The following is a 71706-nucleotide window of genomic DNA, read 5'->3' as shown; positions in this document are numbered from 1 at the left end:
TTATTGTCAGCCCTGGAGAAAAACAAAAAGAAAACCAAAAACAAAGTAACGCAAAAACCCAGAGGGACAAGGAAACAGAGGGAAACCCCAGACTCCCACAGGTAAGTACTGAGGGCAGGTTCCTCCCCAAGCGCTTCCAAACCCTTCCGTTCCTAGCCAAGGGGAACCCGGGTTTCCAGCAGCTCTTCCTGAGTCTGAGCCCCATCCAGCAGGTCAGGGCCTGGCTGGGGGCGGCCTGGGTGCTGTTTCCAGGCACTGGCTGTCTCCCACCCTTCTAAAGTACTAGGACTTGGTACATCTCACCAGGCAGCTGAGCTGAGCTCTCGAGTCAGCCAAACAACCTCCTGGGCCCTTGGCTTGTCAGGGGCCACCCTGGGAGACACAAGTCCTGTTCTCCATGTACTCTAGTGTGAAGGATAGGCCGTGTGACCTCAGCAGGCCCCTTCCTTCCTGGGACCCAGTTCCCTGGTCTGTGAAATGGGAATAGAAACATTTGCTCTGCTAACCCACAGGATGGTGATGAGCAGGGACGGAAATGCCAGCTGTGAAGGACATCTGTGAGCTGTGTGTGCAGCACAGTTCAGGGAATCCTGATGTCCTACCTGCTCTAGGCTGGCTCGTGTTCATGTCATCCATAGCAGGCTTCCAACCAGAGCACGGATAGGAGTTGGCTTTCTTAGGAGTGTGCTTTCTTGGAGGGTGAGCCTGAATTGGGGTATCTTCAAGAAGACCAGTTTGGGGGCTGCCTCTCTCCTTCAGAGGTTTGTGTAGAGAGTGTGGGTGGGGTAGAGGTTGGGAAGGGGCCATCTGGGGGGAAGAAAGGCTCTTCCAAAAGGTTTCCATCCTCCTGGCCCAAGCAGCACCCCACACCCTCTTCTCCACCCACCAACCCCAAATCTTCAGATTCCTCTGGGCAGCTCCGGCCTCAGTTCCTTGGTCCCTCAGGTCTCCAGGTAAGAAATTAGTCTGCGGGGAATGGGGGAAGCAGATCACTCTGGGAGCATCCTCCTCCGTCTCCCCCTTCTCCACCGGCAGTTCATACTAGCAGGATCAGAGACACAGAGCTGAGGCCAAGGAGCGGAGGGACTCAGCCAACCTGGTTCAGACGCCTGCGGGAAACCCGCCCCATAGCCCTGTTTGTGAAGTTGATCTTTCTCTCCCATGGGCTCGGTAGAATCTCTAAATTTGAAACTTATAAAACCCAGCATCAGTGTCATGACTATGAGACAATTATCACTTACCGAGTCCCTCCTCACACTGGGCCAGGCGTTAGACACTTTACATATTTCAAGTGGAATCCTCTCCCAGTTCTGTGGCTGAATGTGCCCCGATTGACACATAAGGAATCTGGGATTCCATAAGGGCAAAAAACATGCCCAAGGTCACACACTGTGGCAAGTGGCAGTATCAAGCTGTTGTCCCAGGTCCCCCAGACTTGGAAACCTGTCACCTGGGAAACGTGTCACTCAGGGAAGGCATATGGCTGAGGGAAGTGAGATACAGTATCTTCAAATCCACTCTAAGAACCAGAAAACATCTCCCTCCAGTTGAGTGCTGTATACCCTTAGGGTAAGAATGGCACTCAGTTGGCAGAGCACAGCGTTCACGCTTGTAATCCCAGCACTTTGAGAGGCCAAGGTGGGTAGATCGCTTGAGCCCAGGAGTTTGAGAAACCAGCCTGGGCAACACAGTGAGACCTCGTCTCTACAAAAAATACAAAAATTAGCCACGAATGATGGTGTGTGCCTGTAGTCCCAGGAGGTGGAGGTTGCAGTGAGTCAAGATCATGCCACTGCACTCCAGCCTGGGCAACAGAGCTAGACTCTATCTCAGAAAAAAAGAAAAGAAAAAAGAATGTCACTAAATCAAATTGTAGCCCAATGGATTATTTGGCACCTGCCTGACTGGAGAGACACTGTGATAAGGGAACGGCTCGAGGAATAGCAAGGGCTTGTGAGAGGACCCAGGGCTGACCGGGGTGAAGAAGAAGAGCATGCAGACAGTGGCCATTATAAATATGCCTTCTGTAGACAGGGAAGTCACCCAGCTGCCCAGTAATAGCAAGAGCTACTATTTATGTTGCATCTGCCTGGACCTAGTCATTGCACAGCACATCATCTGTATGCTCCTCCCAGCAACTCTCTGGATTGTTCTATGATCATCTCCATGTATCAGATAAACAAGCCAGGGCTTAAGCAACCTGCCAAGGACATGTTGTTAAGAACTGGTAGAGCTAAGATTACAATCCAGGTCACTCCTGAGCCACACTTTCCCTGACACTTCCCGGCACATCACGCATTTCTGTAGCCCCGTCTTGACAGATTGAGAAATCCTTCAAGAAAGGCTGGCTCCATTTGCTCTGGTTCTGCCTTTGCCCAGCATCACCAGGAGGGAATGGATGACTTGAGCCAATTCCTGACACCAGCCTTCTAAATGAACTGGAGCTCACTGTAAGCGGTCACAGTGGCGTTCTGTTTATCCATTCATCCACCTACTGTATGTTTGGTTGGGTGAGCCAGGCCTGTAGGTGTTAACCAATTCTGGTCACCTGAAAAATAAAACAAAGACAAGTTCTAGAACTGTCAAAACAAGACGGGCCCTGCCACTCTAACCGAGGTTCTGCTTCAGGGAGTTGGGGTGGTGGGAGGGGCAGAGGCTCCCTAAGGAGCCAGTTCAGGCTACAGCTTAGGATATACAGGCAAAAGTCCTGGCTGTGTGTCCTGGGACAAATTACCTAACCTCTCTGGGCTTCATTTTTCTACCAACCTCACAGAATAAGCGTTTGTAAAATAACTCAGCAAACGGTAAACTGCCTTATAGTCTGCCCGAAGTTATCACAGCTGCTGTGGGTGCCTGCCTAGCCCACTGGCCCCTCCACAGCAGGCATTGCTGTGGGGCCTCACTCCTGTCACCTGATAAGATGATGCCTCTGGCTCCTTAAGACTCAGCGTGCCTCGCCCCCTTCAGGGTCTTGGAAGCCTTTGTTGGTGCCCCGCCCCCCCCACCCCCACCATCAGGAGCCTTCCCCAGGGTTTGTGATCCTATAGTAGTTGCCCAGCACCCTCCCTGCTCTGCCAGCTCCTGTCTGTACCCTCAGCCCGGGAAGGATGATCACATGGTGGTCATCTATGTGTAAGTGTCTATGAAAAGGGTGATTCTGGGAAGTGGCGAAGCAAAAAGGGGATGCTGACAGGGCAGATGGGAGGGGCCTCCACTAGCCCTGTCTGCTTCAGTTTGAGTTAGCTTTCTCCACCCTGTGTGGCCACAGGCTGCCTCCCAGACCAGCCTGACTATCCTGGGGAGTATCAACCTGCAAACAGTTGTCTCTTGGGGTGAGGATGCATTGCCCCCTCAGGCTAGGAGTCCCAGACAGAGGGCATGCTAACCCCCTTCCCCTGTGCATGGGCCCCACCTGGCCCGGCAGGTATCAGAGCCCAGGCTGGCTGATCCGACCTGAGCAATCACCTGCGGCTGGGTAAGACAGTGATCTCACCAGGCTTTTGGTTTGATTTGGTTTTGTCTTCTTGTCCAAGAACCTAAGGCCTATTTTACAATCCCCTGACTCCTTTCCTCTGAACAGAGAAACAAGCAGGGCTTCCTCCGTCCGGACCTCACATTGACTTGGCTAGCAGGAGCACCAGAGAGACGGCTCTGTTGCAGGGGTCATCGGCCAAGGAGGTGGTCTACCTGGTGGGTCCTTCCTGCTGCAGGGCACACAGACGGGCTCCCGTGGGGCTGAGCACGAGGCAGTGGCTCCTGACCCTCCTGCAGCATCGGCACCGCCCCTGCCGGCCGCGGGAGCCCAGGACCGGGCGGACAGGAGAAGCCCCACCTCGGCTCAGCGCAAAGCCCACAGCACCTTCCCCGGTGCACAGATGCGGTCACACGCACGCCCGTCTACACACACCCAGAGGAAGTCAGACGGGTGAGCAATGGTGACTGGCTTTGAATAAACACAATCAGCGATTTCAGATCTCTGGGGACCAGGTACCTTTTCTGGGCCTCGAGGCTCAAGCACCAAGCGGAGGCCTGGCTCCCTCTGCCGGTGAGCTTGGGCGCGCACACCTGGTCTGCGGTTAATAAGCTGGGGGAGCCGCCGCCTCTGTGCTGGGTCCTGTGGGATGGCAGAAATTCTCTCGCTCCCTCCTCTCCGTCTAGGGGGTCAGAGTGATTTACTTCAAGTCATTCTACCAAAGGCAGGATCGTCTCCCTATCGTGTGGAAGGAAAGATGAGACTCAGAGAGTTTAAGCAAATGTCCCAGGATCACACAGCAAGTTGGGGGCAGCCCTGGAATTGGTCTACTTCACTGGAGAACCAGAACTGACGTCACTGGGCCCACCCAGACTCCCGCAGGAGTCCGCGCCTGGGTCTCCTCCTCACCCTGTTCTTCCCGGTCAAAGGCCAACGCTGGACCGTTTCTATATCCTGGGCCTGCTCAGGGAGGGTTCTGGGCTAAAGGAATCGCGATGCTGGGCAAATGCTCCGTCAGCCACTTAGTGGGGAAGCCTAACTGGGGGACCACTGCAGGAAGTGAGGTCCAGAAGGGGCCTGCAACAGCCTTCCCCTCGGGGAGCTCCCACTCCTGGGGGAGACAGGCCAGATGAGACTACCAAGAAGTCACACCCCTGCCTTCCCCCAGGGAGCAGTGCTGGATTTAGGTGGAGGTCAAGTGGCTTGAGGGTGAAGGTTGGAGGGCTCCTGAAGCTAGGCCAGGGTGGGTTCTCTAGCAGGGAGTGGACGCTCAGGCCCAGGATCACTGCCTTCTTGGTGGGAGTCTCCTATGCCATCCTTCCCCTGTACTCAGCCCCTCCAGGATCATAGGGGCCACCCATTTGTCTTGCTAGTAGGGGCCCTCTTTATCCTTGAGAACGTACAGGTTCGTGTCTTGCTTTTTTGGGCTGGGCCACCTTGAAATGAACGTTCAGGCTGCAATTAACCCTAAGGATTTACTGCAGCTTACGAAGAAGCTTTTTCTTTTCAGAGCTGTTGGCCAGGGTCCAGGGCTGTCCCCACTCCCATCTGGTCCTGGCGGTCTGCCCTTGAGGCTGGGGCAATATGAGGAGTGTGCAGGCAAGTCCAAGGCTATGACTCACATCATGTCTCCAGGCTCCAGGCGTCTTCCTAGGTTGCCTGCCAGGTAACAACTGTAATCAGCATCTCACAGGCCCCAAAGCTCAGCTGAGTCTCCTCACCTGGGAAAAGGCTTCCTTCATGGGCCCACTCCTCCCTGAGATCTTTTAACAATAGTTTCCATCAACAGGCAGTGAGTAGACACCTCAAACAGGGAAATCCCTCACTACTGTACCATGATGATTACAGGACAAGGACTTGGAGCCAAATAGACCGGGATCTGATCCTAGTTCAGCCAGTTACTATCTATGTCACCTTGGGCAAGCTGCTTAACCTCTCTGAACCTCAGTTTCCAAATCTATCAGTCAGGATAATAGTTCCTATGGCCGGCGGTTGTGCAGGAATGGAATGGGATAATGCATGGACTCCAAGGGGTAAATAGTTTGTGTGATAGTGGCATTATTTCTTCTTAAATGTCACTGTGAGTTACTCTACTACCCTGAGGTCTGGTTCAGAAGCTCTGGTAAGAAGTTTCAGCGTGATCCTGTGAGTTTGCATAGACAAAGCACTCAGGCACGGGCTGCAGGAGCTGTGGCCACATTTGAGAGCATGTGAGCTACTGCCACACATTCCAGAATATCTGGAGGCAGGAACAGAGAAGGGGAGGTTGTGTATAGTATATTCCAGGCTCTGTGCTAGATCCTTTGCATCGGAGACTTCAGTTAATACAACTTGTTTGTGGTAAGATAGCATTATCTCCAAGCCTAGAGAGGCCATGAGACTTGCCCGAGGCCACAATCTAGTCTGGTAGAAGCTGCTAGTCTCCAATAACTTGCTACTGTTTTATCAGGGTAAGAAAAGTTGTGGCAGGAAACATGGCTGCCCAGAATGAAGACTGCATTTCCCAGTCTCCTGTGTGGGTAGGCGTGGTCACATGACTGAGTTCTGGCCAAAGAGAAGTAAGTGGACATGTCATGCAGCAGTGTCTGAGAACCTTTCTTAAGACACAGGTTGTGCATCTGCTGTCTGCTCCTTCTTCTTTGTCCCTCCCTCTATTTTGCTGCTTGGTAGGCAGGTGCTACCTTGAACCACGAGGGCAAGGGCCACTCAATAACAACACAATAGCTGCTGTTGTGAATTTTCTGTTGCTCTCATTTCTACCTCATCTTAACTGAGATGCCCTGTGATAGAGTGGGGGATTCGCACCTGAGTCAGTGAGCTGTTTCTCAACACAATGCGAGGTTTCTGGATCCCCTGTGTGCTCCTGCTGTACCTCATCAGCTCTTAGGTGTGACGCATCCCTTGGAACTCTGATGAGGTGGTGTTGGAGGAGGGGAGCCACTCTAATGCAGCTTTTCAAACTCATCCATTCCAAAGATTGCTCGGGCCCTTTGCTAGATCCAGAGGCAGCTTGAGTGCAAAAGCCCAGGGTCCTGAGAGGGTGGAAGAGGTGACATTTCTAAGATCCAGGAAACCCCAGCCTCTGCCACAAGACTGGCTGCATAGCTACCCCTGTGGCAGGTGAAAGCAACACTCAGGTAGTCCTGGGACTCTTTCTAAACTTCTCTGGCCTGGCCCTCAATGTCCTCTGACAGACTCTAGCTTGCTGGGACACCTCTAAGGAAACTGCCAAGGGAAACTGCAGAAGCAGGAGCAGGTTAGAAGTGCCCCAGGTGTCCTCTTTCCATGGGGGAATTTGGAGAAGCATTCTGAGCCCAGCAAAGTGTCAGGCAGGCAAGGCAAGGCCCCACCTGATAGGAGGTGTGTCCTCGTACCTAGTCTCAGCAGGGAAGGTTGCCAGCTTCACGGCTGTGTTGGATTCAGTCTGAGTTAAAAGGGCTATAAGATCCTTGGTAAATGACCAGAGTCTGAATGTCACAGGGAAGAGGTTGGACTGGGACCCAAGACAGCTTGCTATGTATCTGGGAAGATGCTATTTACAAACAGAGAAGATATTTACCGACTGGACAATCCTGGGGAAGTCTCCCACCCTCTCACTCTCGTTCATAAAGTGAGGATCATGATCACTACCTCTCAAGGTTACTGTAACATTGAATGAGGTAATGAATATGAAAACGCTCAGAATCTATAAAGCACCTACAAACCTGGAAGATTATAATTCTGCATTTGTACTGTAGAAATAACAGTACCATGGTTGCTATTAGTGCCCAGCCAAACCCCCTTTACTGGTCTGGTACAACCCTCCATTCGTGCCCGCTGGCTGCTGTGAGGTTTGGCTGGTAACAGTTCACAGTTATTCCCTCTGCAGAGACTTTCCCGGGAATGGAAGCTGCCTTGCTTGGGGCTTGCAGCCGATGCTTGTCTGACACAGGGGCAGGAAAGGCCAGTCCCCGACCTCAAGACCAGATGAACTCTGGTGTAGCACATGCTCCAGGGCTCCCCGTGAAATCAGGCCGCGGCTCAGCCACAGCTGACACCACAGCCTGGCTCCCTCCTTCCCCACCCCACTCTCTTTCCTTTTCTTTCTTCTGAGGGTTCTTCCCCAATAGAAGAATATGTGCACTGAAATCTGTCCCAGGCTGTGCTTTTAATGAATCTGGCCCAACCGTCTGCTTTATGAAGTTGCTATGAGGCTTAAATAATATAATATAGATAAAGAGATTATAATATAGTTAAAGAGATTAGCCCAGTGCCTGGCATATATAGTGCATATCCAATTAATGTCAGAGATTGCCATCATCCATGAGACTGGAGCATCAGGAACGTCTTAGTGTAATAGTGAGGTGTGGAAATCTGGTGAGTGAGTCAGCGGATTGAATTTTACATGCTTAGGGATTGGGGTGGGCAGAGAGAAGAGCAGTTGGGTTTCCTTGGGTATCACTGGTTCTCTCTGCTGTGTACCGGCAGTAAGGGGCCGGTACACAGCTAGGGAAAAGTTCCAGTCATTACATATTTCTACCAGCAGAGGACGCCACTTCCATACAAATAAGTGTTTTCCTCTGCTATTTGATGCAGCTTTCATCAAAGCAGTCTAGGTTGGCAGGAAAGATCAGGTACATGACAGAGCAGAAAGTGCCTTCAGATTTGCACAGATAATAGGAAAGGGCAGAACAGGGAGAAACAGTGAGTTAAGCTGTTCAGGAAGCTTCCTGGGAGATGAGGTCTTGAGCAGGGCACTCAAGCCCCAGAAGGAGTATTGAGTGGAGATGGCATTCCCAGAGAAGCCACTGCCCTAAGCAAGGTGACCAGGGCCTGAGCCAGGGCCGTGGCAGTGAGGCAGCCAAGAGAGGGTATGAAGGACACCAAAGACAGGGACAGGACTGATTTCAGCTGAGAGGTCTAGGAGGAGATCATGGGCCCATCGACATGGGGTAGAAGTCAGGAAGAAACACGTTTTTACAGGACAGAGCACACTTCTCCAACTGGTCTGACTGCCCTGACATTGTAACATGTCCTCCGCAAGAGGGATTCCTGTTTTGTGTGGATTCTAGAAAGCAGCAAAATATTCAGAGGTGTTAATAGCATCAAGATTTCATTGGTTCTTTCCATTTTTTTAATCTTTATTTTTTGAGACGGGGTCTCATTCCCTGCCCCAGGCTGGAGTGCAGTGGCACCATCACGGCTCACAACAGCCTCAACACCCCAGGGTTCAGGCGATCCTCCTGCCTCAGCCTCCTGAGTAGCTGAGACCATAGGTACGCACCACCATGCCTGGCTAATTTAAAAAATATATATTTTAATATATATTAAATATATATTAAATATTTTATATATTTAATATATAAAAAATATATTAAATTTTATATATTAAAATTTTAATTTTAATTAAAATTTTAATTTAATATATTGAAATTTAATAAAAGCTGACCACGCCTGGCCAGGTTTTTCCATTTTGAGTAGGGACGGCAAGAAGCACCCCACAGCTTGCCCTTGCTTCGGAACTCAGGGTTGTGAATCAGTCAGGATAGAAATTAATGGTGTAGTGGGAATAAACAGGAATGTCAGATGATCTCCCAGGGGTGGGGGAGAATCCAAAAAGAAGGAACGAACTTGAAGAAGGCTGGCTCTCAGCGACTGGGGTTCAGTCCTTACTGGAGAAAGTGAAGTTCTCTGGGTTGTCCCTGGAGAGAACCGGGCCACAGAGAGCGAACATTGTGGGGAAGAGAACCCCAGGCCACGGCTGGAGGGCTGGAAGCCTCCTGCTGGGGTGCCCACAAAATTCCTCCGGAAGTTGCTCTTAGGTGACGCGCTGAACTCATGGCAAAGCCACCTAGGACTCACGCAGAACTTGCTGGGAAGCTGCCCCCGGGGGAGTGCGCATGCGGGACTTTGCAGGAAACTGGCTGGGTAAGGTCTGCCCCACCAGGAATCCGCCCAAGACGGTGCGGCTGAACTCACCACTGGGAAACTAGGTGGGACACCCACAGAACTAGCCGTGAAGATGCCTGCGGAAGTGCCCTGAAACTGAGCTGAGAACCCCCGGGGGTTCAGAGTCTCAAAAGCAAGTAGGAAGGAAAGCTTAAAGAAACCGCAAGAGGTGTCTTCTCTCTGTCCTCTAGCGCCTCTACTGACACAGTTTAACATTGTGCCCGCAGGCAAGGGAGAAACGTTCCAGGCATCTGTGAAGGGTGGATTTGGAGCCAGACGGTAATAAATTGATAACTGGTACAGGATGTTAGCCAACTCCATTGGGGGTGGGAGAGCTCTTCCATAAACCCTTTTTGAAAAATAGTGCTTGAGGACATAGTCCTGCCAGCTAAGAAACTAATCAAAATAAATAATTCAACAGAAAAAATGTAAAAGGCAAAAAATCAATAAAACCAAATGAAACTACATAAACGAAATAATTATAATTAATATAATATGAAACAACACTAATTATTATTAAAATTATATATAATAAATATTTCATGATTATAAATTGGGGTTATTGTATCACAATTTACTTTGACAAAAACTGGGAGGTATCAAAGAAAGAGTATACTATTTATAAAAATGAGAGGTGGCAAAATAGTATGCATATATCTTAGAACATATTGGTCGATATGGTCTTATTCTTGATGTTAAGAAATGTAGGCGGGGCACGGTGGCTCATACCTGTAATCCCAGCACTTTGGGAGGCCGAGGCGGCGGATTGCCTGAGCTCAGGAGTTCGAGACGAGCCTGCCCCACACGGTGAAACCCCGTCTCTACTAAAATACAAAAAAGTAGCCGGGCGTGACAGCATGCACCTGTAATCCCAGCTACTCAGGAGGCTGAGACAGGAGAATCACTTGAACCCGGGAGGTGGAGGTTGCAGTGAGCTGAAATTGCGCCACTGCACTCCAGCCTGGGCGACAGAGTGAGACTCCATCTCAAAAAAAAAAAAAAAAAAAAGGAATTTAAGTTAAGAGATTTTAAAAATAAAGGTATCAGCCAGGTGCAGTGGCTTAGCCCTGTAATCCCAGCATTTTGGAAGGCCAAGGTGGGAGGATTGCTTGAGCCCAGGAGTTTAAGACCAGCCTGGGCAACATATTGAGAACCACCCTCTACCCCCGTCATCTCTACAAAAAAGATAACTTGCCGGACAAGGTGGTGTGTGCCAAGCTGGTAGTCCCAGTTCCTCGGAGGTTTGAGCCCAGGAAGTCAAGGCTGCAGTGAGCCAAAATTGAGTCACTGCACTCCAGCCTGGGCAACAGGGAAAGAACCTGTCTCAAAAATAAAAAGATAAAAATAAATAAAAGGTATCCAACCACCAGTAGAATAAAAGCTGAATGGAAAATTCCCAAGAACCTGGAGAGAAAGAGTAAGGAAAAAAGGGATTAATATAGCAAAAGACAAGAAAATAATAAAAAGGAATAAGATATATATAATGTGTAACATAAAATTACAGTAGATAAATCATGCTAGTAATGATAATGTGAATGTTTTTATAACACAGGCTTAAAGCAAAATGTTTTTGAATGGTTTCAAAATAATGATATAGGCAAAGACATACAAAGTAAATGAAATTCACACAAAAAAACAGAACGTAAAATTTAAGGCAAAAAAGCAATGGCTGGCAAATAGAGGCCATAAAATATTCACATGTTTATAACCATTATAAACCTTAAGACATTAAATAATGCTACCTCAAAAGATATAATGTGAAATATATCAAAAATTCAGAAGTTCCCTAAACCACAAATCATATAGGAGATGAGAAATTTTTAAATACTGCCCTCAGCTGTTGAAGATTGAGTTTTTGAAAGAATAAACTAAAATACAGAGATGGCAGCTTCTGGTAATAGCAAATTAGCTAATTTGGACCAACCCTCCTGCTAACGACAGTGAGGTGAGTTGAACACTTGCTTGAAAGTATAGGAGCCATGACAAAATAGTATAGAATCATGGGCAGGCCGGGCGCGGTGGCTCACGCCTGTAATCCCAGCACTGTGGGAGGCCGAGGCGGGTGGATCGTGAGGTTAGGAGATCGAGACCATCCTGGCTAACACGGTGAAACCCTGTCTCTACTAAAATTACAGAAAATTAGCTAGGCATGGTGGTGGGTGCCTGTAGTCCCAGCTACTTGGGAGGTTGAGGCAGGAGAATGGAGTGAACCCGGGAGGCGGAGCTTGCAGTGAGCCGAGATCGCACCACTGCACTCCAGCCTGGGCCACAGAGCGAGACTCTGTCTCAAAAAAATAAAAATAAAAGTAGAATCATGGGCCAAGATCTGGAAGAAAGCAGCTATCCTGACAGGTGAGTCTGCATTTGTACCACTTTTGCCCTAACGATATTTGCCAATCAAGAAAAGGCAGCTGAGAGGCTGAACATTACTCATGAGAGCCTCATGGGGTTAGGGGATGAAAGTTGGTGTCACCTGCGTGGTAGCTCATGCCTGTAATCCCAGCACTTTAGGAGGCTGAGGCGGGCGGATCACTAGGTCAGGAGTTGGAGACCAGCCTGACCAACATGGTGAAACCCCGTCTCTACTAAAAATACAAAAATTAGCTGGGTGTGGTGGCACATGCCTATAATCCCAGCTACTCATGAGGCTGAGGCAGGAGGACAGCTTGAACCTGGGAGGCGGAGATTGCAATGAGCCAAGATCACACCACTGCATTCCAGCCTGGGTGACAGAGCGAGACTCCGTCTCAAAAAAAAAAAAAACAAAAACTGGAGTCTAGAACCCACCAAGGTGGGGGCCCTGATAACACCCCACACCCCACCCTGACATATACTTTGGGGTGGAATCCAAAACAGCTGCATCCCACGAACAGGCCGTCTATTCCCTGCATGCTGCAGTCCAGCTTCCAGTCATCTGGGCGACCCAGAAAAACCTCAATTTTTAAAACTGGATTAAAGTTACTCCAGACTGCCAACTGCCAGCACTCCTAGGCTTGCTAGGCTTGGAAGAAGCAAATAAAAATAATCTCTGGAAGAAAATGACATCAGCCCAGGCCTCAATTATTCCTACAGTTTTGCAAGCACAATGTCCTGAACATAATAAAAAAACAACTGGGGGCGTTCTGCGCCCACTTAAAAAATCCTGCGAGAACATGGCTCCCATTATAACATCACATGACGGCTGGAACACCTACAATAGCATAGATTTTAGAAGCCATCAGAGAGCAGAAGTGAGGCTGCAAACAGAACAAAGCAAAACAAAAATAAGTTAATTAAAATTCCAGAAAGTAATAAGCCTTTCCCAAGAGATAAGAGTCCCACAGCCACTTTCAGAGGAGGGAAAGGAGGCCACCCTTGATCAGGGTAAAAAGAAACCAATGTGGGCTAGCATAATGGGCCAGGGTCTCAACAAGCCCCAGCCACGAAGAGAGTCTGCACCTGCTCACCAAGCTGGACGACGGACCTTCCCAGGGTGTGAAGGCTGAGGGCAGAGGATCGAGAGACTCTGTCCTCAGGAGGACACACACAGGGCCTGCTGAGGACAGGGTCGTTCACTGAGAGAAACGCTCTGAAAAACAGGGCCCTCTCGGAGGCTGCCTGAGATGGGACAGGACAGGAGAGCTGAGACAGACCTTTCTGGGGAAAGGCACGCAGAGTCTGCTCAAGCTGGGAACAGGAAAGGAGAACCGAGCAAGCTGCTCACAGACACTGGTCTTTCAGTGTCTTGGTGATCCACCACCAGGGCCAGGAATCAGGGAGGAGAGAGATCTCCCAAAAGCACAGAAGGTCAGGGGTTGGATTGCATAGCAAAAAAAATCTTCCCGAAGATCCAAAAGCTAGCAGCCAATCTTTAGAGTCAGGTGGCATATTCCCACAGTTCAAAAAGCTAGCAGCTGGACTGTACAGCATAAAGAAATTCCTGAGGCCAGGCACGGTGGCTTGTGTCTGTAATCCCAGCACTTTGGGAGGCCAAATGGGTTGGATCACAAGGTCAGGAGTTTGAGACCAGCCTGACCAACATAGTGAAACCCCGTCTCTATTAAAAATACAAAATTAGCCAGGCATGGTAGTGCATGCCTGTAATCCCAGCTACTCAGGAGGCTGAGGCAGGAGAATAGCTTGAACTTGGGAGGTGGAGGTTGCAGTGAGCTAAGATCATGTCACTGTACTTCCGCCTGGACGACAGAGTGAGACTCCATCTAAAAAAAAAAAAAAAAAAAAAAAAAAGACTCTCCCTGCTCCCTGCTGAAGGAAAGGTTCTCATCCTGCCCTCAAATCATTTGAAACCATTGGTAAGCAGAATCAAACTAAAGCTGCAACAAGACAAGTCCGAGCTCAATATCAAATTGACTCAGTCCACCACTCTAAAAGCCTAACAGAGGAAGGGATGTGTGTTTTTCTACGTATGTATCGTATTTACTTCAGTCTCTACTGTTCTTTTATACACAATGTCTGGCATTTAATAAAAAATTATAAGCCAATTAAAGAAGAAAGAAAATTAACCTGTCATTGGGAGAGAAAATAGTGAATAGAAACAGATCCCAAAGATGGCAAAGATGTTGGAATTATGAGATGGCAACATTGAAATAACTATTATAAGCATGTTAAAGGATCTAGTAGAAAATGCAGGCAATATGCACAAACATATGGGAAATTTCAATGGAGACATAAAAACTGTAAAAAAGAGCACAGCCCTGGTGCTTCACACCTATAATCCCAATGCTTTGGGAGGTCAATGTGGGAGGATTATTGAGGCCAGGAGTTCGAAACCAGCCTGGGCAACATAGTGAAACCCCCCCGCCCATTTCTACAAAAAATAAAAAAATTAGTGTGGCATGGGGGCATGCACCTGTAGACTTAAATACTTGGGAGGCTGAGGCAGGAGGATGGCTTGAACCCAGGAGTTTGAGGCTGTAGCAAGCTATGATCATCACTGCACTCCAGCCTTGGTGACAGAGTAAGACCCCATCACTAAAAAATTAAAAGTTGAGAAGTTTTTTAAATAAAAATTTAAAACAGCATAAAGAAAAATGCTAGAGATTATAAATATTGTATCAGAGATAAATCATTTGATGGGCTTATCAGCAGACTGAAAACATGTGAATTCGAAGGTAGGTCCGTGGAAGTTATCCAAACTAAATTACAAAGATGAAAAAACTTTTATCTTTGTTATCTTTGTTAAGAAATGGAAAAGTGCACTCAAGGTCTGGAGTATTATTAAGTGATCTAACAAATGTATCACATTGCATACTACATACATACATAGCATAACAAAAGAGAGGAGAGACAGAATGAGCAGAAGAAATATCTGAAGAGGTAATAGCTGAGAATTTTTCCAAATTGATGAAACCCATCAACCTATAGATCTAAGAAGTTCAGCAAATCCCAAGCAAAATAAATACAAAGAAAACTACCATAGGCTCAGGGCCAGGCACAGTAGCTCCTGCTTGTAATCCCAGCACTTTGGGAGGCCGAGGTGGGTGAATCACTTGAGGCCAGGAGTTCGAGACTGGCCTGGCCAACATGGTGAAGCCCTGTCACTCCTAAAAATACAAAAATTAACTAGGCGTACCACAGTTCAAGAATCATTTGAACCCGGGAGGTAGAGGTTGCAGTCAGCCAAGATCATGCCACTACACTCCAGCTTGGGCAACAGAGCAAGACTCTGTCTCAAAAAAAAAAAAAAAAAGTAAAAGAAAAGAAAAGAAAACTACCATAAGCATAGGCTCATAATAGTTATACTGTTGAAAATAAAATATAAAGAACAAAACTTAAAGCAGTCAGAGAAAAAAGACACATTTTGTATAGGGGAAACACTTTAAGAAAAATGACTGAGTTCTCTTTAGAAACAATGGAAGCCAGGAGACCAATGGAATGACATCTTAAAATTCTGAAAGAAAACAGAAACTCTTGACCTAGGATTCGACATTCAGTGACAATATCCTTCAAAATAAAAATGACATAAAGATATTTCATACATACAAACATTGGAATACTTATATCAAACAAATCTACACTATAAGATTTGCTAAGAAAAATTCTTCAGACTGAAGGAATATAACGCCAGATACAAGTATGAATCTTTAAAAAGAAATAAAGGATAAATATATTGGTAAATATAAAGGACTACCTTATCTCTAGCATATGTATCTATTTATTTACTTTTTTAAAGAAGAGATCTCGCCATGTTGCCCGGGCTGGCATGCAGTGGCTATTCACAGGCACAATACTAATGCCCTGTAGGCTCAAATACTCCTGGCTTCAAGTGATCGTCCCACCTCAGCCTCCTGAGTAGCTGGGTTTACAGGTACCTACCACCATCTAAAATATCTCTTTATGAGACAATCAACCATTTAAAGTAAAAATAGTAACACTAGATTTTGTGATTTACATCTAGAAGTAAAATATATGACAAGACCATAAAAGGTGGGAGGGGTTGAATGTAAACACAGTGTCACAAGGTTCTTATGCCATTCACAAAGTAAAGGAACATTTTTTGATGATGGACTATTGTAACTTAATATGCATATCATAATCTCTCAAGCAACTACTAAAAGATGAAGAGACACTAAAAAAGTTAATAGATGAGATAAAATGGAATACGAAGAAATAGCCACATCAATCGAAAGTGGAAAGAAGAAAGAACAAAAGAAGAGATAGAACAAATAGAAAACAAACATAGAGACTGGGTGCAGTGGCTCACGCTTGTAATAACAGCACCTAAGGAGGCCGAAGTGTGTGGATCATTTGAGGCCAGGAGTTTGAGAACAGCCTGGCCAACATGGTGAAACCCTGTCCCTACTAAAAATACAAAAATTAGCCAGGCCATGGTGGTGGGCACCTGCAATTCCAGCTACTCAAGAGACTGAGATGGGAGAATCGCTTGAACCTGGGAGGTGGAGGTTGCAGTGAGTTGAGATGGTGCCCCTGCACTCCAGCCTGGGTGACAGAGCAAGACTCCATCAAAAAAAAAAGAAAAGAAAAGAAAAGAAATAAAGAAAGAAAGAGAGAGAGAGAGAGAGAAAGAAAGAAAGAAAGAAGAAAGAAAGAAAATAAACATAGATATAAACATATCAGTAAATACATTAAATGTAAATGAACTAATGCTCCAAATAAAAAGCAGTGATTGTAAGACTGGATAACAAATCAAGATCTAACTACATGCTGCTGGTAGAAACACACATTAAGCGTAAAGACACAGACAGGTTAAAAGAGTGGAAATAGAAATACCATGCACATCCTAAATGTATTAAAAGGCAGTGTAGCTACATTAACACCAGATAAAATAGACTTTAAGCCAAAGAGTTTCATCAGAGACAAAGAGGCATATGCCTTAGTGTACTTAGGCTGTAACAACTAAAATAGCATAGACTGGGTGGCTTAAATAACAATCATTGTCACAGTTTTGAAGGCTGGGAAGTCCAGGATGGTTCAGTGTCTTGTGAGGGCCTGCTTCCTAGCTCATAGACAGCTATCTTCTCCTAGTATCCTCACATGGCAAAAAGGGAGTGGGTGTGTTTTCTGGGGTCTCCTTTATAAGGGCACTAATTCCATTCATGAAGGCTCCACCCTCATGACCTAATTACATCTTGCAGACCCCACCTCCTGATACCATCATAATGGGGGTTAGCGTTTCAATATATGAATTTGGGGTGGACAGATTTAGTCCATAACAGTATGTTCTGTAATAATAAAAAGGCCAAAGTTTTTGAGAACTTTTAACAATCTTAAATGTGTATACACCTCATAATAAAGCTTCAAAATACCTGAATAAAAAAATAGATAAAGCAAAAAGATATATAGAAACTGCTACAATCATAAGTGGAGAAATTTTCAGGATCTGGCTCTCTGTAGTTAATAAAACAAGTTAACAGAAAATCAGTATGACACAGAAGACTTAAGCAATACTATAAGCCCACTGACCTAGTTTTCATTTATAGAACAATTACAGAATACCATTTTTTCCTCAAGTACACGTGGAGCATTAATCAAAATAGACCATATACTGGTTCATAAAATAAGAATCAATAAGTTTCAAATGACTGCAATCATACAGAGTATGTTCTCATGCAGTGACATAATTAAATAGAAACCAATAGCAATGTAGCTAAAAAATTTCTAGGTATTTGGAAATTAAACAACACAGTACTAAATAATACATAGGTCCAAAAACCAATGACAGGAGACATTTTAAAATATATCAAACTGAATAATAAAAAGCAAAATAAGATACAAGCATATCTTGAAGATAGTGCAGGTTTGGTTCCAGATCACCACAATGTAGCAAATATTACAAAGTAAAGTAAGTAAGTAAGACACACAAATTTTCTGATTTCCCAGTGCATATAAAAGTTGTGTTTACACTATACTGTAGTCTATTGAGTGTACCATAGCAGTATGTCTAAAACATCAATGTATATACCTTAACTTAATTTAAAATACTTTATTGCTAAAAATGCTAATGATTGTCTGAGTCTTCAGCAAGTTGTAATCTTTTTGCTGATGAGTTTTGCACTGATGTTGATAGTTGCTGACTGATCAGGGTGGTGGTTTTAAGTATGTATGGAATGTTATGATAGGATATAGAGTAGCATTGGTCAGATATGGAAATGGTGGGGAGACAAAAATATACACGTGAAATAAAACTCAGTATTTAAAAAAAAAAAAAAAAAAAAAAAAAAAAAAAAACCTGAATGGATGAAGTATCCTTATAACCAAGCAAAGGGTGGAGTTCCATCTTTAAAAACTAAACAGGCATTTTGGACAACACATTCTTGGCAATAGAACCTGGATAACAGCTATCAAACACAGGAGGGAGTGTTCTCACTTTACATTATAAAAAGGATAGTCAGATATCAACTGTTACAGAAATGAAATAAGATGAAAATTTTTTAACAAATTGCTTAAACCATTTTCTTAAGGAGACTTCCTCCACTGCCAGAGATCTTAAATAATGTCCTGGTCAGTCATCCAGAAGCAATTCTTCACATAATTGATGAATTTGGCTTCCACTTTGGGAAGACAACCACCTTTTTCTATACTTGCTTGCATTTTTGCTTTTTTTTTTATTATTATTATACTTTAAGTTCTAGGGTACATGTGCACAATGTGCAGGTTTGTTACATAGGTACACATGTGTCATGTTGGTTTGCTGCACCCATTAACTTGTCATTTACATTAGGTATTTCTCTGAATGCTATCCCTCCCCCAGCCCCCCACCCCACAACAGGCCCCCGTGTGTGATGTTCCCCCACCCTTTGTCCAAGTGTTCTCATTGCTCAATTCCCACCTATGAGTGAGAACATACAGTGTTTGGTTTTCTGTCCTTGTGATTGTTTGATCAGAATAGTGGTTTCCAGCTTCCTCCATGTCCCTGCAAAGGACATGAACTCATCCTTTTTTATGGCTGCCTAATATTCCACAGTGTATATGTGCCACATTTTCTTAATCCAGTCTATCATTGATAGATATTTGGTTGGTTCCAAGTCTTTGCTATTGTGAATAGTGCCACAATAAACATACGTGTGCATGTGTCTTTATAATAGCATGATTTCTAATCTTTTGGGTATATACCCAGTAATGGGATCACTGGATCAAATGGTATTTCTAGTTCTAGATCCTTGAGGATTCACCACACTGTCTCCCACAATGGTTGAACTAGTTTACACTCCCACCAACAGTGTAAAAGCGTTCCTATTTCTCCACAACCTCTCCAGCATCTGTTGTTTCCTGACTTTTTAATGATTACCATTCTAACTGGTGTGAGATGGTATCTCATTGTGGTTTTGATATACATTTCTCTGATGACCAGTGATGATGAGCATTGTTTCACGTGTCTGTTGGCTGCATAAATGTCTTCTTTTGAAGAAGGCAGGAATTCAGCAAGCTAGACAAGAGGGTGATTTAGAGGCTTGTCAGTTCCCTGTTAGGGTACACCCCCAAGATCAACAGGGAAATATTTGAGCTACATTTGAGCCTTTTCCTTTTAAATTACTCAAAGAATTTAAACAAGCTATTCATACTAAAAAAGAATGTGGAAAAAGTCAGAGAGCCAGGCTGCCAGATAGGGGAAAAAAGAAAACTGCTGAGTCTGAAATATGTCCAATATGTAAAAAAGGAAAACATTGGGCTAACCAGTGTCACTTTAAGTTTGATAAAGAAGGGAACCTAATTTCAGGAAATGCCATGAGGGGACCATGCCAGGCCCCATTCCAAACTGGGGCATTTCCAGCTCAGGTGATTCCTTCACCCCTGTACAATATCTGTCCCCCACCATAGCCAGTAGTGCTGCAGTAAATTTATGCTGCACAAAAGCTGTGAGCCTTCTGCCTGGGGAACTCCCGCAAAAGGTCCCAACATGCCAAGTCTAGCTTGGTCAGGGAGACCCTAACCCAGTGGCGCTAGAGGAATTAAAGACACACACACAGAAATATAGAAGTGTGAAGTGGGAAATCAGGGGTCTCACAGCCTTCAGAGCTGAAAGCCCCAAACAGAGATTTACCCATGTATTTATTAACAGCAAGCCAGTCATTAGCATTGTTTCTATAGATATTAAATCAACTAGAAGTATCCCTTATGGGAAATGAAGGGATGGGCAGAATTAAAGGAATAGGTTGGGCTAGTTAACTGCAGCAGGAGCATGTCCTTAAGGTACAGATCGTCCATGCTATTGTTTGTGGCTTAAGAATGCCTTTAAGCGGTTTTCCACCCTGGGCGGTGCAGGTGTTCCTTGCCCTCATTCTGGTAAACCCACAACCTTCCAGCATGGGCGTTATGGCCATCATGAGCATGTCACAGTGCTGCAGAGATTTTGTTTATGGCCAGTTTGGGGGCCAGTTTATGGCCAGATTTTGGGGGACCTGTTCCCAACACCAACAGGAGTCTGTGGACCCTTGCCAGCAGGGATGATAGTATTACTTCCAGGAAGGTCTAGTTTAAATGTAAAAGGGGTACAGATACATACAGGAGTCATTGATTTAGATTACAGTGGGGAAATTGACCTTGTTATGTCTACTTCTGTTCCCTGGAAAGCAGAGCCAGGAAAGCACACAGCACAACTCCTGTTTGTGTCATATGTGGGAATGGGGAAAAGTGAAATTAAATGAACAGGAAGATTTGGAAGCACAAATAAATAAGGTAAAGCAGCTCACTGGGTGAATCAAATTACTGATAAACATCCTACCTGTGAAATAACTATTCAGGGAAAGAAATTTAGAGGTTTGGTAGATACTGGAGTGGACATTTCAATCATTTCTCTACTACACTGGCTGTCTGCATGGCCAATTCAAGCCACTCAATTTAACATAGTTGAAGTTGGTAAAGCCCCTGAAGTATATCAAAGGCGTTATATTTTGCATTGTGAAGGGCCCGATAGACAACCTGGGACTATTCAATCAATTATAACATCTGTAACTATAAATTTATGGGGGGGATTTATTACAGCAATGGGGAGCACAAGTTCTAATTCCAGAACAATTATATAGCCCTCAAAGTCAACATATGATGCATGAAATGGGGTATGTCCCTGGTATTGGACTAGGAAAAAATTTGCAAGGTTTAAAGGAACTGCTTCAAGGGGAAAGACAAAGTTCACGCCAAGGTTTAGGATATCATTTTTGATGGCGGCCATTGTTAAGTCTCCAGAATCTATACCTTTTTTAACAGATAAGCCAATTTGGATAGAACAATGGCTGCTAAGAGAAACTGAAGGCTTTAGAGGAATTAGTTACAGAACAATTAGAAAATGGGCATATAGCTCCAACATTTTCCCCTTGGAATCCTCCAGTTTTCGTAATTAAGAAAAAATCAAGCCAGGCACGGTGGCTCAAGCCTGTAATCCCAGCACTTTGGGAGGCCGAGACGGGCAGATCACGAGGTCAGGAGATTGAGACCATCCTGGCTAACACGATGAAACCCCGTCTCTACTAAAAAATACAAAAAACTAGCCGGGTGAGGTGGCAGGCACCTGCAGTCCCAGCTACTTGGGAGACTGAGGCAGGAGAATGGCGTAAACTCAGGAGGCAGAGCTTCCAGTGAGCTGAGGTCTGGCCACTGCACTCCAGCCTGGGCGACAGAGTGAGACTCTGTCTCAAAAAAAAAAAAAAAAAGAAAAAGAAAAAATCAGGTAAATGGAGAATGTTAACTGACTTAAGAGTCATCAATTCAGTTATACAACCTATGGGAGCATTACAGCCAGGATTGCCTTCTCCCACCATAATTCCAAGAAATTGGCCTTTAATAGTCATAGATTTAAAAGACTGTATCTTTACTATCCCTTTAGCTGATCAAGACTCAGAATAGTTTGCATTTACAATTCCTGCAGTAAACAACCCGCAGCCTGCTAAGCATTTTCATTGTTTCACAGATGGGTCTAGTAATGATAAAGCTTCTTATTCTGGATCAAAAAGTAAAGTTTTCCAGACGCCCTATACTTTGGTTGAAAAGAGGAGCTTGTAGCTGTAATTGAGGTATTGACTGCTTTTAATATGCCTATTAATGTGATTTCTGATTCTTCATACGTGGTTCATTCCACGCAGTTAATTAAAAATACTCAGTTATCATTTCATACAGATGAACAAATGATAACAAAAACAAAAAAAGGGGAGAAGCAGGGATTATGGGACAGCTGATACACAATTGAATCTAGCATTATTAACTTTAAATTTTTTGAGCCTGCCCAAAGGCGAGATGTTATCAGCAGCTGAACAGTATCTACAGAAACCAGCTGCAAAGACAGAAGCAGAACAACTGATTTGGTGGAAAGATCCAATGACAAAAAGTTGGGAAATAGGTAAAATAATAACTTGGGGTAGAAGTTATGCTTGTGTTCCTCCAGGACTGAATCAACAGCTGATTTGGATACCATCAAGACACCTGAAACCTTACCATGAGCCAAATGCTGAGGAAGAGATTCCAGGAGGATTCTGAGGACCCCTCAGTTGCAGCCATGTCGAGATTGATGCTGATGAGGACCCCAACTGTCACAAGAAACACCTGTTGAACACAGCCACCCACCTGGGGACAGATCAAGATGCTGTCACTGATGGTGGAAGAAAACCTGGGGAAAGCAGGACAACCAGTCACAATGAGTAATTTAATGGTAGCTATGGTAGCGATGATCACCATTGCAGTGAGTATTCCTTCAACAAGGGCTGACACAGAGATCAATTATACTTATTGGGCATATTTATTGAACTTGGCTGGCAATAATCCCGGGCTGTAATCACTCTGTGACACAGTTACACATGCTTTCTGATCTCAGTATTTGCCATAATACATCTGCTCCTGTAATTGAGGTTTACTGCCCTCAAAAACCTGTTTGTAAACAGGATTGGATCCAGTTAGAAAAAATGAACGTACTTGTTTAGGAAGATTGCACTGCAGAACAGGCAGAGGTGCTGCACAATGATTCCTATGGAATCATTATTGATTGGACCCCAAGGGGATGTTTAGCTTGAATTACACCTCTTAGTCTGCCTGCCATGGCCACACTAGGTTCAGCTGGTCTGAACAAAACTGTCAGATGGTAGAAATAATAAGTAGGGCAAAAGTTCCTATTATCTGGAACCATAGCAGTATAGTGGCACCTCAGCCTCAAATGATATGGCCCTTCATAGGAGCTAAACATAAGGATTTGTGGAAACTTAATAGCTCTTAGTAAGACCAAATTTGGGAAAGAATAAAAAAGCATCTAGAAGGACACTCTACAAGCTTGTTTGTGGATATTGCAAAATTAAAGAACAAATATTGAAAACATCCCAGGAACACCTGACATTAATGCCAGGAACTGGAGTGCTTGAGGAAGCTGCAGACAGATTAGCAGCTAGTAACCCATTAAAATGGATAGAAACACTTGGAAGCTCTGTGGTTTCAATGATGATTGTGCTTTTAATCTGTGTTGTTTGTCTTTGTGTAGTCTGCAGATGCGGATCCTGACTCCTGCAAGAAGTAGCTCACCATGACAAAGCTGCCTTTTCTTTTATCGCTTTGCAAATCAAAGAAGGGGAACATGTTGGGAACAGACCCCCTCAAAATCTGGCCATAAACTGGCCCCCAAACTGGCCATAAACAAAATCTCTGCAGCTCTCTGACATGTTCATGATGGTTATAACACCCAAGCTGGAAGGTTGTGGGTTTACCAGAATGAGGGCAAGGAACACCTGACCCACCCAGGGCAGAAAACCGTTTAAAGGTATTCTTAAACCACAAACAATAGCATGAGCGATCTGTGCCTTAAGGACATGCTGCTGCTGCAGATAACTAGCCAAACCCATCCCTTTATTTTGGCCCATCCCTTTGTTTCCTGTAAGGAATACTTTTAGTTAATCTATAATCTATAATCTATACAAACAATGCTTATCATGGGTTTACTGTTAATAAATATGTGGGTAAATCTCTGTACGAGGCTCTCAGCTCTAAAGGCTGTGAGACCCCTGATTTCCCACTCCACACCTCTATATTTCTGTGTGTGTGTCTTAAATTCCTCTAGTGCCACTGGGTTAGGGTCTCCCTAGCCAAGCTGGTCTTGGCAGTCTTCAATCAATCTTGAATTAATTTTTGTATAAGGAGCAAGGCAGGGATCCAGTTTCAGCTTTCTACATATGGCTAGCCAGTTTTCTCAGCACCATTTATTAAATGGGGAATCCTTTCCCCATTTCCTGTTTTTATCAGGTTTGTCAAAGATGGTTGTAGATGTATGGTGTTATTTCTGAGGGCTCCATTCTGTTCCATTGGTCTATCTCTCTGTTTTGGTACCAATACCGTGCTGTTTTTGTTACTGTAGCCTTATAGTATAGTTCGAAGTCAGGTAGCATGATGCCTCCAGCTTTGTTCTTTTTGCTTAGAATTATCTTGGCAATGTGGGCTCTTTTTAGTTCTATATGAACTTTAAAGTAGGTTTTTCCAATTCTGTGAAGAAAGTCATTGGTAGCTTGATGGGGATGTCATTGAATCTATAAATTACCTTGGGCAGTATGGCCATTTTCACTATATTGATTCTTCCTATCCATGAGCATGGAATGTTCTTCCATTCGTTTGTGTCCTCTTTTATTTCATTGAGCAGTGGTTTGTGGTTCTCCTTGAAGAGGTCCTTCACATCCCTTGTAAGTTGGATTCCTAGATATTTTATTCTCTTTGAAGCAATTGTGAATGGGAGTTCACTCATGATTTGGCTCACTGTCTCTTATTGGTGTATAGGAATGCTTGTGATTTTTGCACATTGATTTTGTATCCCGAGATTTTGCTGAAGTTGCTTATCAGCTTAAGGAGATTTTGGGCTGCGATAATGGGGTTTTCTAAATATACAATCATGTCATCTGCAAACAGGGACAATTTGACTTCCTCTTTTCCTAATTGAATACCCTTTATTTCTTTCTCTTGCCTGATTGCCCTGGCCAGAACATCCAACACTATGTTGAACAGGAGTGATGAGAGAGGGCATCCCTGTCTTGTGCCAGTTTTCAAAGGGAATGCTTCCAGTTTTTGCCCATTCAGTATGATATTGGCTGTGGGTTTGTCATAAATAGCTCTTATTATTTTGAGATATGTTACATCAATACCTAGTTTATTGAGAATTTTTAGCATGAAGGGCTGTAGAATTTTGTCAAAGGCCTTTTCTGCATCTATTGAGATAATCATATGGTTTTTGTCCTTGGTTCTCTTTATGTGATGGATTATGTTTACTGATTTGAGTATGTTGAACCAGGCTTGCATCCCAGGGATGAAGCTGACTTGATCGTGGTGGATAAGCTTTTTGATGTGCTGCTGGATTCGGTTTGCCAGTGTTTTATTGAGGATTTTTGCACCAATGTTGATCAGGGATATTGGTCTAAAGCTCTCTTTTTTTGTTGTGTCTCTGCCAGGCTTTGGCATCAGGATGATGCTGGACTCATAAAATGAGTTAGGGAGGATTCCCTCTTTTTCTCTTGATTGGAGTAGTTTCAGAAGAAATGGTACCAGCTCCTCTGGTAGAATTTGGCTGTGAATCCGTCCAGTCCTGGACTTTTCTTGGTTGGTAGGCTATTAATTATTGCCTCAATTTCAGAGCCTGTTATTGGTCTATTCAGAGATTCAGCTTCTTCCTGGTTTAGTCTTGGGAGAGTGTATGTGTCCAGGAATTTATCCACTTCTTCTAGATTTTCTAGTTTATTTGCATAAAGGTGTTTATAGTATTCTCTGATGATAGTTTGTATTTCTGTGGAATCGGTGGTGGTATCTTACAAGAGCTCCTGAAAGAAGCACTAAAAATAGAAAGGAACAACCAGGACCAGCGACTGCAAAAGCATGCCAAATTGTAAAGACCATCCATGTTACCAAGAAACTGCATTAACTAATAGGCAAAATAACCAGCTAACCTCATAATGACAGGATCAAATTCACACATAACAGTATTAACCTTAAATGTAAATGGGCTAAATGCTCCAATTAAAAGACACAGACTGGCAAATTGGATAAAGAGTCAAGACCTGTTCGTGTGCAGTATTCAGGAGACCCATCTCACGAGCAGAGACACACATAGGCTCAAAATAAAGGGATGGAGGAAGATCTACCAAGCAAATGGAAAGCAAAAAAAAAAAGCAGGGGTTGCAATCCTAGTCTCTGGTAAAACAGACTTTAAACCGACAAAGGTCAAAAGAGACAAAGAAGGATGTTACATAATGGTAAAAGGTTAATTTGATCTTCAATCACTGATACCCTTTCTTCCACTTGATCGAACCAGCTATTGAAGCTTTTGCATGCATCACGTAGTTCTCGTGCCATGGTTTTCAGCTCCATCAGGTCTTTTAAGGTCTTCTCTACACTGTTTATTCTAGTTAGCCATTTGTCTAATCATTTTTCAATGTTTTTAGCTTCCTTCCAATGGCTTCGAACATCCTCCTTTAGCTCAGAGAAGTTTGTTATTACCAACCTTCTGAAACCTAGCTCTGTCAGCTCATCAAAGTCATTCTCCACCCAGCCTTTTTCTGTTGCTGGTGGGGAGCTGTGATCCTTTGGAGGAGAAGAGGTGCTCTGGTTTGTAGAATCTTCAGCTTTTCTACTCTGATTTCTCCCCATCTTTGTGGTTTTATCTACCTTTGGTCTTTGAGGCTAGTGACCTACAGATGGGGTTTTGATGTGGAAGTCTTTTCTGTTGATGTTGATGCTATTCCTTTCTGTTTGTTAGTTTTCCTTCTAAGAGTCAGGTCCCTCAGCTGCAGATCTGGTGGAGTTTGCTGGAGGGCCACTCCAGACCCTGTTTGCCTGGGTATCACCAGTGGAGGCTGTGGAACAGCATATTGCCGAACAGCAATTATTGCTGCCTGATCCTTCCCCTGGAAGCTTCATCCCAGAGGGGCACCCTCCTGTATGAGGTGTCAGTTGGCCCCTACAGGGAGGTGTCTCCCAGTTAGGCTACATGGGGGTCAGGGACCCACTTCAGGAGGCAGTCTGTCCATCTCAGAGCTCAAACACCATGTTGGGAGAACCACTGCTCTCTTCAGAGCTGTCAGACAGGGACATTTAAGTCTGCAGGAGTTTCTCTGCCTTTTGTTCAGCTATGCCCTGCCCCCAGGGGTGGGCTCTACAGAGGCAGCAGGCCTTGCAGAGCTGTGGTGGGCTCTGCCCAGTACCAGTTTCCCTGGCCACTTTGTCTACCTACTCAAGCCTCAGCAATGGTGGATGCCCCTCCCCCTGCCAGGCTGCTGACTCACAGGTCAATCTCAGAATGCTGTGCTAGCAGTGAGCAAGGCTCCGTGGGTGTGGGACCCACCGAGCCAGGCATGGGATATAATCTCCTGGTGTGCCATTTGCTAAGACCATTGGAAAAGCACAGTATTTGGGCAGAAGTGTCCCGATTTTCCAGGTACAGTCTGTCACGGCTTCCCTCGGCTAGGAAAGGGAAATCCTCTGACCCCTTGCACTTCCTGAGTGAGGTAATGCCTCGCCCTGCTTTGGTTCACCCTCCGTGGGCTGCACCCACTGTCCAACCAGTCCCAATGAGATGAACCAGGTACCTCACTTGAAAACGCAGAAATCACCATCTTCTGCGTTGATCCCGCTGGGAGCTGCAGACCAGAGCTGTTCCTATTCAGTCATCTTGGAATGGGGACCCACATTTTTGCTTTAATGTCTTCTACAGAACTAGGCCCTTTTAGTGTTTTAGGAGGTTTTTTTCTGTTTTTTGAAGGATTCTTTTCCTTTTGATCTTGGTGTTGATGATAATTTTGAGTCCTTTCCATTCTGATTTGACTTCTGTGCATTTTTGGTTGGAGTATCTCATATAGATTTCTTCACTGGCACTTTTTCTTCAGTTTCCTCCTCATCAAAATAATCATCATCATCTTCATCTTCATCATCATCATCATTTGCATCAGCAGCAAGTTTTACTTTTTTCTGTGGAAACTTGCTACCACCTCCAGGGGCAGACTGCTTTCCAGATATACTTAAGAGTTTCACATCCTCCTCCTCTTCATCTTCTGACTCTGCATCTTACTCCTAAGTGTTGTCCACTAATATACACTGGTCCTGAATCACACTTCAGCCATAAGACCACTGGTGGTGTGATTTCAAAGCCCCCAAAGGAAACCATTGGCTGTATAGACATTTTCAAAGTGACAGTATCACTTTAACTGGACTGCCTTCATAATTCATTGCCTCTGCTTCAAAAATGTGCAATTCATCCTTTGCACCAGCCCCTAAACTGACCTTTATTAAAGATAACTGATGCTCATTTTCATCATTATCCACCTTAAAGTGATAATCATGACCGACTTTCACTTCGTAACCAAAAAGATAGCTCTGGAGCCATGGGGGGCTCATGTCCACATTCAGGTTTTAAAATGAGTTTACAGTAGTTCAGTTAGATCTTCAGGATCCACTTCTAATTCCAGTTATCTTGCTATTTCCACATATGAAGTCACTTCCTCCAATGAAGTCTTAAGTCCCTCACAGTCATTCACGAGGTTGAAAACAACGTTTTCCAAACTCCTGTTAATGTTGATATTCTAAGCTCTCATGAATCACAAATGTTCTTTTTTTTTTTCTTTTTTTTTTTTTTTTTGAGACGGAGTCTCACTCTGTCGCCCAGGCTGGAGTGCAGTGGCCGGATCTCAGCTCACTGCAAGCTCCGCCTCCCAGGTTCACGCCATTCTCCCACCTCAGCCTCCCGAGTAACTGGGACTACAGGCGCCACCACCTCGCCCGGCTAGTTTTTTTTGTATTTTTTTTTTACTAGAGACGGGGTTTCACCGTGTTAGCCAGGATGGTCTCGATCTCCTGACCTCGTGATCCGCCCGTCTCGGCCTCCCAAAGTGCTGGGATTACAGGCTTGAGCCACCGCGCCAGGCCCACAGATGTTCTTATTGGCATCAAGAATGGTGAATCCTTTCCAGAAGATTTGCATTTACTTTGCCCGGGTTCATCAGAAGAATCATTATCTATAGCAGCTATAGCCTAACAAAATTTATTTCTTAAATATTAAGACTTGAAAATTGAAATTATTTCTTGATCCATGAGCTGCAGAATGGATGTTGTGCTAGCGGGCATGAAAAGAACATTCATCTCCTTGTACATCTCCATTGGAACTCTTGGCTGACCAGGCTTATTGTCAATGAGCAGTAATATTTTGAAATGCATCTTTTTTCTAAGTAGCATGTCTCAACAGTAGGCTTAAAATATTCAGTAAACTGTGCTGTAAACAGATGTCCTGTCATTCAGGCTTTGTTGTTCTATTTATAGAGCACAGCTGGAGCAGATTTAGCGTAATTCTTAAAGGCTCTAGAATTTCCAAAATGGTAAATGAGCATTGGCTTCAACTTAAAGCCACCAGCTGCATTAGCCCCTAACAAGAGAATCACCCTGTCCTTTGAAGCTTTGAAGCCAGGCATTGACTTCTCCTCTCTAACTATGAAAGTCCCAGATGGCATCTCCTTTCAACAGAAGCCTGTTTTATCTACATGGAAAAGTTGTTGTTTAATGTAGCCACCTTAATCAATGATCTTAGCCAGATGTTCTGGATAACTTGCTGCAGCTTCTACATCAACACTTGCTGTTGCACCTTGCACTTTTATGTTATGGAGATGGCTTCTTCCCTTAGACCTCATGAACTAATTTCTGCTAGCTTCAAACTTTTCTTCTGCAGCTTCCTGACCTCTCTCAGCCTTCCTCCACAGTACAGAAGAGAGTTAGCCTTGTTCTGAATTAGGCTTTGGCTTTGGGAATGTTGTGGCTGGTTTGAGTGTCTATCCAGACCACTCAAACTTTCTCCATATCAGCAATAAAGTGGTTTTGCTTTCACTGGAGTAGCACTTTTAATTTTCTTCAAGAAATTTTTCTCTGCATTTAAAACTTGACTGTTTGGTGCAAGAGGACCAGCCTTTAGCCCATCTCAGCCTTTGACATGTCTTCCTCACTAAACTTAATAATTTCTAGCATTTTATTTAAAGCAAGAGACCTATGACTCTTCCTTTCACTAGAACACTTAGAGGCTACTATTGTAAGATTATCAATGGACCTAATTTCAATGTTTTCATGTCTCAGGGAATAGGGAGGCCTGAGGAAAAGAGAGATGGGGAACAGCCAGTCAGTGGAGGAGTTAGAACACACACAAGATGGATCAATTAAATTTGCTGTCTTTTCATGGCACCCCAAAACAATTACAATAGTAACATCAAAGATCACTGATCACAGATCACAATAACAGATATGCTACTACTAATAATAAAGTTTGAAATGTTTTAAGAATTATCAAAATGTGACGCCGAGACACAAAGTAAGCATGTGCTGTTGGAAAAATGATGCCAAAAGATTTGCTTGACACAGGGTTGCCACACACCTTCAATTTGTATAAAATGTAACATCTGCGAAGCACAATAAAACAAAGTGCAATAAAATGAGATATGCCTGTGCTGAAAGAAGAAACCTGCCAACCAAGAATGCTAGATCCAACAAAACTGTCCTTCAAAAACAAGATGAAATTGCAACTTTCCCAGATACATAAAATTTGAGGGAGTCTATCACCACTAGTCCTGACTTACAAGAAATGCTGAAGAGAGTCCTTGACATTGAGGTAAAGGGATAAAATGCGATTCCAAAAAAAAAAAAAAAGAAAATATTAAATTCTCTGGCAAATGTATAGATAAATATAGAATCTTGTAGTATTGTAATGTGTGTAAATCTCTTCTAAATCTGATATAGAATTCAAAAAACAAAAGCATAGAAAGTAATTATAAATCTATGGTAATGAATATGCAATATAAAAAAGGTAATTTGAGTCATCAGTAACATAAAGGTGTGTTGGGTTGAGATGTAAAGAAGCAGAGTTTTAGAGGCAATTGAAGCTAAGTTGTTATCAGCTTAAAATATATTGTTATGATATTACCCATATTCTTCCAGTCTTCTGCCAAAAGATCTGAATCTACAATAGTCCCAATGGTACTGAATTACTTATTTGATGATTAAGAATGAAAGAGCGGTGTGTTTGCAGTCCAAAGGCAAACTTCTATGGGGAATTCCAGCCAGGGAACATGTTATACCCTTTTTTTATTAGTTTCCCCCAGGGAGGAAAGAGTGTGTTTATGGAGAAATCTAATTACAACTTTCCTTGCCCTTTTTGAAATACAGAAGGACAGATTTTTTCCTAATTTATCTATGGAGACACACATATATAAGAGAACAGGCAAATAAGTAAGCCAACAAGCAGGTTTTCCGAATTAATATACTTTAATCAGGAAACCACCACATGGTACTCATTGAAAATACATTGGTAAAATATTAAGAGGTTTTATTTCAAGTAATTGCAATGGTTACCACAAAGACAATAACTATAGAATGTAAGTGCTATGATTTGAATATGGTTTATCCCCACTGAAACTCGTGTTGAGACTTGTTCCCCATGTAATGGTGTTGAGAACTGGTGGGTCCTTTAAGAGGCATTTGGGTCATAAGTCATCTGTCCTCGTGAAGGGATTAATGCCATTTCACAAGAGTGAATTATTGCTCTTCAGCAACTGGATTAGTTACCACAAGAGTGGGTTGTTATAAAGTGAGGTCACCCCTTATGTTTTCTCTCTTGTGCATGTACCCACTCAGTGCTCTCACATGCATTACCACCATGTGACTCCATCCTCCATGTTATGGTGCAGTATGAGGCCCTCGCCAGATGCAGCTGTTTGATCTTGAACTTCCTGGCATCAAGAACTGTGAGCTAAACGAACCTCTTTTTTAAAAATAAATTACCTGATCTCAGGTATTCTGTTATAGCAACAGAAAATGGACAAAGACTGTAAAGAAAAGGAAATGAGAGGGGAATCAAAATCTGTGACCACAAAAAAAATTAATGAAACACAAAAGAAATCATCAAAAGAAAAAAAGCGGGGGGGGGGACAAAAAAAGCTGCAAGTGCAACAGAGCACAATGAACAAAATGGCAATAGTTAAGTCCTTCACTATCAGCAATTCCTTAACATGTAAATGCCATTATGAACAAATGCCAGCAATTGGATTTGGCAATAATTCCTTGGATATGATACCAAAAGCACAGGCAGCAAAATAAAAAATAGACAAATAGTACTACATAAAACTTAAATGTTTTTACACATCAAAGTTACAGTGAACAGAGAGAAAAGGCAACCTATGGAATGGGAGAAAAGAGTTGCAAATCATGTATCTGATAAGGGGTCAATATCCAGAATACATAAGGAACTTGTACAACTGAACAACAAGAAAAACCCCCAAATAATCCAATTTAAAAACAGGCAAAGGATTTCAATAGACATTTCTCCAGAGAAGATATACGAATGGTTATTAAGTACATGAAAAGATGCTCAACATCATTAATCACTAGGGAAATGTAAATAAAACTCACAATGAGATATCACCTCGCACCCATCAGGATAGCCATTATAAAAATAACAGAAAATAACAAGTGTTGACAAGGATGCAGAGAAGTTGGAATCCTCGTGCACCAGTGGTGGGAAAGTAAATTATACAGATGTTATGAAAAACAGTATGGAGTTTCTCAAAACATTAAAAATAGAATTATAATATGATCCGGCAATCTCCCTTTTGGGTATACATCCAAAAGGATTCAAAGCAGATCTCAGAGATATTTGTACACCCATGTTCATTGCAGCATTATGCACAATAGCCAACAGGAGGAAACAACAGATAACTGGATAAGGAAAATGTGGTATATGCACATAATGGAATTTTATGTGCTCTTAAAAAAGAAGGAAATCCTTTCACATGTTACAACATGAATGAAGCTTAAGGACATTATGCTAAGTGAAATGAGCCAGTCACAAATGGACAAATACTGTATGATTCACTCATATAAAGTATCTAAATTAGTCAGAATCCTCGAAACATAAAGTAAAAAGGCAGTCGCCAAGAACGTGCAGGAGGTAGGATGGGGAATTAATGCTTGGTAGGTATTGAGTTTCAGTGTTGCAAGAAGAAAAAATTCTAGAGACTTGTTGCACCAGTAAATATACTTAACAGTACTGAAATGTACATTTAAAAACATTTAGGATGGTTTAATGTTGTGTGGTTTTTACCACAATACAAAAAAGAGACTCAGCTAAGAAAACGAACAGGCAAAACCAATGGCTGGTAGAAAACATTCACAGTACGTATATCTGAATATGGATTTTTACCCAGAATAATAAAGAACCTCTAACGCAATAAAAATGTGGATGACAGACTTGAGCAACATTTTCAGAAGCAAACAAAGACATACGAATGGACAAAGACATATCAAAGGTGCTCGACATAATTACTCAGCAGGCAAAGGCAAATTAAGCCCATAATGAATCACTACATGCCTACTAGAATGTCTAAAATTATGAAGACTGTCAACACCACATGTTGGCAAGTATTTGACATAACAAAAACTCTCACGTTGCTCTTGGATGTGTGAAATGGCACAACTACTTTGAAAAGTTGCTTGCTTGGTAGCTTCTTATAAAATTAAACATAAAGCTAGTTGATGACTCTAATTTTACACCTATGTATTTATTCAAAGTAAATGAAAACGTATGTCCACAAAGAGATGTATACATAAATGTTCGTAGAAGCTTTGCATTTCTGATAGCCAAAACTGGAAACAACCCAATGTTGATGAACAGATAAACAAACTGGGATATATTCATAAAATACAATACTTCTTGCAATTAAAAGAAACAAACTACTGATAACCACAAAATGGATGAGTCTCAAAAACGTTATGCTGACTGAAACAAGCCAACATTAAAGAGCTCTTGGTGGCCAAAGCTGGAACAATTTGAGCAGCAAAATAAATAATGTATTAATAGTATTTGATTGTAACTCAAAACATAAATAAATATCTATGAGTCCATATGGATATAAATAAATGATATTGTAAATAAATGAGAGAGAAGGGACAAATGTCCCATACAGAATTATATAATAATGGTATGTAAATGCTTCTTCTCCAAGGAAGTGGAGCTTAACTCCTCACCCCTGGAGTGTGGGCTGCACTTAGTGACTCCCTTCCAAAGAGTTGAATATGGAAGCCAGGTGGAGAAGTAGAAACCTGGCAAATAGTATCCTGGCCTGGTGATCAAGGCTAAAAGATCAGTTATGTGGAGAATACCTACCTTTTAGTTTTAGTTTTAGTTTTTTGAGACAAGGTCTCGCTGTGTCACCAGGCTGGAGTGCAGTGGTGAGATCTCTGTTCACTGCAACCTCTGCCTCCTGGGTTCAAGCAATTCTCCTGCCTCAGCTTCCCGAGTAGCTGGGATTACAGGCACATGCCACCCTGCTTGGCTAATTTTTTTTTTTTTTTTTTTTGAGACGGAGTCTCGCTCTGTCGCCTAGGCTGGAGGGCAGTGGCACGATCTCGGCTCACTGCAACCTCTGCCCCTCCAGGTTTAAGCAATTCTCTACCTCAGCCTCTGGAGTAGCTGGGATTACAAGAGCGTGCCACCATGCCTGGCTAATTTTTTTGTATCTTTAGTAGAGACAGGGTTTCACCATCTTGGCCAGGCTGGTCTTGAACTCCTGACCTCGTGATCCTCCCGCCTCAGCCTCCCAAAGTGCTGGGATCCCAGGCGTGAGCCACCGCGCCCGCTAATTTTTGTATTTTTAGTAGAGACAGGGTTTCACCATGTTGGCCAGGCTGGTCTCCAACTCTTGACCTCAAGTGATCCACCTGCCTTGGCCTCCCAAAGTGCTGGATTACAGGCATGAGCCACCGCACCCAGCCTGGGGTGAGATTTTTATTCTTCTATTATTTAGAAGAATTTGAGAAAGTTTGGCATTTGGTAGAATTTGCCTATGAATCCACTTGGCCAGGCTGGTCTCGAACTCCTGACCTCAAGTGATCCCCCCACCTTGACCTCTTAAAGTACTAGGATTGCAGGTGTGAGTCATTGCGCCCAGCTAATAATACCTACATTTCTGATGAGATGTAAACCTCTGTGGTTTACCTCCCCAAAACATAGAACCCCTGTCTAACCATGAAGAAAACACTAGACAAGCCAAAATTGAAGGACATTCTGTAAAATACCTGACTAATACTCACCAAAACTTTCAAAGTATTGGAAAAGGTAAAAAGGAAAGTCTGAGAAACTGTCACAGACAAGAGGGGGCTAAAGGAGACACAACAACTAAATGTAATTTGGTATCCTAGATGGGACCCTGAACTTAAAAACATTAGGGAGGAAACAGTGTAATACAAGTAAAGCTTGGAGTTTATTTAATTTAAAAAATGAATTGAACTGCAAGGAAATATAGATGCATCTACAATCACAATAGGAGTTTTTTGTTTGTTTTGTTTTGTTTTGTTTTTGAGATGGAGTTTTACTCTTTCGCCCAGACTGAAGTGAAGTGGGGCAATCTTGGCTCACTGCAACATCCACCCCCTGGGTTTAAGAGATTCTCCTGCCTCAGCCTCCCAGGTAGCTGGGATTATAGGTGTGTGCCACAAGGCCTGGCTAATTTTTGTAATTTTAGTAGAGAGGAGTTTCACCATGTTGGCCAGGCTGGTCTTGAACTCCTGACCTCAGGTGATCCACCTGCTTTGCCATCCCAAAGTACTGGGATTACAGGCATGAGCAGGGCCCATAATGGGAGATTTTAAACACCCTTCTTTCAATAATAAATGGTTTAAGCAAGCATAAAAATTAGTAAGGATATAAAATATTAAATACCACTATTAACAAATGACCTAATTGACACATTCTTTCAGACATCCATGAAACACTTACAAAAATTTACTATACATTCATTGAGCCATAAAGCAAGTATGAACATAAAGGGCTGAAATTATATGGAGAACGTTCTCTGACCACAAGGCAATTAAGCCAGGAATCACAACAAGAAAAGATGATTAGAAGATCCTCATATGTTTGGAAATTAAGAAATACACTTCTAAAAAACTTTTGGATTGGAGAAGAAATCATAATGGAAATAAGAAAATATTTTGAAGTGAAATGTTAGAAAAATGTTGGAAATCAGAACCTGTGGGGTGGAGCTAAACAGGGCTTAGAGAGGTATTGCTAACATTTATTAGATAAAAGAAAGATACAAACAATCTAAGTTAGCAATGTAAACAGGCACATCATTATAGATCATAAAGCCACAAAAAGATAACAGAAGGATATTATATAAATTAATTATATACAAATATATTTGTAAATTTAGATGAAATGGACAAATTCCTTAATAAAATACAACTTACACAGGAAGAAATAAAAATGATGACTAGTCTTATAAGTAAAGTTAACCAAAGAATCTGTAATTTCCTCAACAAAAGTCCAAGTGGATTCATTGGCAAATTCTACCAAATGCCAAACTTTCTCAAATTCTTCTAAAGAATAGAAGAATAAAAATCTCACCCCAGGCTGGGTGCGGTGGCTCATGCCTGTAATCCCAGCACTTTGGGAAGCCAAGGCAGGTGGATCACTTGAGGTCACGAGTTGGAGACCAGCCTGGCTAACATGGTGAAACCTCATCTCTCCTAAAAATACAAAAATTAGCCCAGCGTGGTGGCACGTGCCTGTAATCCCAGCTACTCGGGAGGCTAAGGCACGAGAATCACTTGAACCTGGAAGGCAGAGGTTGCGGTGAGCCAAGATCGCACTGCTGCACTCCAACCTGGGTGACAGGGTGTACTATAAGAAAAGAAATTATAGATTAATCTCACTGAAGAACAGAGAAACAAATGTCCTAAACAAAATATTAGCAAAAGATCCAACAATGTGTATGCAAAGGATACATCATGACCAAGTTGGTGTATTGCTGTAATATATCCTTGGCTTAACAATAGAAAATCAATCAGTAGAAATCACCATATTAGCAGAGTATAGGATTGGTTGCTTACTTATGATTGGGTAAGGAAATAAAATACACACACACAAAGAGTACAGGATAAACAAAACGTATGATAATCTCATTAGATGAGAAAATACATTTGATAAAATTCATTACCTATCATTTGAAAAAAATTTAACAAACTAGGAAAATAAGGCAACATTTTTGATATGAAAGAGTATCCCAGAACACTATTGTCAATGGTAAAAGTTTGAAACTTTTAGGATTGTGAACACAGCAAGGATGTCTTGTATGACTACTTCTGTTCACTACCATAATGGAGGTCCAGAGAAAACTATACAAGTATGAAGATTAGAAAGTAAGATTTAAAACTGTCATTATGGAAGACATAATTCTTTTCAATTAATAGAATTTACTTCTATTCTGTTCTTTTTATTCTTTTCTTTTTGAGACAGAATCTTGCTCTGTCACATAGACTGGAGTGCAGTGGCTTGAGCTCAGCTCACTGCAACCTCTGCCTCCTGGGTTCAAGTGATCCTCCCTCCTCAGCCTCCCTAGTAGCTGGGACTACAGGCAAGCACCACCACACCTGGCTAATTTTTGTATTTTTAGTAGAGATGGGGGTTTCACCATGTTTACCAGGCTGGTCTCGAACTCCTGACGTCAGATGATCCACCTACCTTAGCCTCCCAAGGTGCTAGGATTACAGACATGAGCCACCGTGCCCGGCCAACTTTACTTTTAGAACAATTTTAGATTTAAAAATCGAGCCAGTAGTCCAAAAGAGTTTCCAAATCCCCTCTCTCCCGTGCGAACTCCAGTTTTCTCACATCTCCCATTTGTGTGATACATTTGTTATAATTCACAAACCAATACTGATACATTACTATTAACTAAAATTCATGGTTTATATGAAGGGCTCACTCTGTGATGTACTCTTCCATGGGTTTTGCTTAATGTCATGTACCCTTCTTTAGTTTTACCCCCTAAAAATCTCCTGTGCTGCTTCACCTATTCATCTCTCCCCACTTCCCCCTGCCAACTGCTGATTTTTATTTATTTTTATTTATTTATTTATTTATTTATTTATTTTTATTTTTTTGTTGTTGAGACGGAGTCTTGCTCTGTCGCCCGGGCTGGAGTGCAGTGGCCGGATCTCAGCTCACTGCAAGCTCCGCCTCCCGGGTTTACGCCATTCTCCCGCCTCAGCCTGCGGAGTAGCTGGGACTACAGGCGCCCGCCACCTCGCCCGGCTAGTTTTTTTGTATTTTTAGTAGAGACGGGGTTTCACCGCGTTAGCCAGGATGGTCTCGATCTCCTGACCTCGTGATCCGCCCGTCTCGGCCTCCCAAAGTGCTGGGATTACAGGCTTGAGCCACCGCGCCCAGCCTATTTATTTATTTTTGAGAGAGTCTTACTGTTGCCCAGGCTGGAGTGCAGTGGCACGATCTTGGCTTGCTGCAACCTCCACTTCCTGGGCTCAAGCAATTCTCTAACATCAGCCTCTCAGCTAGCTGGGGCTACAGGCCCAGCTAATTTTTATATTTTTTGTAGAGATGGGGTTTTGCCATGTTGCCCAGGCTGGTCTCGAACTCTTCAGCTCAAAGCCATCTGCCGGCCTTGGCCTCCTAAAGTGCTGGAATTACAGGCATGAGGCACTGCACCCAGGCCACTGATCTTTTTACTGTCTCTGCAGTTTTGCCTTTTTCAGATTGTAATAGAGTTGAGTTCATACAGTATTTAGCCTTTTCAAACTGGCTTCTTTCACTTAGTAATATGCACTTAAGCTTCCTTCATGTCTTTTTGTAGCTTGACAGCACGTTTCTTTTTTATTGCTGAATAATATTCCATTGTATGAATGTACCACAATTTGTTTATCCATTCACCTATTGGAGACATCTTGATTGCTTCCAGTTTTTGCCAACTGTGAATAAAGCTTTTATAAACATTACTGTGCAGGTTTCTGTGTATACATGTTTTTAACTCCATTGGGCAAATACCCAGGAGCATGATTACTAGATCATACGTTAACACTAGCTTTGTGAAAAACTGCTCAACTCTCTTCCAAAGTGACTGTGCCATTTTACATTTTCACCAGCAATGAATAAGAATTCTTGTTGCTCCACATGCTCGTCAGCATTTGGTATTGTCCAGTTTGCTTGTTTCTTGAGCCATTCTAATAGGTATGCATTACTGTTTTAATTTGCAATTCCTTAATGACATGGCAATGGCCCTGAAAACCCAGAAGTTGCCACATTTTTTTCTAGAAATTTCTGCATAACCTCCCCTTAATTTGCATGTAATTAAAAGTGGGTATAAATATGAGTGCAGCCCTGCCTCTGAGCTGCTATTCTGGGCACATTGTCTATGGGATAGCCCCAGTCCACAAGGAGCAGTACCTCTGCTGCTGCTGTACGCTGCTGCTTCAATAAAAGTTGCTGTTTAACACCACCGGCTTGCCCTTAAATTCTTTCCTAGGCAAAGCCAAGAACCCCTCCTAGATAACCCCCAATTTGGGGGCTTGCCTGTCCTGTATCAATAGGATGTTAAATATATTTTCGTATATTTATTTGTCATCCGTATATCTCCTTTGGTGAGGTGTTTGTTTAAATATTTTTCCCATTTTTAATGGGTTGTTTTTTTATTGTGCATTTAAGAGTTTTTTTTTTATATATTTTGAACACAAATCCTTCTTTAGATACGTGTTTTACAAATATTTTCTCCCAATCTGTGGCTTGTCTTTTTATTCTCTTAACAATGTCTTTCACACAGCAGAAGTTTTTAATTTTAGTAAATTCCAACGTACCATTTTTTTCTTCCATGTATTGTGCTTTTGATGTTGTATCTAAAAACTCATCTCCAAAGCCAAGGTCACCTAGATTTTCTCCTCTCTTATCTTGTATAAGTTTTATAGTTTTGAGTTTGACATTTAGATTTATTGTTCATATTGAGCTAAATTTTATAAATGTGCTAGGTCTGTGTCTAGATTTTTTTTTTTCTTGGCATATAGATGTCTGTGCAGCAAAAGGTTAACTAAGCAGACTTCACATTGCCAAGAAGACACCGGCTCCTGACCTGCTTCTGACGGTTAACCTCTAAACCACTGGAATAGCCTGTCTTTGCATACCAGAGGCCTTGGGCCATGCCAGATACCTTATGCTAACAATGTGATTTAGGTGAAAGTCTTGTGCAATGCTGTATCAATTTGACCTCTGGAGGGGCTAGAGACTGAGTCCCTAATGTCAGTCACATGGATATTCCATGTCTATGTGACTGATACCAAGGCTCAGGTGAGCTTCCCTTGTTGACCATACCTCCAACATGTTGTCACATGTTATTACTGGGAGAAATAAATATTGCCCGACCAACTCCACTGGGAGAGGACCACTGGAAGCGTAATCTTGGTCTCCTCAGGACTCTGACCTGTGTGTTTTTCTCCTTTGCCCACGTTAATCCATATCCTTTCTCTGTAATAAATTGGAGTCATGCAATAACCATGACTGTGACCATTTTTCTGAGTGTTTTGAGATCTCCTAGTGAATCACTGAACCTGAGGGTAGTTGTGAGAGTGCCCAACACAGTGTCCAATTGTTTTGGCCCCATTTTTTTTGGAAAGCCTATCCTTTCTCCCTCAAATTGCCTTTGCTCCTTTGTGAAATATCAGTTGACTATATTTGCATGGGTTTGTTTCTGGGCTCTCTATTCTGAGACATTAATCTATTCAACTATTCTTTTATTAATACCACCCTGTCTTGATTACTATATTTTCCAAATAAGTGTCATGTATTGTCAGTCTTCTGACTTTCTTCTTCTTCTTCAATACTGGCCTCTTGTCTTTCCATATAAACTCTGAAATCAGTTTGTCAATATCCATGAGATAACTTTCTGGGATTTTGGTTGGGATTGTGTTGAACTGATAGGTCAAACTGATAAGAATTGGCATCTTAACAATATTGATTATACCTACCCATTAACATGAATGTCTCTGCAGTTGCTTAAACCTGTTTTGATTTATTTTTATCAGAGTTTTGTAATTTTCCTCATATAGACATAGTACATATTTTAGTAGATTTATATTTAAGTATTTCTCTTCCATCCTTCCTCCCCTTCTTCTTCTTCTTCTACCTCTTCTTCTCCCTATCCTTTTTCTTTCTTCTTCTTCCTTTCCTTCTTCTTCTTCTTCTCTCTCTCTCTGATACTAATGTAAAATGGTATTGTGTTTTTAATTTCAAATTCCTGTTGTTCATTGCTGGTATACAGAAAAACAATTGAGGTTTGTATATTAATCTTGAATCTTTCAACTTTGCTATAATTGTTTATTAGTTCCAGGAGTTTGTTGTTGTTGTTTTTGATTCTGTGGAATGTTTTCACAGAAAAATCATGTCATCTTTGAACAAAAACAGTTTTAGTTATTTCTCTCCAATTTTTATATTTTTTCTTTTCTAGCTCTAGCATTAGCTAGAGCTTCCGGTACAATGCTGAATAGAAATGGTGAGAGAGGACATGCTTGGCTTGTTCCCAATTTGTTCCCCCTTGTTAGGGAGAAAATATCTAGTTTCTCACAATTAAATATGTTAACTGTAGATTTTTTGCAGATTTTTAAATGAAATTGAATGAATGCGTCTTCATTTGTGCTTTGCTGATAGTTTTTGTCATGAATAGGTATTAGATTTTGTCAAATGCTTTTCCTGCATCTGTCTATATGATCATATGATTTTTATTCTTTATTTTACCTATTGATGTGGTGGATTACATTAATTGATTTTCAAATGTTGAGCCAGCCTTGCACACCTAGGATAAATCCCACTTGATTGTGGTTTATAATATTTTATACATTCTTACTAATTTTTTAGGAGATTTTTATGTCTATGTTCATGAGAAATATTGGCCTATAATTTTGCTTCTTCTAATGACTTTATCTGGTTTTGTTATTAGGGTGATGCAAACCTCATGGAGTAAGTTAGGAAGTGTTCACCCTGCTTCTATTTTCTGGAAGAGATTATAGAGAATTAGCATAATTTCATCTTTAAACATTTGTTAGAATTCACCAGTGAACCCATCCAGCCCCAGAGCTTTCTTTTTTGGATGTTATTATTAATAATTACTGATTCAATTACTTTAAGACACATAGGCCTATTTAGATTATCTATTTTTCTTTGTGTGAGTTTTAGTTTGTATCATTCAAGGAATTGACTCAATCTAAATTATCACATTTATGGGCATAGAGTTGTTCATAATATTCCTTCATCATTCTTTTAATGTCCATGGAATCAGTGGTGATTATCTGTTTTTCATTTCTGATGTTGGTAATCTAGGTTCTCTTGATTAGCCTGGCTAGAGGTTTATCAATTTTATTGGTCTTTTCTAAGAACCAGCTTGGGATTTCATTGATTTCCTCTTTTCAGTTGCGTCGGTTTCTGCCCTAATTTTTATTTATTTTTCTGCTTGCTTTAGGATTATATTGCTCTTCTTTCCCTAGTTTCCTAAGCTGTAAGTGCCAGAGGCTTCTGTTTCCTCCAGTTTTCTGGTTTGGTTAATTGTTTTTATCCTCCCCTGTTATCTTTGATTTTCCCTTTGAATTCCTTCTTAAAATAGGGTTTATGTCTTACTAAAGAGCTTCTGCACAGCAAAAGAAACTATCATCAGAGTGAACAACCTACAGAATGGGAGAAGATTTTTGCATTCTATCTATCTGACAAAAGTCTAATGGCCAGAATCTACAAGGAACTTACACAAATTTACAAGAAAAAAAAAACAACCCCATTAAAAAGTGGGCAAAGGACATGAGCAGACACTTCTCAAAAGAACACATACATGGAGTCAATCAAACACATGAAAAAAAGTTTAACATCACTTGATTATTACAGAAATGCAAATCAGAACCACAATGAGATACTATCTCACACCAGTCAGGATGGTTATTACTAAAAAGTCAAAAAACAGATGGTGACAAGATTGCAGAGAAAAAGGAGGGCTTTTACACTGTTGGTGGGAGTGTAAATTAGTTCAATCATTCTGGAAGGCAGTGTGGTGATTCCTCAAAGACCTAGAAGCAGAAATATCATTTGACTCAGCAATCTCATTACTGGGTATATACCCAAAAGAATATAAATCATTCTATTATATATGCACACATATGTTCATTGCAGCACTATTCTCAATAGCAAAGACATGGAATCAACTTAAATGCCTGTCAATTATAGACTGGATAAAGAAAATGTGGTACCTATACACCATGGAATACTATGCAACCATTAAAAGGAATAAGATAATGTCCTTTGCAGAGACATGGGTGGAGTTGGAAGCCATTATTCTCAGCAAACTAACACAGGAACAGAAAACCAAACACCACAGGTTCTTACCTATAAGTGGGAGTTGAATGATGAGAACACATGGACACATGGGGTAGGAGACAACACACACTGGGGTCTGCTGGGGGTGGGGGGCTGGGAGAAGGAGGAGCATCAGGGAGAATAACTAATGGATATTGGGCTTAATACCTAGGTGATGGGATGATCTGTGCAGCAAACCACCATGGCACACGTTTACAGTATGTAACAAACCTGCACATCCTGCACATGTACCCCTGAGCTTAAAACAAAAGTTGAAGAAAAAAAAAAGAGACTCTAAAAAGAAAAGTAGCCTAAAGTGATATCTGAGGAGAAACAGCCAGGATGAGAATATGAAGTCATGAAAGACATGGGAAGACTTTCTGCTGAGACAAGAGTGGCTAATAGTGCAGATGATACAGGGAGGTAAAGGAAGATAAGGCTGAGAAGCGACACTTCCAGCTTAATTTTCTGTAAACTGGTTCTACATTGTTTAGTATTTCTTTAAAAAATAAAGTCAATGTCTTGCAACTTTCTGAATTTTTATCCGGTTATTATGCTGGAGCCTTATTGATGTAGTGATAAGTTGTTGGAGAGGGCGAGAATTCTATAATTTTTTTTTTTTTTTTTAGACGGAGTCTCGCTCTGTTGCCCAGTCTGGAGTGCAATAGCGCGATCTCAGCTCACTGCAACCTCTGCCACCCGGGTTCAAGTGATTCTCCTGCCTCAGCTCCCTGAGTAGTTGGGATTACAGGCACGCACCACCATGCCTGGCTAATTTTGTATTTTTAGTAGAGAGAGGGTTTCACCATGTTGGACAGGCTGGTCTTGAACTCCTTACCGCATGATCTACCTGCCTCGGCCTCCCAAAGTGCTGGGATTACAGGCATGAGCCACCGCACCTGGTTGAGAGTTCTATGATCTTATGACTAAATCTCAGTATTTTACTGGACCCGAGTTCCTGGGCCATGACTTTCAAAATAATTTCTTAGCCTTTGTATTTTCTATCCTTACATGATACAGAATGGCTACAGGGGGCTAGTGGATTTTTCCCCAGGTAAGATAATGCTCTGGTAAAGTAATTGCCCTTGGAGGGCAAGCCTTTGTTATACAAGACGCTCTAGGAATATTTTAAAATATTACTTTCCACCTCCCCCTTATAAAAAAATAACATGAGGATATTTTTTTCAAGTCTTCAACATGAGAACCTGGTGGACTTCTAGAGGTAAAATCCACAAAACTGTGTCTTTCTCTTTTAGACTGGGCACCCAGGAGTTTTAACTCTCAAGCTAGTCCACTCTCAGCCTCCAGCAATTCATCACTATCACCATTTAAGTATTTCTGCCGGTTTATTAAAAGTCATAGAATCGGTTAGTAAATATATGATCTTTTTTCTTTAAAAGATGAATGAAACAGACAAAGCTTTGACAATGCTGATTTTTAAAAGGGGAACCCTCAAATACCTAGCTATTAGAGAGAGAACTGTAAACAAGTACACAAGAACACAATGTGTAGTGTGTCCTGCCAGGACCAGCCCAGCCCAGCCCTGGTCAGACCTTGTGATAACACATCCCATGATGATCTTGGGGAACCCATGGAGAGGAAACAGATTACTTAGAGTCACTCAGTCAGCAGTCAGGGAGTGGGTGGAAGCCCAGAAATAGAACCCTGGGCACAGTCCCTGAGTGGGAGTTGAGAAAACCTAGGGCCAAGATGCCCCTACAAGGGTCTTTTCTTAGACCAGCCTTCCCTGCCTGGGTCCCCAGAGGCCAGGTAGAACCCACCTCTCAGGGACCAGCACACCCTGGCCCAAGCTAAAGCCCCTTACCTTAGCATGTTTAAAACCTTGAGAGATGAGGAGTCTCAACTTCAAAAAGTTTGGGGGAAGATAAGAAAAACCGCAAGGCCCATGCTGGAGACCAAAAATTCTTCCTCCCAGTGAAAAGAAGCTGAGGTGTGAGTGACTCAGGGGGTTGCACTGCTCAGGGGATTTGCTTTTGAGCAATCACTCCAGCCAAAAGCAATGCTTAACCCTGCAAGCTGTAAACTCCACCGGGACAGGGACTGTGAATTCATCTCAGGGTCCCCAGTGCCTGGCAAGCACCTGTTACCTAGAAAGTGTGCAATGAATAGGCACATTAAAATTTTTTATTTACTTGTGGTAAACACTTAACATGAGATCTACCCTGTTAAATTTTGAAGTATACAATGCAATATAGCTGACTGTAGGGACAGTGTGGTCCAGCAGATCTCTAGAGCTTATTCATCTTACTTGACTGAAACTTTATGCCCATTGATTAGCATTAAAGTAATTTTTAAGAATAAAAGTAATGCATTGTTAATGAGAAGAATATAGTCGTTTGAGGTTAGAAAGTCAGAATCCCTGGCAGCTGCCTACTCTGATTTCTCTGAGTTCCTTCTTTGTTTATTTTGGTCTTTCATGTGGGGACTCTTTCCTTGAATGTCTGGTGACCAGGCTTTTTCTTCCATATGAGACAATAGAAGCCCGCTGGACGCTCTAGAGGCTTGGTGGGCTTCTTATCCAAGGGCCTCACCTTGAGGTGATGGACAAGAATCCAGCTGTTCTGCTGGGGGCCCTCAAATGTCATTTGAGTTTGGTAGTCTGAGCTTTGGTAACTTTTCTCTTAGGCTGGCCAGCTTTGCTTGAGAGGAATTTTTCAGTCCTCTGCCTGGGGCTCTGGGAGCCTAGTGGGGAGAAAGGCTGGAAGTTCTGAGCATCTCATGTGCAGACTTTCTTTAATTCCTCAGTCCTTTCTCTCAGTCTTCAGTCTAGCACCCTCCCCACCCACCACAGCCCCCCCACCATCCTCTGCTGGGCCAGGTATTACCGAGTCTTCAGTCCCTCTGGACCATCCCCGTATTTAATTGGGATAAAGAAGATCCAGGGGTCCAACAGGTCACCCTCACTTACTGTTGTCAGCTTTAGCCCACTTGTCAGTTTTCTGCTGACTCCCGCACCTTTTCAGGGTCCTTTGGCCTGAGTCCTCTTTTTTCCTGTGGGCTTCCCCACCTGCAGCCTGATCACCAGACATTTGAGGAAAGAGGCCACACATGAAAGACCAAGGTTTCAGCTTTTTCAGGTCTGTGAAGCCAATTTCACCTGTTCATTCTGTTTTCGCCTTCCAAACATTTGTTGGCATCTCTTACCAATTTTAGTTTCCTCTTCTATTTGCTTTGTCCTAGTGGATTTACACCACTTTATTCCTTTAACTGTGGTTTCAAGGGATTTCAGGAGAGAGTGGAGTTAAATATCTGTGGTCAATCTGCCACGTGAAGTGGGCACACCTTGCTTTTTTCCTTTAACAATATATTGAGGACATTTTTGTTTCATTTCAATGAAGTATGGAATTTCAGGCTCCAGTTGGTAACACTTAAGACAGTTTTAGGTTTATGCTATTTTAAGAAATGCTACAACGGGACATTATTATTGTACAACAATAATTATGTGTAGAAATAAAGAAAGGAAGAAAAAAGAGAGGGACAGAAAGGAAGGGGGTGAGAAAGAGAGAAGGAGGGGAGGAGGAGGGAAGGAGTTCATGCAGAATGTCAGGTATCTGAAGACAGCAGGTCAGGAAGTGATGTGGGGGTCTGAAAGGGTTGTACTTCCAGTCCTGGCCCACGTTCACCACCTAGGCCTGACCCTCCCCTTCTAGCTCTACTGCCTATTACATGCCAACTGCTTCAGGCTCAAACCTGTTAATAGTGAAAGAAACAGCTACCACTGGGATATGGTTCACTGGAAACAAGCTGACATTTAGACACGCAAGGCCAGAACCCACATGGCCAGAGAGGATTCAAGGTGCTCTCTGTCCCCAGAAAGTGCCCTGACTCCAGGATATGAGTTTCAGCATGACTGAAGCCCACACCAGCCAGCAGCCACTAGCTCCACCTCTGCCTGGGAGCCAGGCCTGTCCAAAGATAACCAAATGGAAAGGGAAGAACCTGAAAGCCTCCACTTTAGCTCTAGAAGGTTTGCAAATTCTCTGGCTTCTCTTTCTTCCATTGCAATGTGGGGAGCATAGCTTCTGCTAGTACATTAAGAGGTCTTAAGGGGTGGTTTGCACTTCTCCCATCAACCAGCTTCTTACTAAGCACTTGACATTGAGTTACAAGGGATGTTGAAGAAATAGTATTCAATAATCAACTCATTCAACAGATGTCTATTGAGGTCAGTTCTTTATACGGGCACGTAATTGTTGATGCACAGCAGTGGACAAAGAGACATGGTCCCTGCTCTTGGGGCTTCCAGTCTAGAGAGAGTTACAGACATTAAATATGTAAACTCACAAAATAAATATATAATTGCAAATTAGGATAAGGTCTGGAGAGGAAAAAGAAACACCTTTTCAGGAGAGAGTAGCAGGACTGCTCCGCCACGGAGAAATATGCAGATATAGGGAAGCCTCTTGAGGAGGTGACAGCAGAGACAAGCCCCAGAGGATGAGAAGGAGAAAGAGAACACATCCTAGGCAAAGGGTGCTGTGCCAAGACCCTGAGATTGGAAAGGGCTCGACACACTCATGTTCATGAAATAGAACCGGGGTGCTCAGGGTGGAGTGACCAGCACAAGGCTGAGAGGTAGGCGGGTGGCCTAATGGAAAAACACACAAACTGACCATATTCTCCTACTATTCTCACACTCATTCCCCCTACTTCATTTCTGAGACCAGAGGTGTGGGAATTTCTCTCCACACCCAAACAACTCTCCAGCAGACATCAACAGGGTATCCTATAATTTAATTCCATTCTGACACTATCCATCTGGAGTTAGAGTCAGATCTACAGGCTGAAGGTTCAGTCCCACAAGGTTGCCCCCACTTTAGATGCCAATCACAAGTCCTGGGTGGTGACCCGCACTTTGATCAAGCAGCTTAAAAACTGGGGTTCCCATGACACTCTTCCTCTGCTCTTCCTCTGCTAGAGCAGCCCACGGAACTCAGGGAAATACTTACTTACATTGACCCATTGATTTAAAGGATATTATAAAGGATACAGAGGAGCAGCCAGATGGAAGGGATGTATAGTGCGAGGAAGATGGGAAGGGCTTGGAACTGCCCTGCTCTCTCCATGTATTCAGTAGCCTGGAAGCTCTTTAAACCCCATAGGTCACGGATTTTGTTTGTTTGTTTGTCTGTAGAAAGGGGGTCTCACTATGTTGTTCAGGCTGGTCTCAAACTCCTGAGCTCAAGCAATCCTCCTGCCTCGGCATCCCAAAGTGCTGGGATTACAGGCATAAGCCACTGCACCCAGCCTAGTTAATGGATCTTTATGCAGGCTTCCCCACATAAGCATAATTAATCATTAACTTGGTCTTCAACCCCACTCCCCTTCCCAGAGGATAGGGGGTGGAGATGAAGGTTCCAAGCTTCTCATCAAGGCTTGGTCTTTCTGGTGACCAACAACCCTCCAGATGCCCACAAAGAGGCACCTTATTGGAACAAAAGATGCTCCTAGTACCCAGGAAGTTCCAAGGGCTTAGGAGTTCTGTGTCAAAACTAGGGTCAAAGGCTAAACATTAGAATAAGAGAGGCACCTAGAACCCCTATTTCTCAAGAAATTTTAAGGGTTTTAGGAGCTCTGTGCCAGAAACTGGGGACAAAGACCAAATATACATTTCTTATATCACAATATCATAGAGGGCCAGACCATGCAGAGAGGTCACATTAATTAATTAATTAATTCAATAGATATGGATTAAGCACCTACTATGTGTTGGGAAATATTCTGTGTACTAGACAAAGAGGACTAAACAAGAAAAGTCCATCCTATCATGAAGCTTACATTCTAGTGGTAGGAAACAGACACTACATACAAATGATGAATGAATGAATGGATGAATGAATTCAGCTCATGAAAGTACTTAGGAGAAAATAAATCATCAGGACAGAACAGAGAGTGACTTGAGGGGAGGGCGCTACTTTCTATGAGTGGTCAGGAAAAGCGTGAATGAGGAGAAGGAGCCAGCCATGTGAAGACCACAGAGAAGAACATTGTGGGCAGAGGCAATGGCGGGTGCAAAGGTCCTAATGAAAGAACAGACTTGGAATGTTCAAGAGATAGAGTTAAGGAGTTGCTATTTTATTCTAAGTGGGAGCCATTGCAAGGTCTTAGCAGGAAAGCAACAGGATCTGATTTAAGTTTCTCAAAGTGTACTCTGGCTGCTATGTGGAGAATGGTTTGCAGAGGCAAGAGAATTGGGAAGGAAGGCAGGTAGGAGGCTCTTCTGGGGACAGGTGGGAGTTGACGGTTGTTAGGAGGTGAAGGAGATGGAGCAGGAGGCAGGATGTCTAGTAGGTCCTGATCATTGAGGGTGAGGAAAGGGAAGGGTCAAGGACACTTCCTAGGTGACTTGGGGACGCAGGTATGTGGTGATGCCTTTCACTGCTAAGGGGAAGAATGGGGTGGGATGTGGGAAGGAGCAGTTAATAAACATTAATTGAAGGCTCCCTGTGTGCTTGGCACTGAGGGACACATAGAGAGGTGTGGGAAGAGGCCCTGCTCTGCCTGGCTGTGGACAGTCCAGCTACAGGGATGAGATGCTCGCATGAAGCAAGAGAGAACGGTGTGATACCAACCATCAAGATGCAGTCCCATAAGATCTGGCTGCTGTTCTCCCACCTACAAAGCCCTCTCACACATTATCTATTCGATCCACATCATTACTAAATAAGATAGGTAGTATTATCCCCATTTTACAGATGAGAAAACTGAGGCTTGGCGAGACTGTGACTAGCCCCAGTTCAGCCAGCCAGGTTGGATGCAAATCAGCAGAGGCTCTAGAATTTCTATACAGGCATCTGCTCTGCAGTAGGGTGGGATGGGGACTTGCTTTGAAACCTCATTTTATATCAAGCACACTGGTTTTACTTGGTTTAGGGTTTGGCAGTGGCTGAGAGAGGGGTGGGAGAAGCCAATGGGGCTGGAAAGGAGGGTATAAAACTTATGAAAGTAATTTATTGGGGATATCCATTGAGGTACACCCAGTTCTGTCTGTCTCCAAGCCAGGGTTCTTTCTTATTCTGGATTTAAGGAGTTGTTCCAAGATAGCAGAAGGTAGTATGAACAACATTGACTGGAGAAGAGGCAAGGCTTAACTCAGAGTGATCTCTGTAGGACTTGAGGGAAAGGGAAGGCAGCCCCAGGAGGGACATGATTCAGGAGCAAAGGCACGGTGGGCTGTTAATTGAAGTTTGCGGAAGGCATCAGAAACCTCTCAGTTCTACACATAGGCAATCTGTATTGGTGGCTGGGACCTGCCTAATTAGGTGGGCACTCTGGGTCAGTCACCGGGGACAGCTCCTCCCCAGCTTTGGTGGACATGGGCCTACCTTCTGCTCCCAGGTCTCAGCCTCCCAGCAGGGACTTATTCCTTGAAATCTTGCAGTTCAGGTCTGGCCATCAGGTGGGCCCAGGATGTGCCCTACCTAGCCTGAGACATACTGTAAAATAAATCCAGGCTGGGAAGGCATTGTACCCCTCTCCTCTCCCTCCAGCCATATCCGGTGCCCTTTTACCCAGAGCCCCTCAGCAGAGATCACCCCCACCTGCCTACCTCAACCAGTGGTTCTCAACCTACAGGACACAGAACTTTTAATGATATCTCACTGTCCCTACATGTATCGTGGGTGGTTTCCTCACTGAGAGGCTCCATCAGTGAGTATCTGGTGTGTTTGTTATAACTTCCTTCCCTTTCTCTCTTTGTCCGGCAACTTGCTTGTTCTCAAAGCTCTGTTCAAGCATCACTCCGCTGGCTTTCCCACCCCGCCCTGGCTGGTGTTTCTCCCTGAGCTCCTTTGCTCCCTGTGCCCTGCTTCATTTACCATGTGTCATTTCTGCTGTATATGGTGTGAGGGACGCAACTTTGATTCTTTCCAGATTGGTAGACAATTAAGTCATTGGCATTTATAAAACGTCTTTTTCTTATTCATTTGAACTGCTACCTTCATTGCATACGCCCTCTCCATATTTGCTCAGACCTACCTCTGTTTTTCTGTCCTGGTGGCAATTCCATGCTATTTTAATCCCAATGGAATTATAATAAATTTTGTATAGTGTGTCATCGTCATTACTAGTTTTTTATTTTTAGTTTTAGTTGATAAAAATTGACATTTGTTATGATATTGTTTTCCCGTGCAAGAACATGTTCAGATCCTATTGCAAATTTATATCCTGTGGGTAAGTTTTACAGATTCTACTATTAAACTTATTATTGTTATTAAATTTATTTATAAATATTTTATAGATTTTGACTCTTCTGTGAATCAGACATTTCCTTCACTTCTATTTCTAATTGGTTATTGCTAATATAGAGAAAAGCTATTCATTTTGTATGTTTACCTTAAATCCAGCCATATTATTATTTTTGATCTGTTTTTCTAGAAAACCTAAAGACGATGGGGAATGGGACAGTGTTTGGAGAAACTCAGAACCTGGCACTGCAGTGCAGGTCCTCCTGGGGACATGAGGCACAGTGAGAAATGCACGAAGTGGACAGGTCAGTTGTGTATATGGAGGTGAGGGTGAGATAAGGAGGCCCCTAACTCTCCAGAGAGGCCTCTTTTTCTTTGAGACAGAGTGTTGCTCTTGTTGCCCAGGCTGGAGTGCAATGGTGTCATCTCGGCTCACTGCAACCTCCGCCTCTCGGGTTCAAGCGATTCTCCTACCTCAGCCTCCTGAGTAGCTGGGATTACAAGCATGTGCCACCACACCTGGTTAATTTTATATTTTTAGTAGAGATGGGGTTTCTCCATGTTGGTCAGGCTGGTCTCAAATTCCTGACCTCAGGTGATCCACCCACCTCAGCCTCCCAAAGTGCTGGGATTACAGGTGTGAGCCAGCATGCCTGGCCTGAATGTCCACTGTTATTATTCTTCATAAGAAATGTAGGCATTTCAAGTTATTACCAAACTCATAACCACTATTTATCATTGTCTATTTTTCTCCATCAATGGATATAATCGTGAAAAATAAATTATATTTGCAACCCCATTATCTTCCAGATGGAGAAGCAGTTTGAGAGAGGGCAGCGGAGAAGCAAGAGAGCTGGTCTGGAACCCAGCTGCCTGACTCGTGAGTCATTTCTCTTCCTCCAAAGCCCTATTAAGTCTGGGGCTGCTTATGGTCCTCACCACCTACACAAAGAAAGTCAGGGTCATGTTCATCCCTCAGGAGGTTCAGGGCCATTTCCCGCTTTCCTCTGTTTGGCAACACTAAGAGCCACCCTCTGATTGTTCCAGAAAAGCAAGAATTGCTAAAGGCCATTGTGTCAAGTTTGCCCAATTCATGCTATTTGACATCTTACCCTGCCCCACCCTGCTCCCACCCCTCCTCCCGCTAGTGCCCCTGATTGCAACACTCCTGTCTGGGGTGGAACAGGGTGGCCAGATAAAAGCAGAGCAGGACCTGGAATGCTGGTTCATATGGGCTGAGCCTGCCGCTGAGCTGCATCATGGTGCGGTCTGTGGTCTGGGCAGGTGAGCTGTCAGGGATAGTGGGCTGGGTCTCGGAGCTGTGGGGAGGTGGGGATGTGCATGTCCAGGGACCTCTTGCTACCCTTTGCAAGGAAGCAGGGGGACTCAGGAGAACTTCAGAGGGTCATTTTATCCCTCTCCATGCCTCCTGGTTTGCAGCCCCTTAATTACCTTTCCTGTGGGCTCCCCCTTAGGCTCTTTCAACCCAAGAGACTTCGTGTTGCAAGGGAAGGCTTTTCTCAACAGGCTGAAGATGACTTGACTTTCTTCTTTCTGTCCTGAAAGCCCAGAGTCAATGAGGCCCCTGCACTGGGTCTTTGTGTCTTTCCCATGTTCTTACGTCCCTCCTGTTGGCCTTATCCAAGAAGCACCCACTGCCAAGAGCCTCTTCTCCAACCTCATATTGGCTGTCCTGCAAGAAGGCAGCCTGGGGCCAGGACCCTGGGCATCCTTGCAAATTTTCATGCAGGTTCTATTAGGTTGACAGAGAAGTCCAAGGTCACCAGGTGAAAGAGATCTCTTTGAAGGAGTCCTGTCAAGCCCTAGGTCTCCAAGGCTGTGGATGCCTGCTACAGCCAGGCGGCGGAGAGGCAGCAGGAAGCATAAACGATGGCAGCAGAGGCACAGGCCCTCCCCAGGAGATGATCTCTCCCCGTGCAGCCCTTCCAGATTGGTTCTTTCTAGCCCCAGAACAGGTTTTCTTCTTGTTCCGAAAGAGAAGCAGTCTCTCTGAATAACTCACAAGTCAGCGGTTTTTCCACAGGCTTCCTGAATCCACACTGCACTTTACTGAGGCATAGAAAGGGGGCAGCCTCAGCCCAGGGAAGCCATCCCAGGCCAGGAAGGGACCCCCATGGTCTGGCCTGCATGAAGGGATGGACACAGTGCCCTCCTGGGTCCCTTCTGGAAGGAGAAAGCTTGATTCGTATGAAATTAGCCCTCCCTGACCACCTCCTGTGCTTCCATAGCTGTGGGGCCTGGGAAGGTGAGAATGGTGGCATAACCCTGGCCTTCTCTCTTGTGTTGCTCCAGGTTTCATGGTCCTGCTGATGATCCCATGGGGTAAGTGGCCTCTTTCTTGGAGCTAGCTCTTGAATCCTTTAGCCCCTTCCCTGGGCTTTGCTTCATGTCCCAACACACTTTCCCGGCCACACCTCCCCAAGAGCTCCAGATTTCAGTAGTGACTCTCTTCCAAAGCTCAGACCCTGCAAATGTCCCCATCCCCTAGTTGCCCTCCCAGGAAGGCTCTTGCCTCCTTATCCACTAGCTGAGCTCCTGCACATGTGTGGGGCCAGCTTGCACATCAGCTCTCTCAGGGCTTTCCTTTCCTGGGGTCGCTGGCTCCCTCCTCTGCACTCTGTGCTCTTGCAGCACCTGTGTATTTTACAGCACATTTTGCACTGCCTCTCATTATTGGCTCAGATGTCTCTCTGCACCAGACTCCAAGTTGCTGGGGGTAAGGAACCTTAGTCTCATCTGGCTCAGCATCCCCAGCCCCTTAGCTCCACGAGGATAACACACTGTTTCTGATTTGTTGAACTGATCAGATGTGGAGCTTGAGAGAGGCAGAAGGGAGCTCCTTGTTGTGTCAAATGGAAAAGAGACCTTGGGAGACCTTCAGCAACTCGGACTCCTGGTCCCCCTCTTGCCCCACCCCATTCCCTGGGCATCAGCCGCCTGGGAATGCTGGCCTCTCAGACCTTGTCCTGTGACTGCCTCTCACACTGGGCTGTGGCATTGGACGTACATTTCCGTCTCAGCCTCATAGGAGGGAACAGCCGCGGACACAGATACAGCAAACACGGGGAAGATGAGAGGTGGGAGATTTCTCAAAAAGCTTTAGTCCAGGCTACTTCTGGGCTTTCTGCAGTATAGTAATAATAGTAGGACTTTGTGTGAACTAAGGGTTAATACACGCAAAACACCTAGAACAGAGCTTCTTCCATGCAGTGTTCCTCCAAGTGTTTTATATGTATTAACTTTAGCCCACACGGGGGTCATGTGACACACATTATGGGAGGTCCAATGGCCTCCCTGTTTCACACAGCAGGAAGCTGAGTCACACAGTGAGTAAATTGCAAAGTTGGGATTTCAACCCAGACACTGACATGCCAGAGTCCCTGCTGTTAACCACTGCACTTTATTTTCTCCATAGTACAGAAATTCATAACAATATTTGATATGTGACAGCATGACATGACAGAAAAAGAGCTTCCTGGCTCCTTCCTACATGGCCTGGAGGATGAGTTCTCTGGGTTCATCCCCTCCTTCCTCTCTTTTGCTTTGAGCAGTTCACCAATTCTCCTGTATCACTGCAGGCTATGCCCCAGCCCCACCAGCAAGCTGCACTCCAGGGTGACCCCTGGTTAGAAACAGTGACAACTCCAGAGCCACGTGTATGCCCAGGATCAGCCCTCTATGCTCTTGGGTTCTAGTTGAGGCCTGCCTGAGCGCTCTCTTCCCGAAACTCTCCTATAGACACTTTGCACCCTTCCTCTTCCTCGCCCCCTCCCTGTCCATGTGGGCATTGGAGGGGGTACAGAAAGACCCTGCTGGGGAAAAGGGAAGTCCCAGGTTCTAGACACCAGCCACAGACACGATCCAGTCCAAACTCACCACTCCATCAAGATCTTGGCATAAAATGTTGGCTCACACGAACCACACCATCATAGATTGAGAGACTGGAAGAGACCCCAGAGACCACACTGTCATTATCAGATGGGGCCAGGATTGAAAATGAGTTGGACCCAAAGTCTATTTTTGGCAGATGCTGGAATGAAGACTAGCATTCTTGCTTCCTGGTGTCCTGGTCAACCCTGCACAGGGCTGACCTCAGTGGGGGTCATCACCACCAGGCCCTCACTGGGAACAGACCATCCTACCCCCTGCAAAGTCTTTTCACACACTGTAGGGTACTCTAGAGACAAGTAACCTATAGTGTGTGGGGTACTTAGAGACAAGATGCCTTCTCCTAGATAAAATTAGCTCTTTATTAGAATCTCAGCAGTGATATTGATAAACATAGATTATCTACAAGGGATAACAAGCAAATGCAAATGGCTTTAATGCAAGACTAAAGAAACATAAACCCAGGCCTGTAACTGGGGCCTCCTCTCTGCTACTTATCGGTTTGCATTTTAATGAAGTATTCTAAGGTATTCCAAACCGTTTTGGAAAGTTCTGCCTGCCTTCCTTCTACAGATGAGCATGCCATGTCTAATTCCCTCTGGGCCTCATGCTGGGGCTGCCTGGGGCTACCTTCTTTCAGGTTTCGGGGCCTGGAGGGGAGACCCTAACTGGGGGTAGGGAGACCTGCCTGCCAAACCCTAGTCCTGGGAGCTCAGACTCTGAGACTAGCAACTTTTAAGGATGTCAAGGAGTCACGAGGCTTAGGTCACAGCACGGCTGCTCTGCCCTCTTAGCAGCTGTGCTGATGAGGATGGGCCCCAAGCTCGTGAGCCTCAACTTGCTTCCTGGGAAAACAAGTCTTGGAAGATGATGGCCCTGCCCACTCAGTGTTCTGAGGATCCCATGTCTGGCCTCTGAAAATGCTTTCCCAACTGCAAGGCTCCACCCACACAAAACCAAATGCCATTTCTGCCTGTCGCGTCCCTCCACTGACTCCAGGTGTAGAAGAGGGAGGTCCAAGGACATTGCCTGCCCCAGACAGAGGGTGACAAGTCCCCAGAAGGCCCTGCTGACAGCTATCTCTTTTCTTTACTCCAACGGGCCAGGTTCTGCTGCAAAACTGGTCTGCTACTTCACCAACTGGGCCCAGTACAGACAGGGGGAGGCTCGCTTCCTGCCCAAGGACGTGGACCCCAGCCTTTGCACCCACCTCATCTATGCCTTTGCTGACATGACCAACCACCAGCTGAGCACCATTGAGTGGAATGACGAGACTCTCTATCAGGAGTTCAATGGCCTGAAGAAGATGTGAGCCAAAGCAGAGGAGCAGGGTGGGTGGGGTGTGGTGGGGGATAGACAACCTCCTGCCAGAGCCAGGCACCTCCCCAGAACTAAGGACCTGCTGCAGACCCACTGTGTGGCTTTGGGCAAGTCGTATCACCTCTCTGGGCTCTCCTGTGCTTAATGAAAGAGGTAGGGGTTGCTTAGGGGATCCCAAAGGGCCCTTCCAGTTTAGGTCTAAGTGGGATCGGGATTGTGAGACTTTCTGTCTCCCATGAAGGCCCTTCCTCATTGTGAAATGGATCCACCCTTCAGCCCCAGTGTTCTGGGTACTTCACAAAGCCTCTTGAGAATCTGCCCCAATCCTTGCTTCCTGAGCCCACGCAGCGGTGTCTCCCCGGTTAGACAGGTGGTTCTGGGAGTCAGGAACGTGACTTCCCTTTTCCAATCTACAACTGTCCCCAGAATGCTAGTACAGGTTCTGTGCCTAGATACTTTGACACGTCCCCACCCTTGTTGTTCCTCCCCATGGTAACATCCCTGCCAGGGAACCCTGAGAGCTAGCAGAGTAAATCCAGCTGTGTCTCCTGTCTTTCCCAGGAATCCCAAGCTGAAGACCCTGTTAGCCATCGGAGGCTGGAATTTCGGCACTCAGAGGTTAGTTGACTGTGGTCACCTGTGTGGTAAAGTTCCTGGATGAGAACCTGGTGCACTCACCAGAGGGAGCCCTGGCCAGAGGGAGCCCTGGTCAGGGAATCAGGCCAGGCTGAGATGTGGTCAGGGGAAAGGGGAGGGGAGCTGAACTCTGGGGGCTGAATTTCCTTCTGGGTTCTTGGCACCCCAGCAGGAGGGCAGCACAGTGAGCTTCATTCCAGGCTGTTTCAGATCCAGTCTTGCCAGAAGCACAGGTCTAAACACAGCAGAGGGCTCAGACCTCTCCAGGCATTAGTCTCTTCTTCCATGAAGTGAGAAGAGGGAGGGTCCCAACTAATCCTGACAACATGCAGTGTCTATGTTTTCTGAGCTCAGAAATGGGTTATCTTGTTCCAGAGAGAATGTTTATTCCACTTCTGAGTATAAAAGGTAATCTGTGAGATTGAGCCTGGGTGCCAAAGTATTGGCATTTGGGGGACATTTTTTAATGATTTATGGAGATAATGGAATGGAGTATTTGAAACTTGGTGTTTTCTAGAAAATCCAGAATATATGGCTCCTGAAGCTCTAAACAGTCTTTCTAAAACTTTTTTGGATCATGAACCCTTTTGGGAATCTGATGAAAGTTGTAACTCATCTTCCAGAATAATACTTATATACAGATTGTTTATTGAAATGCAGGAGTTTTTAGCCTGGTGTCCCCAGACTAAATTAATAAAAATAAAGTAGGATCAATCTGTAAAGGACTTGAGACCCCCAAGAAGTTCAGGGACTTCCCACTAAGGAAGGAAGATGTGGAGAGGTGGTTCTTGAGGCAGCGTGGGGATTTTGACGAGCTCCAGACTAGTAATAGTAATAAAAACACAAAGCACTCTACAGGTGTGAGCTAGAGGAAAGATGACCAGGTTAACCTGCCAGGAAACTAAAACAGTGGGCTCCCCAGGTCTTTACTAACCTTAGTAAAGCAATTAGAGAAATTCTAATTAGAGAAAAATCCTAATTAGAGAAAAACTAGTTTCTCTAATTCCTCTTCTTTTTAAACCTTCATTCCGAGGGTGTCAACTAGCTCTGATTCGGGGTGGGACAATTCAGGGGCTTGGAGGGAGCCTCTGGAGGGAATTTTGGGAAAGGCTTCTAGGGCATCCATGAGCCCCTGGTGGTGTTGATGTTCGGGGGTAGAAAGCGCTCTGGATGGTCCCCTTTCCTCAACCCAGATCATAACTCACCAGCAAATATCCCTGCAGCCTCTGAAGAAGCCCTCCCAGCACCCCTCCCGGCCCAGACACAGAGACGCACTGTCCTGAGTGTTTTCTCGCCTGTCTCTGAGTGAGAGTGGCCTCCTGTTTGGTCCAAGGCAGGCCCTTACTCCCTGTCATCACCTCACAGGTTCACAGATATGGTAGCCACGGCCAACAACCGTCAGACCTTCGTCAACTCAGCCATCAGGTTTCTGCGCAAATACGGCTTTGATGGCCTTGACCTTGACTGGGAGTACCCAGGAAGCCGGGGAAGCCCTGCCATAGACAAGGAACGCTTCACAGCCCTGGTGCAGGTACCGCTGGGTGGGGCAGGGATCACCCTGTCTGCACAGGGACCCAGAGCTGGAGCCCCCACAGCACGTATGAGGGCTGCTCTGCCCCCAGAGCCAGCTGCTTCACGTATCTGTGTGGCACAGATCAGCCCTGTGGTCAGCTCTCAGACTTCTACCAGTGAACATCTACCTGGGGCTCACAGGGGCTGCCTGCCTGGTGCGTGCCCGTGTGTTGACTGGGCTCCACTCCCACAGGACTTGGCCAATGCCTTCCAGCAGGAAGCCCAGACCTCAGGGAAGGAATGCCTCCTTCTGAGTGCAGCGGTTCCAGCTGGGCAGACCTATGTGGATGCTGGATATGAGGTGGACAAAATCGCCAGGTGAGTCTCAGGCAGATGGCTTGGAACCGTGCTCTCGGAAGGAGGAGAGGCCAAGGGCAGACTGAGCTTTCCCAGGGGTAGAGCGGGTGTTCACCTACAAGGCATTTGGAAAGTCCCATCCTTACACCAAAACAAAAGCAGACAGTTCCCTGATTTTGTACTCAGGGTAAAACTAAGACACACCCAGAAAGGCTTTGCTTAGTGTTTGCTGCTGCCCTGTGCCAGATCCTTCATTTTGGATCTCTGCCCTCTTCCTTGGGAACTCATTCTTAAGGTGAAAATGCCCCCTGAGCAGGTAGTGAAGCCATTGTCTTCAAGAAAATGTGTTTTCTGGATCCTTGCTCCTCAAAGTACAGCATGTGGACTCGCAGCCCCCACAACAACCAGGTGCTCGTTAGAATTATGGACTCTCAGACCCCACCCCAGGCCTTCTGAAGAAGAACCTTCATTTTAATGAGATTCCTGGGTGATCTGCATGCACACTGAAGTGGAAGAAACCCTGAGCTAGAGTTTCCTCCAAAATAGCAATGTAGCAGGAGGTTTCTTGAGTGGAATAGGGAGGGCCTGGGGGTGCTGAGGGGACAGTGGGGTGAGGATGACAAGTTTGAGTGAGAATGAGAATAGCCTCCATAAGGGGGCTGGCTGGGACTGCTGTCTGGGTCATCTTCTGCAGAGCCAGGTGAGCCTGCCACCTTTGCCTCTGACCCCAGTGGTTCCTCCCTAGGCCATGCACTGAGGGGGTAGGAGTAAGAAAGAAGGGCTCCCCTCGCCCCCAATCCCTTGTTCCTCACCTCCTCTTCCATGCCTCCTGCAGGAACCTGGATTTTGTCAACCTTATGGCCTATGACTTCCATGGCTCTTGGGAGAAGGTCACGGGACATAACAGCCCCCTCTACAAGAGGCAAGAGGAGAGTGGTGCAGCGGCCAGCCTCAACGTGGTACGTGTGGCCGGAGGGCTGAGACAGGACTCCCCTGTCCAGCAGGCCCTGTCTGGTGGCTTCTTTTGAGCCCCAAGGCCCTCATAGGAAAAAAGACACAGGGCACTGAGAAGCCAGAAGCTTTTTCATTTCTTTGCTTGCTTGTTTTCTTCTATTTTCCTGGTCCCTGCCCCTACTGAGGGGAAACCTCACTTCTGTGGAGCATCTTGGCTGATGGTAGACACAGCAAACCAATTTGATGACAAACAAGTGGCCAATGGGGAAGCCCACTTTGAGCTTGAGTCTCCAGCCAGCAGGCCTGCTGCTTCCCTCACACACCTCCACCCCATTTCCTTCAAGACAGTGGGCAGACTTGTGCTCCACGGTCACACTGGTTGACCTTCTGGAAGGCGCTTTCAGGGGTAGGAGCTTTCCCAAGTTGATAACATCTCCACGGATGTCACTAAGGATGGAAGCACCCCCAGCACCTGCAAAGGGCAGCCTTCGTTTTTAGACTAGGGTAGGTTGGGGTTTCCTAACTTTTCCTCATTGAGCAATCAAGACACTTTTAATTTTTTAAATTTTATTTACTCTTAAGAGATAGAGTCTTGCTCTGTCACCAAGATGGGCGTGCAGTGGCATGATCATAGCTCACTGCAGCTTCATCCTCCCAGGCTTAAGCGATCCTCCTGCCCCAGCCTTCTGAGTAACTGGAATCAATATGACCAGCTAATTTTTTTTAAATTTGTAGAGATGGAGTCTTGCTATATGCCCAGGATGGTCTCAAACTCCTGCCCTCAAGCAATCCTCCTGCCTCAGCCTCCCAACGCATTGGAATTATAGGCATGAGCCAACATGCTCAGCCTAGATCCTCTTTATAAGCCCTCTCTATATCTTAAAATATAGAGAGGGTTTATAAAACCCTACAGAGAGGGCTTATAATAACTATATTATTTTTCTTTCTTAAAACAAGCAAAACCAAACAACAAAGAGAAAGCCCTAAATTAAAGTGCTTTTTACTTTTGGAGAGCCCACATCTCTGTATATCAGCTGGAGTGGGACATCTTTGACTTTCTGGCTCTTTCATGAATGAAGAGCACCTCTTTTAGCCAGTGAGCCAGGCACCCACATTTCACACTGAGCCTGGCCTCTCCATCCCCGTCTGGAAGACTGTGTGAGTTTTGGAGGAAGCTGTATCCCTGTCCCAGTGGGGAGACACAGAAAGAAATACATTCAGCTGAGAGGTGAGTGGGGTTGGAGTCCCTCCAGCACCCTGCTCTCCACACTGTGTACCTTGAATCCACCGAGGAATGGAGGCCATCTTATTCCTACAAAGAGGCCTTCTACTCACCACACGATGTGCCCGGGGATTGCTTCTAGCCAGAGGGGTGACTTTTCCCAACTTGCACAAAAGTGCTATAACAAATCAGGAGAAGCCCCGACTTCTGCCTTCAGAAAGCACCAGTCTGATCAAAGATAAGTCGTATAGATGGACAAAAAGAAATATATTTAAATAAATGTAGTGAAAACTGTTCTTTGCCTAAGTGCTAAGTGGGCTCAGAGTAACTAGACCTGACAAAACTAGGGCAACTTCTGGGGGAAAGTGAACCATACTCTTGGCTTAAGGAATGAGGCTTCATTATTCATTAATTTTTCACACTCATATCGGGTACCTTCTCCCGTCACAGGCCTGGGGGTGTTACATCAAGTAATACATAACCAGGGAGAAGGCCTTATTCAGAGGTGGGTAAGGAAGCCTTTGTTCCATCTGAGCATCAGGTGTCATTCCAGGCACTGGGGATACAGAGATAAATAAAGCAGACCCAATTCCCTGCTTTTGTACTCAGGGTAAAACTAAGACAACAATCATGATAACAATGATGACCATAGTGACCCTTTATTGCATTGTGCTGACCTTTTGCATGCATTATAACCTTTAATTCTCACAATGCCCTAAGAGATGGATATTTTCCTTATTCCCATGTTACAGACAGAACACCAAGGCTCAGTGAGGTTAAATAAGCTGCTGAGTAAGGCGGGGATCTGTGTCTGCCTTGTTCACGGGTGTGTCTGAAGCACCATGGACAGCGCCTGGCACACAGTGGGCCATCAGTACACATTGGTTCAGTGAATGGTTGTCTGCATCCGAAGCCCATGCTCTCTGGTTATCATGCCATGCAGCTTCTTCACTGGGGTCATGGGTCTGAGGCAGGCTCTAAAGAAGGTGGGGTAGGGCTGGAATACTAACGAAGGCCTTTGGGGCTCCAGTGGAGGAGCCCCTGGCCTCCTAGTTCTGTCTCTGGATCCCCCAGACTTACACAATCAGAACCGGGCTGAGGGCTGAGAAAATTAACCCTGCCCTCTTCCACCACTAGGATGCTGCTGTGCAACAGTGGCTGCAGAAGGGGACCCCTGCCAGCAAGCTGATCCTTGGCATGCCTACCTATGGACGCTCCTTCACCCTGGCCTCCTCGTCAGACACCAGAGTGGGGGCCCCAGCCACAGGGTCTGGCACTCCTGGCCCCTTCACCAAGGAAGGAGGGATGTTGGCCTACTATGAGGTAGGAAAACTCATAACCACCCTGGGTACTGTGGGGGTCAGGAGGTGCCTGAGAGAACAGAGGGTTCCTTCTCCCACTGTTTCTGAGTAAGGACGCCAGGTGCAGAGAATTCTGGCCAGGTAAATTCCATACCATCCATACTGTCTTGAATTTATCCTTAAGCCCAGGTGCCTCAAGCTGAGTTCAGCGTTCTAGGTCACTGCAAAGAACATCCTGATTCTCCAGGCTTCCTCAGACAGGAATTTTCCAATCTCTAGTCTCCTCCTGGTGAGGAAGGGAAGGTGCGTGCAAGAGCCTCCCTCCTCCTCCCCAGTGCTGCCTTCTGCTTCCACAGGTCTGCTCCTGGAAGGGGGCCACCAAACAGAGAATCCAGGACCAGGAGGTGCCCTACATCTTTCGGGACAACCAGTGGGTGGGCTTTGATGATGTGGAGAGCTTCAAAACCAAGGTGAGGCCCAGCTCTGCTGGCAGGGGGGTGGTCCTGAGTGAACAAGGCCTGTCAATGACATGGAATGAGGGCAGTTCAGGACCTCAAGGGTGAGTCTCCTTTAAATGTCCCAACATTTCATAAATCTCCACGTGATAGTATTTTGTACTTTTACTACCTATTGACTCACAAAAGACAAAATTACAAAAAATTGCTCTACATTTAGTAGCACCCTGGAAAGGATTTCTAAATACTATACAAATTCTAGAGACATATGAAGAGGAGAATTACACATGGTGAGGCATATAGCTTTATTCAGCCCATTGGCAATAGCTGGTGCATGTTCAAATTACAGATCTTTTGCTTTACTTATAGGACCCCCTTCTCCTGCCCAATATTGGTGGCCTGAAGAGTTAGTGCATTTACCTGGTTTCATGCCACTCTCCCCTGTGAAACTGTTAGCTCCTGAAGACGGATGCTTCACTAGTTTATCTGTACATCCCACATCAGTTATCATGTGTGGTTGACAGCGGCAGCTTCTAGAGGTGGAGAATTGCAGGGGGCCACGATCCTGGCTGGGGAGATGGGAGAAGGGGTCACGGTGGAAGGGTGTTTCAGGTAAGTCCTAAAGCATAGAAGGTGGCCCATTCTTAGGGGTGAGGGAGCAGGCAACAGTACAAGCAAAGACGTGGGTGTGAAGCAAGTAGAGGCTGGACTCTGAGAACAAAGTGTAGGCCCACATAGCTGGACCCCCCAAGCAGGGCAGGTAGAGGAAGGGAGCTAGCTGAAAGGGAGGCTGGGGCCAGCAAGGGATCAAGCACCGTGGCCCCCTGGCAGGGTTAGAGGACAGAGAATCCCACTCCGAGGAAACACAGTCATACCATCAGGAAGCCTCAGGAATCTGGTGGAGGGAAGATGGCTCTCAGGGAAGACAAAGACATGAAGACAGAGAAGCAATCCTTGATTGAGATCTTTTGGAAATCTGAGTTGTTCCCTATGGTAACTGAACTTACCTTGACCAGCATACGGTACCCTTAAATAAAGCAGCTCAGCCCACACATGACCAAGCTGTGAAGGATTCCCACTTACGGAGGTGCACACATCTGACACTGTTCTTCCCGGCGCACCCGCCCCACCCCAGGTAATGCTTATGTTAAGACAAGGAGACTGCAAAATGACTGATGTCCAAGCAGCATGAGGACTCAGCACTCAAGCTCCCAGCCCGGGGCTGTCTCCAGAACCTGCAGCCACTCACAGGCCCCAGGCTGCTGGAGAAAAAGGGCCCTGTCCAGATGAGGTAGCCAGGCTCTGGGGCTGGCCGGGCTAGGCTTCCCCGGGCTCCTCCACTGCATCCCCTCCCTGCACAGGTCAGCTATCTGAAGCAGAAGGGACTGGGCGGGGCGATGGTCTGGGCACTGGATTTAGATGACTTTGCCGGCTTCTCCTGCGACCAGGGCCGATACCCTCTCATCCAGACGTTGCGGCAGGAACTGAGTAAGTAAGGTACCCGGGGCCAGTGGCAGAATTTGGAGGTGGGGTATGAACACAGCTCCATGCATCCAGTGAACTGTAGGTCCTGGGTCCTTCTGAGGAAATGACTTTGCCCCAATACTGTAATTTCCCAAGCTTCATGCACCCCTAGGAGCTAAGGAAACTGTCAAAACAATTTTCCTTTTTGCACTTTCTCTTCCTGGTTGTAGCAATGCCTGCCCAGGGTGTTGTAACCGTGGCTTCCCTCCAGAGGGCCCCCAGCCTGGGAGCAGCAGCTTGTTCCTCTCTTACCTGGGAGAAAGCCTCCCCTTAGCCTGCAGCGTGTCACCCCCACCTGCCCTCAGTAGTATATGGTTGTGCTTGCAGTTGGGTAAAGACTTAACTGCCTGTCACATGTGTAGCCAGGTGTTGTCTGTGGCACTGTGCTTCAGCTGTAGGTATGGCTGTTGTCTGGCTGTTCTCTGCCTGGAGTACCTGGCTGTACTCAGCCTGTAGGGCATATGGTGCTGGGCTGCTACCTGCCAATGGTTGCTGCCTGTGTGCTCTGCCTGTGGGTTTGGGATCTCTTAGGAGGAGCCTTGGTTGAATCTTCACTGTCTTCCCAGGTCTTTCATATGTGCCTTCAGGCACGCCAGAGCTTGAAGTTCCAACACCAGGTCAGCCCTCTGAACCTGAGCATGGCCCCAGCCCTGGACAAGACATGTTCTGCCAGGGCAAAGCTGATGGGCTCTATCCCAACCCTCGGGAACGGTCCAGCTTCTACAGCTGTGCAGGGGGGCGGCTGTTCCAGCAGAGCTGCCTGACAGGCCTGGTGTTCAGCTCCTCCTGCAAATGCTGCACCTGGAATTGAGTCCCTAAGGTCCCTCCAGTCCCAGCTTCGAGGCTGGGCCCAGGATCACTCTACAGCCTGCCTCCTGCGTTTTCCCTGTGGGCTGCAATCTGGCTCCTGCAGATCTCTCTGTGGTCTTCCTTTATCCAGGCTTTCTGCTCTCAGCCCTGCCTTCCTTTTTTCTGGGTCTCCTGGGCTGCCCCTTTCACTTGCAAAATAAATCTTTGGTTTGTGCCCCTCTCCCCAAAGATTTGGTGACTTAAGAGGCTCTCTAAGCACACTGTTGACTCCAAAACATCCACAGGTCAGAGCCAGGTGGGAAGGTGGCCCGTGCAGGATGTGCCAGGCCCTGTGGCAGGTCTTGCCTCATGAGTCCATATGCCAGTGGGTGGTTTCCAGTACACAGGTGATGGCAGCCAGAGCAAGGCCCCAAGTGCAACACGTTCTTTGGTTATTGGCTCAGAAGCCTGGAAAATGGAGCTTCTGCTGACCTTCACGCAGGTGTTATTCCCAAAATGCCACTAGATGGCAGCAGAGAACTTTTCCCTGATTTAAGTGCTCTGCGAGCACTTAACATTACAGTAAGAATTCGGACCCCTGGTACTCAGCCTGTCTTCGGGATAAATCCTGTTTGGGCCCTTTGCAGGCCCTATCTCACCTACTGCCCCCGTTCGCCAGATGAAGAAGAAACAATGATTATTCTGACTTTACAGGCATTTAAACTGAAGACTGATTCTAACCAATTCTGAGTCCAGAACCAAGGCCTGAAACGGGCCAGAGAGCATGCACATGGCGTCCTGGTTAGATAAAGTCATCCCAACATTCCTGGCTGCTTTGGGCTGCACCTTGATCATTCTGTTTGAAGAAAATCTGCACAAAGCCTAATGATCCAGCCTGTTATTCACTCCAAACTGGTTTCTGGGTGGGACTTGGGAAGGCAGCTGGGGATTGGGACAGGTGAGATGAGGGGGAGGCGGTTTGGCCCCCCACGTGAGTACACCCAGCACCAGAGCACCAGTGCCCTCGTCACTGCGGCAGCCTGCCTGTCCACGGGCATTATGAAACCTGCTTTCCTCAGTCCAGAGCACAAGCTGCTGGAGCACGTGCTCCGCCCCCTGAGGTCTCAATTAAGGGATAGCCAACCACATCCCAACGAGCTGTTCAGAGTGGAGTCCAGGTGCAGGGGTGACTTCCGGCTTGCTGCACTCCAGCTGTGTGACTTCAGGCAAAGAAGCTGAGCCTCAGTCCTCTGCTGTAGGATGGGAGAACTGTGAGGAGTCAGTGAAGTCGTGCACACCTACCCTATGATCAGTGCTCATTCCCTCCCTCCCTCTTCCCTTCTCAGCCCTTCTTCATCTTCTCTGAGCTGGATATGTCAAGAATTTAGCAAATACTGTAGTCTCCTTTTAGCAGAATGCGCCCTTCTACAAGCATCCAAATAACCAAAGTCCTCCCTGAGTACACAGTCTTACACCTGCACTAGTCTTACCCTCAGGAAAGCATTAGCCACAGCCTCTCTGTGGTCTTCCTATCCACCCTGCTCCTCTGCAAACTCATGGCCACTCCCTCAGCTAGAACCAGCATCACCTCATACCTGAACCCACCTTCCACCTGGCCTCCCTGCTTCCTGCCCACCCCCTCTTCCAGTCAGTCACCACACCACAACCAGTTTAATCTTTCTAAAATAGAGAGCTAAGCCTGTCACTTCCCTTGCTTAAAAACTATCAACAGCTTCCCCTGCCCAAAGGAGAAAGTCCCCACCCATCGGCACAGTGTTGAGACCCTTTCTCAGGCCTTCATATCTTCTCCGGTCACATCTCCTGATATCCCCACCCCAGTTAAGTTGCTGGGTACCTCTGATGTCAGCATTAACCTCAACCATCAATGTCAGCTCTTCATGTGGGACCCCCACAGCCCTCTGTCACCGGGCTAGCTCAGGCCCACGCCATTTTCTAAAGGAATCCTGCCCAGGACAGGAACAATGAGAGCTCCCTAAAAGCCATTAGTGTTCAGATTGTCTCTTTTTGTTTGTTTTTGTTTTGGTTTGGTTTTTGTTTGTTTTGTTTTTGTTTTTTGTTTGTTTGTTTGTTTTTTGTTTTTAAGACAGAGTCTCACTCTGTTGCCCAGGTTGGAGTGCAGTGGTGCAATCTCGGCTTACTGCAACCTCCGCCTCCCAGGTTCAAGCAATTCTCCCGCTTCAGCCTCCCGAGTAGCTGGGATTACAGGCACACGTCACCACACCAGGCTAACTTTTTTATTTTTAGTAGAGATGGGGTTGTTGTTGTTTGTTTGCTTGAGACAAGGTCTCTCTCTGTCACTCAGGCTGGAGTGCAGAGGCACAATCACAGCTCACTGCAGCCTTGACCTCCTGGGCTCAGGTGATCCTCCCACCTCCCAGGTAGCTGGTACTACAGGCACGCACCACTGTGCCCTGCTAAATTTTGTATTTTGTGTAGAGACAGGGTTTTGTCATGTTACCCAAGCTGGTCTCCAACTCCTAGGCTCAAGTGATCCTCCTGCCTTGGCCTCCCAAAGTGCTGGGATTACAGCCGTAAGCCACAGTGCCCAGCCAGATTGTCTCTTTTGACTCCACCTTGGCCTTGAAGCCCCATGTGGCTGGAGTCTTCCTGCTGCTGCTGAGTTTCTCAGCACACCGCGTGTCTATGCCAGGCCTGGTGTCCAGCTGGACACAGCAGGGACAAGAATCGGGGCTTTACTTTCCTGAGGCTAACATTCTCTTGCGGGAGACAGACAATGAACAAACATGCACATAGGACCATTCCAGGCAATAATGAGTGCTTAAAAGGAAACAAGATATGGCTAGAGAGTGAAGGATGGGGGTGAGGGGATTGCTGTGCACAGTGTGGTCAGAGAAGGCTCAGTGGAGGCCACATTTGAGATGAGATCCCAAGTCTAAGGAAGATTTGCCCATACACTTTTGAGATCCACAGTCCTCAGGGGTAAACCTGGGTGCAATTCTTCCCTGGCTGCCTTTGTTAACCCAGCTTATAGGGCAGAGTCCTGCCTTGGTCTCCTCTTCTAAATGTCCCCAAGAGGCCCTGCCTTGGCCCCATTTCTCCCCTGGCACAGGTGCCTTGTATAGGCCCTTAGTCTGGTGGCGGTGATCACGCCCCATGGACAGGTCCTCCGGAGCAATGACTGCTCCCCTATCCCTTATGTCAACTGTCACCTCAATCCCACCTGCCTGGTGCCCTTTTATGTAGCACCGATTGAGGTCAGGGCTCCCGGCCACTGCCCCAACCTGTGGACTGTACCTTCAGAGTCAACCTTTGGTGACTGCCCCAGCCTCTGTCATGCCCTTATGCCCAGGACATGGTCTGTCTGCATGGTCTGGTACAACACCCTCCCTCTCCTCTGCTCTAGGTTGCTGGCAGGAAACTACCCTTGGTGTCCCACATCCAGTGTGGTGACCTATATCTCAGGGGACCATCAGGAGTCTCCAAACAGGCCATGCCTTCCTCAAGCGTATCTCCACCTGTGCTTCACATCTGCGTGTGCCATCCCTCCTTTCCCCACCAGGCCACTGCCAGTCGCCCTGAGACAGTCACCTCCTGGGTTACTCCTGCAGGAAACATCCTCGGGTGCCCTGGACATCAGTGACTGCCTCCTTGCCACCCTAGACCACTGGGCCACACTGACATATGCTGCTGCCGTGATCTGTGTGGATGTTAGACTCCTCCCCTAGGTTCTGAGCTCCTAAGGTCAAGCACAATGTCTTAAGTGGTCCTCTCCAACCATGACACATGTTTGAGGCTCAGTAAATGTTGGACCATATAATTTCTGACTTTTTTTCTTCTTTCATCCTTGGGCCTAGAAATCACTTAGAGGATTTCCAGACTGAAGTGCTATTTCATGACAAGAGCACTACTCTTCCAAACCCTTCTATTGAATACCACTGACTCTTTTAATATTAGTGTCCAGCCATTAGTCCTGTCCTTCAAAGGGACAGGGGAATTAACATTTGTTGCATGACCAGAGACCATACTAAACATGTATTAGACATCCAATAAATAGTTACTGAATGAATAGTAAGTGAATTAACTTGTGTCGTTTAATCCTCACTGTACCCCTGCAAAGGACGTATCATTTTCTCTTTCCCTTGGATTATACAAGCAGTATGTGGCAAAGCTGCAATTGATTAATTAATTAATTAATTATTGAGACAGTCTCACTCTGTCGCCCAGGCTGGAGTGCAGTGGTGCGATCTCAGCTCACTGCAGCCTCCGTCTCCTGGGTTCAAGTGATTCTTGTCCCTCAGCCTCCCAAGTAGGTGGGATTACAGGCACATGTCACCATGCCCAGCTAAAGTTTTTGATTTTTTTTTTTTTTTTTTTTTTTTTTTGAGACGGTGTCTCGCTCTGTCTCCCAGGCTGGAGTGCAGTGGCCGGATCTCAGCTCACTGCAAGCTCTGCCTCCCGGGTTTATGCCATTCTCCTGCCTCAGCCTCCCACGTAGCTGGGACTACAGGCACCCGCCACATCGCCCGGCTAGTTTTTTTGTATTTTTTAGTAGAGACGGGGTTTCACCGTGTTAGCCAGGATGGACTCGATCTCCTGACCTCGTGATCCACCCGTCTCGGCCTCCCAAAGTGCTGGGATTACAGGCTTGAGCCACCGCGCCCGGCCTAGTTTTTGATATTTTTAGTAGAGAACGGGGTTTCACTATGTTGGCCAGGCTGGTCTTGAACTCCTGACCTCAAGTGATCTGCCCACCTCAGCCTCCCAAAGTGCTAGGATTACAGGCATGAGCCACAACGCCTGGCCTAAAACTGCAATTTAGATGCCAGTCTAGATGAGACCCAGAGCCCAAGTTTGCTTTCTAGAAGGCTGCTGGCTTTTCCTCCCCCAAGTTAAAATCGTATGCATTTCTTTTATCTCCTCACCCTGCTATTGGTGTCTAGACCTCAGAGGTCATGAGTGTTGGACACTTCCTCTGTCTCCAGCCATACACTAATGTTCAGGTCCATTTATCTCTGCTGTCAATCCCAGTGGGATCACAGGTGCAGAAACCATGGTGTCCAAGTCAAGCCAGCAGTGGAGTCAGGCCTGACCCAGACCCACCCATGTCTTTGGTTGCTCTCCCTGGTGCATCCTCCTTCATGCCTCAGCTCTTGTCCTCTATAATATCTGATTTTATGATTTACCTAAGTATCTTAATAATGATAAGATATTAAGTAATCTTAATAATGCTTAAAACAATAAGCATCGCCTGAGCATTTGCCATGTGGCTGGAGTTGTGCTAGGGTCTAAGGGAAATGCAGAAATAAACCCTGACCTCCTAGTGTTTCTAGTTGGTGGGACTGTTGGTGCGGGTCTCCAGGATCAGCTTATCACTAAGGGTCAAAAGATCAACCCGGCTGGTGCAGTGGACTCATGCCTGTAATCCCAGCACTTTGGGAGGCTGAGGCAGGTGGATCACGAGGTCAGGAGTTCAAGATCAGCCTTACCAACATAGTGAAATCCCGTCTCTACTAAAAATACAAAAATTAGCTGGGCATGGTGGCATGTACGTGTAATCCCAGCTACTCAGGAGGCTGAGGCAGGAGAATCACTTGAATCTGGGAGGCGGAGGTTGCAGTGAGCTAAGATCGCGCCACTGTACTCCAGCCTGGGTGACAGAGCGAGACTCCATCTCAAAAAAAAAAAAGAAAAAAAAATCGACCCCGAGAGAAAGTACAGGTACTTCATTACTGATGCCGTTTGGAGCTGTAGGCTCATGGGGATAATAAAAACAGGCCAAACCTGGCTTTATTCTTGTTTTTTAAAAATTCTCTGCATACAAACCATTCTTATTGCCTCTACCTAGGGTGAACTTCTTGCTCTCATTGCCCAAGACAATCTGACATATGAAGTTTGAGCACCTATACCACAAAGTAAATACCACTTTTTATAACAAGACTTTCTCTCTGTGCCCACCAGACTGCCCTGTCAGCCCCACACACTTTAATTATAAACTAGGTCATGCAAGCTTGCATGGCCTTTGAAGACAGGCACAAATGCTGCTTGAACTGTTAGTGTGTTTGACACTGAGGAATACAGTTTGAAAGGAATTTGGGGCTATTTACTTTTTGGTGGCTTAACCCACTAACGTCTGGGCACCCTCCTTAACAGTGATGACCACTCTTAGACCATAAAGAAGAGGCCCCTCTATTCTTCTCTCCCATAACATTCATTGTTACATCTGATACATCTGCTGGAACCCCGGGCAAATTTGACTCCCCCTTTGGCTGGTCAGATCAGGGACCAAACTGTCCATCACACCTTACCTGCAGCAATGAGAGCTGACACTCTTTATCATTTTAATTTTGTCTCCATTGTAAAATATATCACATTATACCAAAGAGTGTTCAAAACATATATGTTCAGGAACTCTTATGAGTCTGTCACTCAGATAAGGAAACAACATTATCAGCATCTGATGAACAGTGACTGATGTGCTCCTCCCTAATCCCATAGCCCTCTAACTAGATTTTGGTTATTCCTTTTCTTGGTTTTTCC

General features: G+C 45.0%; 1 protein-coding gene, 1 long non-coding RNA gene and 1 pseudogene across 2 annotated transcripts in view; 1 reads left to right on the top strand and 2 right to left on the bottom strand.

Moving 5' to 3' along the window:
- The window catches only part of LOC104674488, a 15846-nt gene extending 11885 nt beyond the window's left edge, over positions 1-3961 (bottom strand). The window contains exons 1-2 of the long non-coding RNA XR_004059577.1: positions 3688-3961; positions 2496-2548 (exon numbers count right to left, since the gene is read on the bottom strand). This is a non-coding gene — a long non-coding RNA (uncharacterized LOC104674488). The remainder of the gene's footprint in view (positions 1-2495; positions 2549-3687) is intronic.
- Positions 3962-27468: 23507 nt separating this feature from the next.
- LOC104674532 lies at positions 27469-28210 on the bottom strand (annotated as a pseudogene).
- A 24162-nt stretch (positions 28211-52372) lies between these two features.
- On the top strand, positions 52373-66013 carry CHIT1 (chitinase 1). Its single transcript, XM_030930511.1, has 11 exons — positions 52373-52492; positions 53522-53551; positions 56224-56425; positions 56999-57055; positions 58439-58604; positions 58839-58963; positions 59778-59901; positions 62256-62441; positions 62776-62889; positions 64236-64362; positions 64965-66013. The coding sequence occupies exons 1-11, from the start codon at positions 52468-52470 to the stop codon at positions 65207-65209; spliced, it is 1401 nt and encodes a 466-aa protein (XP_030786371.1). The 5' UTR covers positions 52373-52467; the 3' UTR covers positions 65210-66013.
- The last annotated feature ends 5693 nt before the right edge of the window (positions 66014-71706 follow it).

Source organism: Rhinopithecus roxellana, chromosome 1 (assembly GCF_007565055.1).
Source record: "Rhinopithecus roxellana isolate Shanxi Qingling chromosome 1, ASM756505v1, whole genome shotgun sequence".
Lineage (NCBI taxonomy): Eukaryota > Metazoa > Chordata > Mammalia > Primates > Cercopithecidae > Rhinopithecus > Rhinopithecus roxellana.
This window is presented reverse-complemented; position numbering and strand designations above follow the sequence as displayed.

What these genes read in the sequence shown, in the direction of transcription:
- CHIT1 (XM_030930511.1), top strand. Translation starts at nt 52,468, where the DNA reads ATGGTGCGGTCTGTGGTCTGGGCAG. An exon ending in GCTTCACAGCCCTGGTGCAG is followed by an intron (nt 58,605 to 58,838) that starts GTACCGCTGGGT and finishes CCACTCCCACAG; the next exon opens with GACTTGGCCAATGCCTTCCA. An exon ending in TGGAGAGCTTCAAAACCAAG is followed by an intron (nt 62,890 to 64,235) that starts GTGAGGCCCAGC and finishes CTCCCTGCACAG; the next exon opens with GTCAGCTATCTGAAGCAGAA.